The 72,089-nt window shown below is 37.5% G+C and overlaps 1 long non-coding RNA gene across 2 annotated transcripts; it reads left to right on the forward strand.

Moving 5' to 3' along the window:
- The first annotated feature begins 32,577 nt into the window (after positions 1-32,577).
- LOC131509628 (uncharacterized) lies at positions 32,578-56,532 on the forward strand. 2 transcript variants are annotated; one of them, XR_009260620.1, is made up of 4 exons: positions 32,578-32,688; positions 42,706-43,963; positions 52,922-53,308; positions 56,227-56,532. It is a non-coding gene; the product is annotated as an uncharacterized LOC131509628 (long non-coding RNA). The 2 variants fall into 2 exon arrangements; XR_009260619.1 differs by lacking the exon at positions 32,578-32,688 and having other exon boundaries at positions 42,384-43,963; positions 56,227-56,499.
- Positions 56,533-72,089: the final 15,557 nt, after the last annotated feature.

Consider the following 72,089-nt stretch of genomic DNA (forward strand, 5'->3'; position numbering starts at 1 on the left):
AAGTCACCCATGATGGTCTTGGACTTTTTTTGTTTGAAGTGTTTGATCACTGATTCAATCTCTTTACTAGGAACTGATGTATTTAGATTTTCTATTTCTTCATGATTCAATCTTAAAATATTGTGTTTTTAGAAATTTATCGATTTTTTTCTAAGTTGTCCAATTTGTTGATATATAACTGTTTGCAGTAGTCTTAAAATTCTTTGTATTTTTGTGGTATCAGTTGTAACTTCTCTTTCATTTCTGATTTTATTTATTTGACCCCCTCTCTTTTTTTTTTCTAGCAACAGGTTTGTGAATTTTTCTTATCTTTTCAAAGAACCAGATTTATTTTCATTTCTTCCTTCCTCCTTTCCTTCCTCGCTTCCTCCCTTCCCCTCCCCTCCCCTCCCTCTCTCTCTCTCCCTTTCTTTCTTTCTTTCTTTCTCTTTCTTTCTTTCTTTCTTTCTTTCTTTCTTTCTTTCTTTCTTCCTCTTTTTTTCTCTATTTATTTCCACTCTTATCTTTATTATTTCCTTCCTCTACTAACTTTAGATTTTGTTTATTCTACTTTTTCTAGGTCTTTTTGATGTAAACTTAGGTTGTTTATTTGAGATTTTCTTTTGTGAGGTAGGCCTATATTGCCTATGAACTTCCCTCTTGGAGCCAATTTTGCTGCAACCATAGATTTTGTTGTGCCACATTTCTGTTTTCATTTATTCCTAGGAATTTTGTTTCTCTTTTGATTTCTTCAATTACCCATTAGCCATCAGTAGCATGTGTTTAATCTCCACATTTTTGTGCTTTTTTTCCCCCCAGTTTATTATTGTTGTTGTTTTGTAACTCATTTCTGGTTTTATATCATTGTGGTTGAAAAAGACACTTGAAATGATTTCAGTCTTTGTTTACTTTATTGAGACTTGCTTTCTGACCTATCATGTGATCTATCCTAGAGAATGTTCCATGTGTACTTGAGAAAAGTATGTATTCTGCTACTTTTTGGCAGAATACTATGTATATATCTATTAAGTCCATTTGGTCTAAGGTGTCAATTAAGGCCAATATTTGCTCATTGATTTTTTAAGTTTTATTTAAATTTCAGTTAACATACAGTGTCATATTTGTTTCAGGTATACAATATAGTGATTGAACGCTTCCATACATCACTTGGTGCTCTTCACAAGTGAGCTCCTTTATCCCCATCACCTGTTTAACCCATCCCCCCACTCACCTCCCCTCTGGTAACCATCAGTTTGTTCTGTATAGTTGAGTCTGTTTCTTACCCCCATCCCTTAATCCGGATGTTCTACCCATTGAAAGAAGTGGGGTGTTAAAGTGCGTTAAAATTATTGTATTGTTGTCGATTTATCCCCTTAGGTCTGTTAATATTTGCTTTATGTATTTTGGTGGTCCTTATATATACTGGTGGTCAAATATGTATATTGGGTGCATATATATTTATAAATGTTATATCTTCTTCCTGGATTGACCCCTTTATCATTATGTAATGCCCTTCTTCATCTTTTATTATAGTCTTTGTTTTAAAGTCTATTTTATCTGATGTAAGAATAGCTACAGAAGATTTCTTTTTGTTTTTATTACATAGAATGTCTTTTTTCATCCCTTCACTTACATCCCTGTATATCCTTACTTACTTATCCTTACACAAAAGTCTCTTTTATGCATAATATGGACTCATATGGGTGAGTCTTATTGTTTTATCCATTCACCCACTGTATGTATTTGATTGGAGAATTTAGTCCATTTACATTTAATGTAATTATTTATAGGTATGTTTCTGTTGACATTTTGTTAATTATTTTCTGGATGTTTTGCACTTCCTCTCTGTTCCTTTCGTCTTCTGTTTTCAAAGACATAACTTTATTTAAAGGCTTATAACTTTTCTTAGTTTATATTCAGATTCCTTTCTCATTTTCTTTTGTATAATTGAGTTTTTGCTTTGTGGTTACTATGAGACTCACATATACCATTCTATGCATAGAACAATTAAGTTGATATCAACTTAAATTTAATACATAACAAAACTACATTTTTAGTCCCCCCCATTTCATGTTTTTGATGTCACATTTTCTGTCTTTTTATTTCATGTATCTCTAACTAGTTATTGCAGTTTTAGTTAATTTATTATTTTTGTCTTTGGACCTTCATACTAACTTTATAAGTTATTACCCCACTACCTTTACATTTACTACCATACATTCACCTTTTCTAGTGAGATTTTTATTTTCTTATGTTTTCTTAGCTTTTATTAGTGCCAATTATTATCAGCTAAAGAAGTTCCTTTAACATTTCCTGTAAGGTAATTTTAGTGGTGATGAATTCAGTTAGCTTTAGCTTGTCTAGAAAGATGTTTATCTTTTCTTTTCAGAATGATAAACTCAGGTAGAGTATTCTTGTTTGGAAATATAGATATAGATGTATGAATATGGATGTAGATATAGACATAGATATAGATATAGGTATAGATATAGATATAGATATACATAATTTTTTTCCCTTTCAGTGCTTTGAATACGCTATGCCACTCCTTTGTGGCCTATAAAGTTTTTGGTAAAAAAAAATCTGCTGATAGCTTTATAGAGTTTCCTTTGTACATAAAATGTTGTTTTACTCTTTAAGATTTTCTTTTTTCATTTTTAACTTTTGCTATTTTAATTATAATACATCTCAGTGGTGTTGATCTTTTTGGTTTGGTCTTACTTGGAAATCTCTGGGCTTCCTGGACCTAGATGATTGTTTCCATCCCCCCAGATTCAGGAAGTTTTCAGGAAGCCATTATTTCTTCAAATGAGATTTCTAGCCCTTTCTCATCTTCTGGAACATCTATAATGCAGATTTTATTTCACCTTATATTGTCCTTTAGGTCCCTTAAGATATCTTCATGTTTTAAGGGGTTTTTGTTTTGTTTTGTTTTGTTTTTCCTTTTCCTGCTCTGTTTGAATGGGTTTCATTACTTTGTTTTCCATTGTTGATCTGTTTTTGCACTTCATCTAGTCTGCTATTGAATGTCTTTAGGGTATTTTTCAGTTTAGGTATTATATTCTTCATCTCTGTGGCTTCTGTTTGGTAGTTTTTAATATTTTTAATATTTATTTCTGTGTTTACCCATTCTTCGTCCAAGTTCAATAAGCATCTTTATGACCACCATTTTGAAATTTTTTATCACGTGGATTACTTAACTATGCTTCGTTAACATCGTTTGCTTAGGTTTTTGTCTTCTTTTGTTTGGAACATATTCCTCTGTATCTTCATTTTGCCTGAACCTCTGTGTTTGTTTCTGTGTATTAGATAAAACAGCCACTTGTTGGTATTGAAGAAGTGGCTGGGTGTAGGAGATAATCTATGAGGCCCAGAAATGCAATGTCCCCTGACCATTAGAGCTAAGCGCTGAAGAGAAGTTCCTTGCATAGGCTGGGCACCCCTGCCACTGCCATGGAGCTATGGCTGTGTCACAAGATCAGTAAGGTGCTTGCCAGCTGTGGTGTGGCTGTGGTACAAGGGGAGGATGGGCTGCTCACACAGCTGGCTATAGTGTGGATGTGGCACAGGGGTTGGGGTCCAACTGAATTAGCAGGTTAGAGAGTTTGCCAGAATGGTGCTCCTTAGTGCTGGCATTTGCAAAGTAGAGTGAAATTGGAAAAATGGTGTTTGCCAGAACTTTAGTCCAGAGAGAATCCCAACAGAGAGTCCCAACTGCCTTCCTCTCCTGCAGTTGATTTAAGATCAATGAGCAACTCTCCTTCACATGTGGTCTAGGCACTTTTAAAGGTGCTGCTTTTTCAATGGGTCCTGGGAGAGTGAGTCTCTGTGGGAGCCCTTTAGAAGCATGTTCTCTGTTCCCTACCATTCTTTGGTTCTTCTGAACCTAATACTCATTGGTTTTACATTTTGGAGTCTCAACTCTGTGCAGACCTAAGGATTAGGGTGGCATATGTGGACACAGTCCTCTCTCTCCTCAAGGAAAAGTGCTGCGTTTTTGAGATCCTACCTGATTGCAAACTGCTGCCCAAGGGTTGAGGTTTCTGGCAAGAGTGTGTCTCTGCCTCCCCTGCTCATCTCAATGAAATCTTTTTATACTTTGCCATGGAGGTGTTATACATCTCATTTTTAGGACTTTTTTCAGAGGAAATTATTCCATGCATAGCTGTAAATTTGTGTTCACGGGAGAAAGTGTGTTCAGTGTCTTCCTATGCCACGATCTTAACCATAGACTCTCCATTTTCCTGTTACAGACATTAATTAATTTCACAGCACACTCTGCTTAAAGGTTTGTGGCAATCCTGCATCAAGGAAGTCTACCAGCATCATTTTTCCAACATTTGCATTTGCTCACTATAGGTCTCTGAGTGGCATTTTGGTAATTTTTTATAACAATTCAAATTTTTTCATTACTATTGTCATGTTGATATGTAATCAATGATTATGACTTTCTAGAAACTCAGATGATGGTTCTCAATAAAGTTAACCTTAGCCATAAAAGTTCATACTTGGCAAATAAAGTATTTCTTATTTAAAGTAGATATATTTTAGACATAAGCCTATTGCACACTTAACAGACCACAGTATAATGTAAAAAAAACTTTTATATGTATTAGAAAACAAAAAAAAAATATTTAGCTCACTTTATTGCAATCTTTGCTTTATTGCAGTAGTTTGGAACTGTATCTGCAATACCTATAAGATAATCCTGTATGTTCTTCATAGCAAAACAAAAGCCAGGATTATATGTTTCTCTTAATTTGAAACAGTTCCACAGCCTTGTTTGCCTTTGGTGACATGGGCATTTTTGAAAAATATAGGCTACTTATTGTGGACTCTCTGTCCATTAAGTATGTGTGATATTTCCTCACGATTAATCCCAGGTTATGCATTGTTGGCAGAAATTGTTTTTTCTGTGCATCCTATTGGCAGTTACATAAAGTATATTTGTCCAGTTACTGGTAAGGTGAAGTTTAATCATTTTGTTAAGGTGATGTCTTTCCAGTTTCTCAGTTGTAAAGATACCATTGCTTTCCCCTTGTAAGTCCTAATCAGCTTTTGGGGAAAATACTTTGAGGCTGTAAATCGTCTCTTATTACTGAAACTTTTATTCACTGATTTTTGTATCCATTGATAACTCTTGACTAATTACTATTCATATATTTTGCCACTTAAGACAATATAAATTTGCAAAAGTACATTTATTAGGAGAGTGGGGTATTGGTGCAGGGATAGGTGAATAAACCAATTAAACTGAATATAGAATCCAGAAATATGTCTATGAATATGCAGTTACCAAATTCATGACAAGGATGATACTGTGTTTCAATGGAAAAAGCATGACCTTTCATTAAATACCTTTGGATCGACTGTATATTCACACGAGAGAAAAGAAATATTTCTTATTTCATGCTATATACAAATATCAATTTTATAGATCTAAATGTGAAAATAAAACAAGAAAGCATTAATAAAAAAACATTAGTGTGTTTTCCTTGTGTTAGGAGTGGAACAATTTCTTTCAAAAGGCCTCAAAAAAGGAAAAACAGGCAAACCAGATGTTGTGAATTAAGTCTTTCTATTCACTATTAGTAACACAAAGCAAAATATTTAAATACACATTCAAGGAAAAGACTGTGCAAGTTTATATGAAAACTATAAATCAGAGAATGAAAGACAATTCAATAAGCCAAAGGGCAAAACAATTTGAGCACTTCCTTGACAAAAGAGGGTAAGCAAATAACCAAAATCATTAGGAAGGTGATCAGCTCATTAGACATCACAGGGACGCTTAATTAAAAGCACATGGGGATGTCACTACATACCCATTGGGATGGCTACATAGAGGATACTGGCCACACCATGAATTGGCTGGTGAAGCAACTCTGGCTCTTATGATACTGCTGATAGTGTAAAGTGGGATAAACCCTTTTGAAAAATATTTGACAGTTTCTACTAAAGCTGAACGTATGGATCTTAGGTACATACCTAACAAGACTGCTACAAAAATGTACAGAACTATTTGCAGCTGCTGTATTCATATTGGCTGCAAACTGGGGAAAGATTCAAATATGCAACACATAGAATGGATATGTGCCGAATATGCATATAGTAGGCATTTTGTATCAATAAGAATATCCAATCTACTGCTAGAGGAGACAAAATGAATGAATCTCACAAACATCATGCTGAGCAAAAGATTTCAGCCATACATCGAGACTCCCTACACCATGTTCTTACATTTGTGTAAAGTTCAAAAATAGGCAATCTGATTCATGAAAACAAGTAATGGGAGATGCGGGGGCAGTTCGTGACAGAAAACAGGTAGAAGGAGATGTTCTGGGTAGGTGCTAATTTCTACCCCTTTCTCTAGTTACATGTGTGTATTCACCTTGTAAAAATTTGTAGAGAAAAACATCTATTATTTGTATTCTTTTTGGTATTTATTTTGTACTTTGAAGAATAATAGTTGAACGTTTTCAACAATTGCTCAAAATCTGTTTCATAGTTCCCCAAGAAGAGTGCACCCTTCTAGGGAGATTATACCCTTTTAAGGTTACTTACCAAAGTTCAAAGACTGGGATTTTTTTTAAGTAGCTCCTTTCTTTTCTCGGTCTCTCCTCTCAAATATTTTCTTGTACTCTAGATAGTGTTTTATTTATTTACTTTTTTTTATTTTTTATTTTTTTAATTTTTTTTTAACGTTTATTTATTTTTGGGACAGACAGAGACAGAGCATGAACAGGGGAGGGGCAGAGAGAGAGGCAGACACAGAATCGGAAGCGGGCTCCAGGCTCTGAGCCGTCAGCCCAGAGCCCGAGGCGGCGCTCTAACGAACCGCGAGATCGTGACCTGAGCTGAAGTCGGACCCTTAACCGACCTAGCCACCCAGGCGCCCCTAGATAGTGTTTTAATAAAGGATTATCATCTTTCCTTTCTATGCCACTTACCTGAATCCCATCTCTTCCACACTCAGATTCAGGGGCAGTGCACTAATTTTTCCAGCTTTTTCCAAAATGAGAATTTATTCTCAACAATTCCATCTTCTGTTTTCCTTTCCCCTCTTCCAAACCCAGGACCATTTTATTCCTATCGCTCTTCAGTAATAATCTTTGTGCATTGTTTGGTCCAGTTTTACAAAAGTCCCACTCCAAAGTGGACTTTACTGATCCTGCTTATTTGCTGGCATATTAGTGGCATATTAGCGCAATTAGAATTGCACTTACTCTGATCCTGATGAACATGGCTGTCATATTTGAAATATGCAGCTTCATGGAACATATTGTGTGAAAAGATCCTCATTAAGGACAATGAATTATTTTCAATTATTTTTAATTATTTTTGATGTAATAGACTTTCTGGAATGCATTCTAAAATAAGTAAAAAGCCTTATTCAGGGAGATAGCACGTTAAAATCCTAGCCATTAGAGCTCTATTGTATTGATTTTCTGGAGGTCTTTGAGGTTGCTAAGGTTCATGATATGTGGAATTTAGAACATTTAACTCCTCTCGCAATTATGATTTTATATTTCTTTCCTCATATTCATACTTTTAGGCCTTTTATCTATCTAGCCATCAGAGGGGAGAAAAAAAAGCTTTGGAAGGAATAAAGGAAATGAATAATATAGAATTATCTGGCTCACACAGCAATTTTCTTTTTAAGACAGTTTTTATACTAGTTCCCTGGCAAGCCATTTGTGGTTTTTCTTCACGCTAACACTCCTCTCCCAAATTGTGTGGGGTGTATGAATACATTGCATCATTTCTATGATCTTTTAAAGTTTACTCTGCATACCCATTGTAGATCTGATTGTTATTGAGAACCTCAGCGACACAGTTGTTGCTAAGCAAAGGGAATACTACATAAAATGCTTTATAACATGGGGAAAATAGGTCAGTTATATAAAATTTGGAAACTACAGATATGAATAAAGGATAAAAAAAGATAATATATGTTTCTCTCATTCCTGATAGCTCATTTCAACATGAAATTTTCATATTTTTCTAAAAGGGTGTGCATGTACATTTTATAAAAATCAGATTTCAGAATGGGATTTTTATTAGCATTGAAATGTGAAAATTTCTGTCTATTAATACATTTTTATCAAAAAATCTCAATGTTCAGGTCCCTATTCTTCAGGGTATTTGGGAACACAAGAAGAAAAGTAAATAATCATACACTGAGCCTTTGTCCAGAATTACATATTTATGCTCCTTAACCATGAACCCCTTTCATCTCTAAAATGTATCTTTGATTCTGATGCTTTTACTGGGCACAGGGTTGACCGAACCAAAAACTTTTCCAAAAACAAAAGTGTTTGGTTCTGTGCCCTTTAATGCCTAGTCGCTGACTTTTTAAAGTAATATTTTTGTTTTTCATTTTTAATGCCTTCCTTGTACAAAGAATACCGAATTCACTGAAATAAGCAGACTGCTGAAGAAGAGGAGTTAAGTAATCTAGATTTATCCTTTTGCCACTCTATGGCAGTCATTCTATATATATTGTAAATTCAAATAGAAAATACTGTTTAGGTTATGGTAAAAAATACCTCTGAACACTACACCAAATTAGGATGCTAAATTGAAAAAACAAAAAAAGAACTAGGACCAATTCCAATCTGACAATAAAGACACAGATTTTTTTTTTAATTAAAGTTTATTTTTGAGAGAGAGAGAGATAGCACACATAAGCAGAGGTAGGGCAGAGAAAGAAGGAGAGAGAGAGAGAATCCCAAGCAGGCTCTGCACTGTCAGCACAGAGCCCGACACGGGGATCGATCCCATGAACTGTGAGATCGTGAAATCATGAAACCATGAGCTGAAATCAAGAGTCAGATGCTCAACCTACTGAGCCACCTGTGTGTCCCAAGACCCAGATTTTACATTAAAGGAAACAGGTATACATAGCATATCTTGCTATGATTTCAATTTGCATTTCCCTGATGGTTAGTGATGCTGAATATCTTTTCATGTGTCTGTCGGCCATCTGTATGTCTTCTTTGGAAAAATGTTTACTGAGGTCCTCTGACAAGTTTTTAATAAAACTGATTCTTTGTTTTTTGTTGTTGTTTGTTTTGCTCTGTTTTGCTTTTGGTGTTGAGTTGTATAAGTTCTTTATATATTTTGAATATTAATCCCTTAATTGATACATCATTTGCAAATATCTTCTCCCATTTTGTAGGTTGCCTTTTCATTTTAATGACGGTTTCCTTTTCTGCACATACAGATGGGCAACAGACACATGAAAAGATGTTCAGCCTCACTAATCATAATGGCAATGCGAATCAAAAGTACAAAGAGATATCACCTGATATCAGAATGGCTACAATCCAAAAGACAAATAAATGATAGCTAGGATGTGGAGAAAAGCAACCCCTGTGCACTGTTGGTGGACAGTAAATTGATGTGATTAGGGACAACACTATGGAGTTTCCTCAAAAACTAAAAAATGGAAATAACATATGATCCAGTAATTCCATGACTGAGTATTCACTCAAAGGAAACAAACCAACAACAACAAAAAAACTAGTTTGAAAAGATACATGCATCTCTATGTTTACTGCAGCATCATTTACAATAGCCAAGATATGGAAGCAACCCCAATATGCATTGATAGATGAATGGGCAAAGATGTGGTATATATACAAAATGGAATATTACTTATCCATCCAGAATGAGATGTTGCCATTTTTGACAACATGGATGGACCTAGAGGGTACTAACTCTAAGTGAAATAAGGCAGAAAAAAGACAAGTATTATATGATTTTATTTATATGTGGAATCTAACAACAGACAAGCAAACAAAAAGCAGAAACAGATCCACAAATACAGAGAACATACTGACGATTGCCAGAGGGGAGGGCTATGGGAACATGAGCAAAATGGATGAAGGGTAGTAGGAGATACAGACTTCAGGTTCTGGAACGAATTAATCACAGAGATGGAAGGTACAACATAGGGAGTATAGTCTATGGTATTATGATAGCATTGTATGGTGACGGATGGTAGCTACATTTGTGGTGGACATATCATAAAGTATAGACTTGTTGAATCATCGTGTGTTGTACACTTGAAACTAATGTAACTTTCTATGTGTCAACCATACTTCAACACAATAATCTTAAGTAACAAAATAGAATAAAATAACATTTTAAAAAAGTAAAAAAAAATTAAAGGAAAAATAGTATGACTTAAAGGAAATAAAACATTTCATATACTACATTGACTTGTTTTCCACGAATCTAATATTGTAAGTTCACCAATGCAAAAAATATTCTTTGAGCTTTATTTTTCACTTCCAGATCTCAAGTTTGAGGCAAGTTTTATTTGTTCCCTGCAAATACAATGCTTCTATTATTTTTATATATACTCCCAAGCCTTGCCTATAAATCATTATAATCTAATCCTCATAATCTGAAACACACAGGAATTTTTTTTTGTTTTAATTCATTTACATTTCCCTGTATTTCTCATTGTGTGTGGAAGATCAGAAGAATGGGGATATAAATGATCAATCCTCAAATTATTGTATCCTACTCAGTTTTTGTCTTAGCTTAATTGCCATAGAAAATAGAACTCAAGGGAAAGAGTAAAAACTATTGCTTTGTCTAGAAGGTGCAGTCCCCAGAGTATGGGATTGAGGGAAAAGAATTGCAAGGTGATAAATTAGCAGTTTGGCCATCACTTTGCAATGAGAAACAGTCTACCGCTCATCTAGCACCTTCCCTCAACCAGGCAGACATCTCTAAATGGACTGTGCAGAGAAATGACACCCAACAAAAGTCTTGTTTGAGGGATGACGGAGAAGAGATAAATCTGCCTGGCAGCCTCCCTCCTGTATTTTTTCACTGACCGGTATTCATCCTGTTGGGGTTATTTTTTTCTGCTTTCCAGAGTGGCACATTTGACCTCCTTGACAGTTTCTCCAAAAGCCAGAGTCTCTCCCTCAACTCCCCACATTGTCATCGAAATACTGAAATGGAAGTCAGCCCCTGAATGCATACAGCTGGTCCCCTGCTGAGGCATGGCTACAGAGAAGCCAGAAGCTGAATTTTGAGAATTGGAAAATCCAGGAGAATCTAAGGAGTCACAATTGATGTTTCAACTTAAGCAGGTATAACTGAAGTGTTTACTGAATGTAAATGCAGTATTTCATGGACTTTATATATTTCTAACATCACTGCATAATATTTCCATTCATTGTGAAGTTAGTAGAGTTGAAAGTGATGGTAAACTGGACCATTTCTATTATTTTTCTGACTTGGTAACTACTCTGCTGATTGAAAGGCATATTTTACCTTTGCAAATACAAGTTAATAAAATCCTCATCAATAAATCGGTTTTTATGCAAATGGCTCTCTTCTGCAGTAGATTGTCCAAGCCAGACAAATTTCTCAAGACCGAAATGATATTGTCAATCTCTTCCTTCGTAAATTAATTTATTAGATCAGATAGAGGCTGTCAAAATGGCTACCTCACATGACTTTTCCACTCAATATTTCTTTAACTTTGTCTTAAATTAACTTTCTCTTAATATTAGCTGTCAAGTATAACCAACTAGGAAATTATCTTGTCAGAAATCTTCATGCCTAACATATTCTCTGGGAATTACAGGTTTCTGCATTTTTTGTTACTGTGGTTGTTATTTTGTTCCAATTAAAGAATATTTAGTTGATAAGCTAAACATAATAATGGACTTTCAAAAGTAATCCTATGTGAGAAAGATATCCTTTCTCTTCAGAAAACGAAGACAGCAGTGTTTACAAATAATACATCAAAATACATTTACCAAAGTCAAAGTACAAAATGTATCCAGCAAAAAGTCAAAATGCAGCAACAACAACAAAATATTTCTTAAGAAATTTCATTCCTACCATGTTGATATGACTGGAAAGTATGTGAGGGGCTCCTACTGAGTCCATGAGATATTTTAAAAAATAGACCAAACATAAAATGTCATTAAATTCTAGAGCAGAAATTACTACTCATCACATACAATAAAAAATGGATACTGAAAATGATCTGGGTAAGCATCCTATCATATAGGATGTTTATTGAGCATTTTAAACAATCTTTGAGTAAAAAGGAACCACAAAAATATCTTTCTTTTTCTTATGCAGCGATACTAAATAATCTAGTACATAAGGCACAGGTATTCAGTTCTCATATGAAGAGCTTAAATTAATAAGCAAGAAAAAGCAAGAGAATAAATCAATTTAATGGACCAATTCAAAGAGATAGAACAACAAAGTATACCCAAGAGAAGCAAACATAAGCAATAAAGAAAAGGAACCAAAACAAATAAGAAAACAGATGAAAACCATATAACTAATAGCTTAATTCAAGAGCAATGTCTTTGAGGGAAATAACTAAAGAGTTATTCTGTCAGATAATTTAATCAAGAAAAAGAGGAAGGGGAATGGTAAACATACAAAATAACAAATTAAATGTGGATACAGCCAAAAGTCTAAGGGGAGGCAAGAGGAATATTATAGACTACTTTGTTTAATTCTAGGCTAATAAATTTGAAAAAGATAAAATGAATCCATTCTTAGCTTATAAATTATCAAGTCTGGCCTCAGACTAAAAATATAAATGATTCAATTGTCATATTATACATAAAATCATTTATTAAAAATCAACCACAAATAGCAATATGCTCAGATAGTTAAAAAAAAAAAAAAAAAGCCTTGAGGGGCGCCTGGGTGGCGCAGTCGGTTAAGCGTCCGACTTCAGCCAGGTCACGATCTCGCGGTCCGTGAGTTCGAGCCCCGCGTCAGGCTCTGGGCTGATGGCTCGGAGCCTGGAGCCTGTTTCAGATTCTGTGTCTCCCTCTCTCTCTGCCCCTCCCCCGTTCATGCTCTGTCTCTCTCTGTCCCAAAAATAAATAAAAAACGTTGAAAAAAAATTTAAAAAAAAAAGCCTTGAAAGAACAGATAATTCTAATATTTTAAAAATTCAGGGGCGCCTGGGTGGCGCAGTCAGTTAAGCGTCTGACTTCGGCTCAGGTCACGATCTTGCCGTATGTGAATTCGAGCCCCGCATCGGGCTCTGTGCTGACTGCTCGGAGCCTGGAGCCTGTTTCAGATTCTGTGTCTCCTTCTCTCTCTGACCCTCCCCTGTTCATGCTCTGTCCCTCTCTGTCTCAAAAATAAATAAATGTTAAACAAAAATTAAAAAAAAAATTAAAAAAAATTCAGAATGTTGGAAAAGACGTTTCCAAAATGTGTCTCTACTACTATAAACTTGATACCAAGTTCAAAGATATTACCAAAAAAAATCCACAGAAACTACGAAACAATATTTTATGTACAAATCCTCAATAAAATATTAGTAAGTAAAATGACATAGCATATTAAAATCATAGTACTTCATGACATGTATTCTCATTTTCTTGTTTTATTTTTAATCAACTTTTTTTGGATGTTTTATGTTTCTTTTTAAGTTTATTTATTTATTATGAGAGAAAGAGAGAGAATCCCAGGTAAGCTCTGTACTGTCAGCCCTGATGAGGGGCTTGATCTCGTGAACCAAGAGATCATGACCTGAGCTGAGATCGTGACCTGAGATCATGACCGAGATCAAGAGTCAGAAGCTTAACTGACTGAGCCACCCAGTCACCCCTGGATGTTTTTTTTTTTTTTTCATCTTTGGATGTAATTACACAATGTTCTTTAGATATATTGATATCATCAATATATTTATGTGGAAAATTTCACTGATGGAAAAAAAAACACACTTTGCATAGTGATGAAAACATCAATACAGGTGCCAGAAACTAGGTTTAAATCCCATTCCTGATTCTTCACAGTTGGCTAATTCCAGATGAGCTGATGTTTTCTCCCTGAGTAGTAGTGGCATAAATGATACAATCCTTATTAGCCGACGGCACCTCTAACATGGCAACTACAGTTATGGCCATCGTGTCATGAAGGAATCTAATAATAGAAAGTCACTTCATTATAATTTCACATTGCATGTTTTTACATTACTTTGTTATTTGCCAACATTGAAGAACTTATAAAATTCAAAAGACAACTACTTTCTAGGGAATAGTGTAGCAAGTAGAAGGATGGGCCACTTTGACAATCTGTGTATTCTACACATTTGGATATGCTCAACCAGATACTCAAACACTTGTTTGTGGAACTGACCTACTTGATGAGGGCTTTAACAATATGACCTCAGAATTCCCTTTTAGTACTAACACCCCCAAATTGTAAGGGAAATGTGCAGAACAACAAAAATGGAAGTTTATGGGGCACCTGCATCACTCAGTCGGTTAAGCCTCCGACTTTGGCTCAGGTCATGATGTCATGGTTCCTGAGTTCAAGCCCCGCATCAGGCTCTCTGCTGTCAGCGCAGATCCTGCTTCGATCCTCTGTCTCCCTCTCTCTCTGCTCCTCCTGTACCCCCTCTCAAAAATAAATAAACATTAAAAAAATTAATTTTTTTTAAAAAATGGAAGTTTACTCTAATATTGACTTAGCTGGTAAGCCTGAGAAAAGGTAAGAAAACCTATAGTCTTTGCATTCCATTTACATATTGATTTAAAAATAATAACCATACATTCATCAAGTGATTTGCCCCTAATTTGTAGCATGAAGAAATTCAATTGAATAAATTCGTAATGATTTTTTAATCTTGTATGAAGCACTGTTGAAAGTTTTCTCTTAAAGAAGCTAATATGCAGTCTGCATATATCAATTTAACCTGCAAGGTTAAAAACCCTACTACAGAATTATATATGCAAAGGTATTGTCATATTTTATACAATGACTTATTTTTATTGAACTATTCCCCAACTGGCACACAATTTTTCCCTCTGTTAATTTTATTTTTTTTTAAAGTTTATTTATTTTTGAGACAGAGAGAGACAGAGCATGAATGGGGGAGGGGCAGAGAAAGTGGGCGACACAGAATCGGAAGCAGGCTCCAGGCTCCGAGCCATCAGCCCAGAGCCCGACGCGGGGCTCGAACTCACGGACCACGAGATCGTGACCTGAGCTGAAGTCGGAAGCTCAACCGACTGAGCCACCCAGGCGCCCCTCCCTCTGTTAATTTTAACCTTAATGAGTAAATGACAGATACCAGCGGGTTTAATGTAACTTTGCCATTCATCCATTTGAAGTTTCCTCGTGACCAAACCAGCTCTAACATAGACTATATTGTAAAAAACAAAATAAAATAAAAATAAACACATAATTCCATTCTTTTTCCAGGTTTCAAAATGGATATTAGATTAGACAGCAGATTCACACACTGAGAAAAATAAAAGCTATTTAAAGGAGCACAATGTCCCAATGAGATCTTTGCCATCTGTGGTCAACCACTTGAATTCTAGGCAGAAAACAATCTGTAGCATTCATCTGAATGAGACTGACTTCACCCCTCAGTTCTCAATAGAGCCTGTGCCCTGTGGCGATGATGACAGCCCTGTGCTTATCACCATGCTTTGTCTGGGTTCACCTTTTGACTTGCATCATGCATAATTCAGTGGCCAGCCAGAATTTGGAACCTCTGAAGCCAACCAGCTCACCCAAGCTCAAAATGTTAAACTAGCCACATACTGCATAATTCTCCTAGTTTCCTGATTAAAGGATCTTTGTGAATTTGTGTAAAAAGATGCAAAGAACAGACTATTGAGATATTGAGATGCAAATTAGAATAACTGTGGCATAGAATCAAATGGCAAATGTATTAAAATGTTTTTAAAGTTTGAAAACCCTCAATGTATTCTGAATTAAGCATGTTTGGAATTGCAGAAACATAACCACAGATTGTGCTGTTTAAATTTAGAAAAAAAACGAAGGCTTTTGGATGGGCCATTTCTGAGGTTGCCTTTGATCAATAGTTAAATTATATACAGTGTAAAATATGTTGTTTTATGCTTCACAGGTGCAGCGCCTATCAGCATGCCCAACTCACAAATGTTACATTGAGATTGTTGAATTGAACTTCCATCTATATACTTGGTTTAGAAGGGCCGTGTATAGAATATTAAAGGTCTTTGTCTTTTAGGTTTGCAAAAATGTTTTCCAGGTTAAAGATCTGGTGACTTATGAATTCGAATTATACTTGGCTTCAAATGACACAAAGCCCAAAATAACAGTGGCCTAAGTAAGATGCCAGTTTACTTACTATAAGATCACGTTTATAACACCAGTCCTCTCTGAGCCAGAGGTCAGAGTAAGGAATAATAACTGTTCTAAAGCAGGAAAGGGTTTTATTCAGGGAATCTTGTTCTTACCATGTCATCAGAAGGGCAGAAGGCAGGGGTACCTGGGTGGCTCCGTCACTTAAGCGTCCCACTCTTGATTTTGGCTCAGGTCATGATCTCGTGGTTCGTGAGGTCAAGTCCTGTGTTGGGCTCTGCACTGATAGCATAGAGCCTGCTTGGGATTGTCTCCCTCCCCCTCTCTCTGCCACGCCCCCCACTCATGCTCTCAAAACAAAAACAAAACAAAACAACACAACAACAACAACAACAACAGCAAAAACAAGGACAGAAGGCACTGTTAACCAGATGGGAACAATTCAGACATGGCCCATAAAGAGATCTCCCACTTCTGATGTCCCCTCATAGCCACACTAACCACCCCCCGCCCAAGGAGTCTCAGAAAACACTAGACCTGGAGAATGGTCACCCCGGGGGGTTGAGAAGTCAGAGTGAGAAACTGAACTCGCTTGCAGTTGCTTCTGAATCTAGAGAACAAGCACTGCAGCCTGTTGCAGGAATTTTGGCCCCTGCTATCCTGCTGTGTCAGGCAGGAACCACTAGAGAAAGACCTGGGCCTTTGAGTTTCACAACGGAATTCACACCCAGACTGTCTGTAAGAGGTTCTGCAAAATAAAGTATTTAGCTTTTCAAACTTTCTAAACAGAAAGCAGGGGTGAAATGGAGGCTGAGGAAGCCAGTCGAAGAAAAGCATGCCAGCTCTGGATCTGGGGAATCAAACTGACGTGGGGTTCCTCAAGTTCATCAGGTGTTCACACTCCCTCCAGCTTCCTGCTCCGTGATCCCAGTGATTATGCCCTTGTTCTTCTTGACGGTCTTAGGGAGTAGGGTTGGAACCATTGCATTTACCTCAGGTGAAGGAAGGGGCACAGTGTATGCCAGCTGTGTGCTAAAACGCTTTTGAGGAAGCTCCTACCGGACACTCATGTACTTTTCACTGGCTCCACCATAGCAGACAGCCACACCTAGCAGCCTGGGAGGTAGAACATACAGAAAATGGACTCTTTATTACAGGCTGCCATATGTTCCTGCAATGGGCAGTGGATTTCTGTATCAAACAAAGAAGGATTGGGGCGCCTAGGTGGCTCAGTCGGCTAAGTGTCCGACTTCAGCTCAGGTCACGATCTCACGTTCCGTGAGTTCGAGCCCCGCGTCGGGCTCTGTGCTGACAGCTCAGAGCCTGAAGCCTGCTTCCGATTCTGTGTCTCCCTCTCTCTGACCCTCCCCCATTCATGCTCTATCTCTCTCTGTCTCAAAAATAAATAAACGTTAAAAATAAATAAATAAATAAAATAAAATAAAATAAAATAAAATAAAATAAAATAAAAAAAAAAAGAAGGATCCATCGTGTTCCGCGTAGTAGTGAATTTGAGAAGGGACTTACCATTTTATGGTAGGTTCTCGACACGTTGCTTTTGCTATGTGATTCAATTATCGCAGTTATGTCAGGTTGGTATTTTAACACCTCTTTATGGATGGTGAAATTTTAGCAGGGCAGATTAAAGTTCCATATTGGTCCAAAAAAACCTACCTCAATGATAAGGCATGTACACATTTTTAAATTAAAAAGCGATCGGACTTGGATATAGAACAGAAAATCACAAGGATATGGTCTTTGATAGAAGACAAAGAAGAAAGATTTACTGTTCTTTATCTTGCCTGCTGGACACGCAGTCACATTCCAGATGGATCTGGACTTAACTAACATCGTGTATAGTTAATGAAGCCAGTAGGTTGTGGGGACAAGCTTCAGCTTGTAGTAGCTTTCTTTAGAAATCTTCCACCAACATCCCCTTTCTTTAAAATGGAAAATTGAGTATTTTCACATTTATGTAAATTGTTTTGAAATTGCAGCTTCAAGACAAATACTTTAGTTCTATCTTCTAAGTTGATTGCTGAATAAATCTTATTTAGAAATTGTGACGCTATCACTTATTCCAACACGTTTAAGCATAGTTTTATTGAACATAGTCGAGAGTGCTTATGGAATAATGCAGTATGTGCTTTTTTTTTTTTTTTTTGGCATCTGGTTTCTTTTTTCCCAAGTTTATACTTTTGAGTTTTATACATGTTGCTGAGCATAGAAAATGCTGTTTTTTCTCATTGCTATATAATAATAATATTCCATTGTTAAATCTATCACAATTTATTCATTTTAATATTGATTATACATTGAATACCTTCAAATTTAGAGCTATTATAAATGCGATGTTATGGTTATTTATATAGCTTTATAAAACAAATATACACTTTCTGTTGGATCATACAGTATACTTATATTCACTGTTAGAAATATTGTTAATGAACTTCCACTCTAGCTATTGCCTTTTATGCTCCTATCCGTAGTGTTTGAGGATTCCAATTTCTTCTCATCCTCACAAATATTAGTAATTTTTTTTATTATTCATTTGAACTATGTTTTCTATTCACCATTATTGTCAATATATAGTTCTTGCCAAAGCAAATGGTTTCCACTTCACACACACACACAAAGATTGGCCAGTCAAAACTGTAAAAATGAGAGAAACAAACTAGCTAATTAACACTAGTCAGAATGAAGTTCCTGACACACTGACAGACATGTGTAATTTTAGGTGCCAAAGTAACAACAGAGGTTCAATTAAGGTCATTAAGATTTCAGGCATCAAAGATTTCAAGCAGGGCTATTTTGGACCAAAAGAACCTTCAAGTGATCTATGATAACAATACTATTTTTTAACTACCTATTTTATTTTTATCAAGTTAGAACTGATTGTTTTGATTATTGTAGTAAAGTTTTAAGAATGTTATAAATAAATATTGGGGCACCTGGGTGGCTCAGCTGGCTGAATGTCCAGCTCTTGATTTTGGCTCAGGTCGTGATCCCAGGGTCATGGTATCGAGCCCTGCATCAGCCTCTGTTCTGGGTATGGAGCCCGCTTAAAATTTTCTTTCTCTCTCCCTCTGCCCCTCTCCTCCACTTGTGGTCTCTCTCTCTCTCTCTCAAAAAAAATGTTATAACTATTGCGATTAAGAGTAAGAATATCCACTTCTCCTTTTCTGCTCAATAGTCCTTATTCTGTGACTATCTGTCAATGTTGTGAATGTTGTGGGTCAAAGGAATTCATAGCTTTTACCTATCCCATTGGGTTGTTCTCTTGATTGGACATAGCCAATCTTGTTGAAAAGGCATCATCCTGGTGAAATGGTATTTCTCCTGGGTAACTAGATTAGCTACAACCGTTACAGTTGACAAATGTGAAATATAAAACCAGAAGTCTGCTATGGCTAAAAATGAGGAGCCAAACAATACCTCGCCTTCTGAAATAGATCATCTTAGGCTGATGAGTTTCTGATTCTTTTATTCACCAGCAAGTATTTATCTTATTTTAAACATATCCCAGCTTTTATTCTTCACTATGTTTTTTTTCATGCTTCTATGTTTGAGCCAATTGTTGTGGCAAGAACACGTAACATGAGGTCTGCTCTCATAACACATTTTTAAGTGTGCAATGCGTTATCATTGATTATAGGTACGTTGTTGTAGAGTACTTTTTAGAGCTTACTCATCATGCCTGACTGATTTCATGCCCAATGATCAGTAACTCCTTATTTTCCCTTCTCCCAGCTCCTGGCAACCACCATTCCAAACTTTGATTTTATGAATTTGACTCCTTTAGATACTTTATACAAGTGGAATTGGGCAGTATTTGTCACTCTGGGACTGGCTTAGTTCACTTAGCATAATGCCCACGAGGTTCACCTATGTTATTACGTATTGCACAATTTCCTTCTTTTTTTTTTTTTAAGTCTGAATATATTTCATCGTATGTGTCTGCCATCTTTTCTTTACCAATTCTTCTGTCAATGGGCATCTAGGTTATTTCCACAGTTTGGCTATCATGAGCAGTGCTTCCATGAACATGAGAGTGACAGTAATTTATATTGCTGCTATGAAAACAATATAGGGGTTCCATTAATCTTTCCCACCCTGTGAATCCCTTCAAGTTTCTGCCAAATGCAATAGTTTCTGGCTCCTTTGCTATAAAAAAGTTATAAATAAGTAACCTCTGTTTCCTCTTATTTGAGTGGTCCTTTATGCCACAGATTATAGTTATACATAATAAAGAGCATAATGAAATAATACCTTAATTCCTGGAAAGAACGAATAGAATTTCCTCTGATGACATACTCCGTTTCCCCACCCTCCACCCCCCCATGCAACAACTTATTAAGAATACCCTTATCTTTACAGACGCCTCAGGAAACACTCACTAGGCTTCTTGCCTTTTGGAAAACTGGAAAAAAACTGGGAACATATATTATACACTGGACGGGGCTCTACCCAACATTTAAGACTGCAAGCCATATTATTAGGTATGGAAACCTTTTCCCAACTCTCAAACATTGTCTCCGACTCTCAATATGCTGTAAGATTAATGGCAAATTTTCCTTTTCATATCCTTCGCCTTCCACCTGACCCTGCCTTCTCTATTCTTCTTCAGAGCCTCCAATCTCCCGCACTTCTCCACTCTTTTTCATTCATGTTCCATCTCACTTCACTTCCGGGACCTATTATTGAAGGTAATGCTCTAGCCATCAAATCGTTTCTCCAAGAATGTTATTCTCTCTTTGAAGCCAAAGCTTCCCATAATCTTTACCATCAAAACTGGTGAGCTTCAAGCAAACAATTTAACCTTACTATAAATGAGGCCAAACAAATTAGGCTGCTGCTCAGACTGTCCGTTGCTGCCCCCTGTTCCCTTCCCAGCGAGAACAAACCCCGGGGGTCTCAAACCTAATGTAATTTGGCAAACTGGTGTAACAGTTTACCCTGTGCTTGGTCAACACAAGTACATATATATGTATCTGTAGATACCCAATCAGGTGGTGTCTTTGCCTCAGCTCATACAAAAGAAAACACCAAAGCAGTCATTCAAAGACATCTTTCAAAGTCTTTGGTAACCAAAAATGTTAAAGTTTGGCTTGCATGATAAAGTGGGATTGAATTCCTTGAATATTTAATGAGATAAGAGACTAAAGCATTAATTACTGAATGCATGTTTATGCTTTTGACTTATTGCAAAAAGGGACTCTTTGGGTCTTACAAGTGTCCTTCATACTTTACTAAGATTTTACTATGGAGCATCAAACACACCACAGGCATTCCTTATAATCCTCATGGCCAAACAATTCTAGAACAAGCACATAATATGCTCAAAAACATGTTTAAAAAAAACAGGGAATTGCCCCTTGCTATCTCTATCATAATTGCAACTTCTCAATTGCACTGTGATCACTATTAACTTTTTCTTGACCCTCAAGGACTAACCGCAACTGAGTGGCAGTCTTCAAAATTGGATATAGCCTCTCATCCTATGGTGCTATACAAAACCCCCGAAGGTGGACCCTCATGGACTGGACCCACTAAACTCTTCACCTGGGGTAGAGGACATGTTTGTATTCTTTCAGATTCTGAACCTCTGTGGATTTTCTCTCAGTTGCTGAAGCCATATTATGGCATGGTAGAGACCCCAAGGATATCTACCAATCAACCAGGACTTTCAGAAGTCCAGAGGAATGAGCTACCATTGCCCCGTTTTTCAGGATGGAAGATTCCTCACCCTGAAGCCACTCCACAAACGCAAGTCTTTACCCCTGATATAACACAGGGAAGCCTTAAATGCCTACCTAACCAGGCAGGCGTCCTCTAACAACACAATGGCATTGCATATACCCCCAATTTGCATCTGATGGCTGTGATCTCCATCACTGGTATTCATTAACCAGGCAAAGGCGATTGGTAGGCCTCTTAATGCTGGGGATGCTAGCCACAGTAAGCATTATAGCCTCTGTTACCATTGCTGGAATTAGTCTTTGCCACATTATCAAAGTGCATACACATACTTAACCGAGTTATGGTCAACACTACCAAAGAGTTAATCAGCCAAACTTCTATAGACAAATACTGGCACACCTCAAAGCTCTTGAGGGTGCTGTGGAATTCACTGGAAAAAGACAGGAGGCTTTGATACTCCACTCTAAACTGCCCTGTGAACCTAACTACAACATATCTGCATGACTGGCATTCCTGATAATCATTACATTCCCAATCTTGGGATGCTGTCAAGACACACCTTCACAGTGTTTTTCTTCCAACCTCTAAAAATACAGAAAATTTAGATGTAACATTGCACCAACTACAATAGGCAGAAGACCAACTTAGAAACGAATGGGTTGATTCCTGGGCAATATGGCATAATGTAAATCCTTTTTCACTTATAGCCACCACCCATCCCAGATTTTGGATAAGTCCGGGAAGTGGAATACTTTCACTATATCTCTTTTTATGCTTTTGCAGAATCACCCTCCAAACCACCCAATAGCAAAACGCAGATCAGGAGCTTGTCATGATAGTCCTCACATGTAAACTTAAGGAGATGAAGAAATAAAAGGGGGGAACGGTGGGGAAATAGGTTCAAGAATTCCTTATACTTACATATTTGGGTTAGAAAAAAGCTTAGGGTACAAAGCCTCCATCACAGGGCAAAAGTGCCCAAGGTTAGTCATTAAGTACAAAAAGGCTTAGGGCGGAAAGCCACCACCATGGGGTGAGATATTATAATGAGATCACAAGCAACTTGTATTACCACCTGCAGGAAATTACTTTTCATCTGGCACCAATATACTATTCTGCTTTGATCACAAACTCCACATGCTCCTCGGACCCTTTGATTCTTATACACACAAATTAATGACTGCTATCTGATTGTTTTATTCATGTTCACCACGTGTGTAAGATCTTTTTGTTTTAAATTTTTTAAATGTTTATTTATTTGAGAGAGCAAGAGAGAGACAGAGAGACAGAGCACAAGCAGGGGAGGATCAGAGAGACAGGGGGATACAGAATCTGAAGCAAGCAAGCTGCAGGTTCTGAGCTGTTGGCACAGAACTCGATATGGAGCTCAAACTCATGAACTGTGAAATCGTGACCTGGGCCGAAGTCAGATGCTTAACCAACTGAGCCACCAAGTCACCACACCACGTGCATAAGATCTTGAATGCTCAATAAATACGGAGATGAAACCCCTGTTTAGGGCTCTTGTGACTTCTCAGACATTAGCCTCTCTTGTATTCAATTCTGTATCCGCTCCCTTGCTGGACAAGAGAGAACTCCAGACTCATAGTCTGTGACAGTACACATTAAATAAACACAATTTTAGGTTGTCAACTATACCACAATAATTCTGGAAAAATGTTCAAACTTACACACAAAGTGGAAAAGTGATAGAAGAAAAAGATCAAAGAGATAAATAGAAACAAAATGAAAACTTACATCATAAGTGGAATTAGAGTCTCAAGAAGAGAGGAAAGACAGACTATTTAAATAATAACAAGTTAAATGTTGGGTTCAAGAAGTCTATAAACCCTAAGCTAAATCCAAGATTGAAGATGGGATTAACATTGTTGAAGGGTTTGATTAATATTAGATAAAGATGCTGTCTCATACAATGTGGGATCAACTACCAAAATAAAATATGTCTTTATCGGTGAGGGAAAGCTGCCTACAGTAGAAAATCATAAGTCCCTGTTGTCCAGTTGTAAATATATATAAACTCTAGAGAGAAAGGAAATAAATCCTTAACAGGTTCTAATGACCTAAAAATAAATAAATAAGTAAATAAATAAATAAATAAATAAAACATCCTCAATAATTTAACAATGAATTTCTCCAAACTGATTATTTATAGTCTTATCATAATACCAATAATAATCTAAACATATTATTTTGTAGAAATCAACAAACTGGTATTACTGATATTAAAATTATATGGACATGCAAAGACCAAGAAAAATGAGGTAAAAATGAAAAAGAATAATGTTGGTACAAATACTGAGAAATTATAAAAATGGAAGAGTTAGATGAGGCCATAAGACTGAGTTCAAGCCAATGGAATAGGGGCAGGGGTAATCGTTGCCATTTGTAAGCCTGGCCTCTAAACTCATTTAGAAGATCCTGCACATAATTTTCCTCTCTGTTTGGCCACCTGGATTCAGAGCAGCAGGGTAATTTAAGGCCGAGAGGATGATTGAGTCACTAGGTAGAGAGGGTCAAGATCTGCAGATGATCATGTGAAAAGACAACACTTGCAAGCATCAGTCTTCATCCCCCTGTGACATAAGAACTGCAATGTTTCAGGCACTGTGATTTTGGAATTATTTCTTACAGTCACTAGTGAACCCTGAACGATACTCTCAGATTTGTTCACAGGCAAGGCAGCTGCTGCATGGCCCTCTGTTTCGTGCAGGGAGTCTCTGCCCATAGCTCCAGGCATTGGATGCTGTAATTTCCTTCTTTCTTCTTTTTTCAATGTTTATTTATGTTTAGAGAGTGACAGAGCTGGGGAGGTGCAGAGAGAGAGGGAGACACAGAATCCCAGGCAGGCTCTGCACTGTCGGTGCAGGGGCCTAGGTGGAGCTCAAACTCAAGAACCATGAACAGACCATGACTTGAGCTGAGATCAAGAGTCTGACGCTTAACTGACTGAGCCACCCAGGCGCCCCTAGATGCTCTAATTTCTTGTTCTTCAATAGGACTGCATCTTCCTGGATTCAATTTTCTGATTCAAGTCCCAGCTGTGGCACCCTGGCTTCAAACATCAATTGCTGTTATGTTGCTCTGTTGTGTACTACGTGTACATACCTGTTTATCTCATTTTTGAATATGTTACGTTTTTTGAAGTAAATATTTTATATAAATGTATGCATCGCTGATATACATTGGTCACTTCTGCATAATCTCACCATTATCCCGGTCTTTAATATTTGCAGTTTTCTAAGTCATCTCACAAGTTCTTTTGTAACATGGCACCAGGTAGAAATTTATTCTATTTTAGAATATGTCCTTAGTTACTAATAATAGGATGGGATCAGGTGAGTTTATTTATTTATTATTTTTTATTAAAAAAAAATTTTATGTTTATTCATTTTTGAAAGACAGAGAGAGACAGAGCATGAGCAGGGGTGGGGCGGAGAGAGCAGGGGGACACAGAATCTGAAGCAGGCTCCAGGCTCTGAGCTGTCAGCATAGAGCCCGACACGGGGCTCGAACTCAGGAACCGTGAGATCATGACCTGAGCTGAAGTCGGACGCTCAACCGACTGAGCCACCCGGGCGCCCCTGAGGTCAGGTGAGTTTAAACAGATAAGGGATTTAGTAATGGATATGAAGTAAATTATAGAATTATAGAGAAAATAGATTAAAAAGCTTGCGTTTAAGCTTTCACAAATAATGCCCCAACGCAGGTCATATGCAGCATGTTGACATTACCACCATCTGCTGTGGCTGGACATAAAATGCCAGAAAATTATCTCTGTTGCAATTGTTCCCATGCTATATATGCCACCAGTTCTCCATTAGGAAACTTACCTTGGATTACCACCACCAAAGGCCAGTTCTACATAGAGCCTTTCTCTCCATGTTGTTCATATTCAAATGAGAAGATTGGTGTAACATATCTACACACTTGCTGTGAAGGGCGCTGGGAAATGTAATTGAACAAGTGATTCTCCAAGGGAAAACGGACGAGGTGTTTAAATCATTGTCCTCTCCTTTAATTTATCTAACACATTTTTATTTGTTTGCTTGCTTTTTGTTTTTAGCTAGAAAAGCTCAATCGAGCTTCACAAAGTCTTCTTTTGTTTATTTCATGTGCATCTACTCTGTTGTCATCAACACTGTCATGGTCATTATTCATGCAGGTGTTCATGTCTCCTCCAGCAGAAAGAAACTAGATTTGTGTTCCGATTGCTGAAATGAATTCTCTTCATTATGGCTTCTGAAGCGCTTCAGACAATCAATTACCGTTTTGTCATTATTATTACCATTATTCGGTTTCTCTGAGTTCATAACTGAATCCTAAAATATTGTTAATGATGTGAATCTCACTGTCAGCGAAAGATAAAGTCACAAGTCTGTGCTCATAGACTTGTCCTCTCCCACCATAAAGGACAGGGTAATTCAGCCTTCATGTTTACTTCTTGGAGGAGAATGGGCAACTCAAGTGGGATCAATCTTGACCTTGGCTCAGGTTCAACAGATCAACAGTGATTGACAACCTAGTTCTGGGAGCAGGGTCAGGTCCTCGCCCCCCTGCTCTGATCCTATTGTGTTGATTCCCCTTGGGGAACCCATTGGGAAGCAGATCTTTACCAATTGCATCAGCAGGGGCATCCACACAACCACTCACCCTTTCCGAGGCTTCCAAATCCTGGAGCTTTTGTGACCTGATTTAGACAAAGTCCCCTGGAGATGGTTCATGAAAGTGTTGGTCCTCCTTCTAGAAATGTCTCCTAGTCCTATTGTCAGTTCCCTTGAAGCTTTGTATATATTTTTTTGTACATAGTATATAAAAAAACACATATTTTTACAAAAAAAACACTTCTAAAACTCTATCTTGAAAATATTACAGTACTATGTAAAAATTTAAGTGTAAGTATATTGAGGTTTTCTTAATTAAAGATATTGGAAATAATCTGTACATAAAGAATGGCAATTATTTGAGGAAAGTTAGATATAACCCTGTTGGCTCAGTTTAAAATCACATTCAAGGAAAATATCTTGAGTTTTTGTAGAAATGATATGCTATAGCCTTAACCATACAATCAGAATGAAAAACGGTATGCACACTATCTTTGAAGAGAGATGCACCATAAGTTTTCCTGACTTGAAATGCTTTTTCTTTGTTTTCTTTGACACCCTGTCTCCTGACTTCCCTTCCAAATTTAGGCCTCCTATTTCTTTCTTCTCCTTCTGAGTGCTCCCTCTCTTACCTGATCTTGAAGTGTTGGTTGTCTGTGGGGCTCAGCCCTTCTCCCCCTACACATGCTCCCAAAGGAAGACACATAATATCACACGCTCTCTTTCTGAGAAGGGGAAACTTCCACAAATCTCTTTTTAAACAGTTAGTCTTCAGTTAAAGGGAAACAACGAGCTGAATCATTTGGACCTTGTGGCAGTTAGGGTAACCTCGAGGAAGCCGACCACCATGAGTGACACAGAATAGAAGGTTTGTCATAACATTTCACCATTATGCAGTGGTAGAGTCAGTGCAGATGGTCAAGAAGACGCCTCTGCTTGTGGCGATGGGCTTGAAGTTGGGGTAGGCCTCAGGGCCAGCAGTCAGGGAGAAAAGGTAGGTGCAGAGACCAGCGAGTGAGCACCAGTTGGAAACTGGGGAGAGAAACAGAGTCTATCTGCCTTTTCATTTGCAGAATCAGTCATGTGTAAGGCCTGTAGTGCTAGCTGTTCAGGGTCATAGAAAAGCTAAAATAGGAGACCCAGGGCAGGTGCAGTTTCTGCAAGGAGAACCATTGGATAGGTCTGGTGCTCTCCCCTGATTTTTAGAGCTCACACGAAATGACTCTTCCCCTTTTTTTCTGCCCTGAAAGCCTCCTCCACATTTCTAATCAGGGCCAAAACCCTAAGCTGGAATCATGCAGGTGACGAGTTCTGAGAAACGTAGTCCAGCCTAGCTCAGTTCACACAATACAGAGCCACCACTGTCTTCTGACATCATATGATACTGGGATATAAATTGTATATAGAAAGGAAAGTACAGGAAAGGAAATTGTATATAGAAAGGAAAGCTTTCTATAAATTGCATATAGAAAGGAAAGTATAAAGAAATAGACTGTTTTCAAACCAGGAAGCTAAACAATGAATTCATTTACTGACTGAACAGGGAAAGATAAACTAAGATTAAAGATGACTGGGCTCTGTTTTTTGTCATCGGCGACAGTTTTCCGTGTTGCGCTCCTTGATACTGTGTACAGAGATAAGGAGGATTGGCTTGTCAAACTGTGGGACTCAAAGCCTGTGTTTCTCCTTTGAAAATGAAACCCAGGATCTTTGTTGGTAAGAATGTCAAAGTTGGAAAGTGTGCTTTCAATATTTGGAGCCAGTCTTAAAACACAGCTCATGTGCGAGTAGTGATCACTCATAAATTGTACAGATTGGCATCACTTTGTTCTCGCTGGACTCCCAGGAAACTCGTTATTCTATTTCTTCTTCCTGTCCCTTATTGTATGGTGCTTAGGAATTCAGACTCTGGTGTTAGACTGCCTGTGCTAGAATCCTGGCTTTGCCACATAAGTATGTGGCATGTGACCATGACCTTGAGCAATTTTCTATGACCTAAGTTCCTAACATGTAAAATCATCGTAGGAATTGCATTTGTGCTGTTGGGTTGCTGTGAGGATGGAATGAGTTAAAGATGTAAAGCAGCAGAAGAAAGAGACCCTGGTATACAGAACGTCCTCACTGAGTGGTAACTTTTATTTTAACTCTCGAACTTGAACTGAACCCTCTCTGCCACTCACTGTTCGAGCTTGGCAGAGCATCCAGGGCCTGGCAGAGCTGTTAAACTTACTGTCTCTGCCTTCCAGTACATTTTTAGCAACACTGAATTAAATACAAGTGCTTCGGACAGCTCTGGACCAATTTGTAGTTGTGTGTATCTTTGACATTAGGCAACCTTGTCCAATCTTATGGTTTAATTACTATAAACATTCTGAAAATTCCCTAATGTGTTTTTCCATTTTGAACTCTGGACTGAAAATGTTCCCAAATGTTTTCATCTGGAAGCTCTCGGCAGCACCTCGAACGCAGTATTTCCAAAATAAAAGTCACAACTGGCACCACCACGACCATATAATATCTTTTTCATATTATATATATATATATACATTACATATATATATATATATATATATATATATATATATATATAATTTATTTTGAGATAGAGGGAGAGAGTGGGAGCAGACTAGGGGCAGAGAGAGATTGAGAATCTCCACACTGTCATCACAGAACCCAATGTAGGGCTTGAACTGACAAACTGTGAGATCATGACCTGAGCCAAAGTCAGAAACTTAACCAACTGAGCCACCCAAGCACCCTAATATCTTTTTCCAGTTCAGTAAATAACATGACCCAGTTGCTTATTCGAGATACCCGGATGCATGCAATTGCTTGCTTTGCACCAGCTATCTTGTCCTTGCTTCTCTGTTTATTTTGATGAGCCCTATGCTCTTCTGCATTTTCAACAATGCATCTTTACTGGCTCCTTAAAGTCATCAGTAAAATATTCTGTATTTTCCCCCTCCAAAATACAATTTGCTCTAAAGCTTCTTTCACTTAACTTCACATCTGTTTATCCTGTGGTAGTTTGAGTTGTGGGAATTCCTTTCTACATCCAGTTTCTTGTTCCTAGTTTCCTTTCATGATTAATCAAAAATTAAGTATGTTTCTTGTTTCCTTGAAACTACTAACATAGTTCATTCCAGGGTCAACAATGAACTACCAGTATTTAATATCAAGGGACAATTTTTCAGCCCCTTCTAAATTCGTCTTACCAGGAGGTGAGATTCCTGACTGTATCCTCCTTTTTGAAAAGTACCCTGTCTTTGTTTTTCTGACTCTACACTCTACTAGTTGTCCCTATCTCTCTGTTTACCTGCCTTCCTTCCTTCCTTCCTTCCTGCTTTCTTTCTTTCTTGCCTCCATTTCAGGCTTTTCTTTATTCTACTTACAGATGAATATTTCTCAAAGTGCTCTCCCAGGTCCTGTTCTCAGTCTGTAAAAATCCACAGTCTATCTCATTTATTCCTGTGTATTCTGTATTTATATATATGCTGACAAATCATAAGTCTATATCTAAGACATACAGAATTTCCTGAGTTTAAACCCGCAGTCCCGTTGCACCTTCCATGTCTCTATTAGGATACCTCCTTCATGTTTCACATTCAACAGGTCCCAGATGAGGCTTGTCATCCCTTCTTGCCTTCTGTATTTGCTTGTTGCCCAATGTTTCCCATTACAGAGGAAGGTCCGATCACTTTCCTCCTTCTCTCCCTTCTTCCATAGCTCAAAGATAACTGAGTTCTGCCATCATACCAATTCAATATTTCTCAAACCTGTTTTTTTTCCTTCTTTTTGTATCTGTATCTGCAAGTCAAGTTAGTCCTATCATCATCATCCTCTTATTTACGGCAAAATCTTCATCTTTGGAGTTTTACCTCTGGTCTTTCTCATACCCACTGATAATCTATACAGTATTCAAAGTGATCCTTCTTAACTGAAAATTTTAACATTGCAACTCCTTTCTTAAAACTTTCAGCTCCTTTTATCCTTATCTTCAGGTTAAAAAAATCATACTCACTGAATTGGTTTGCAATTATTATTATTATTATTATTATTTATTATTATTTTAAACTGAGGGGGCACCTGGGTGGCTCACTCATTTGTGTCTGACTCTTGATTTTGGCTCAAGTCATGATCTCATGCTTCATGAGCTCATGCCCTGGGTCAGGATCTTTGCTGACAGCATGGATCCTGCTTGGGATTCTCTTTCTCCCTCTCTCGCTGCCCCTGCCCCACTCACACTCTCTGTCTCTCTCAAAATAAATAAATAAACATTAATAAAAAATAAACCAAGGAGTTCCCTACTCATTTATTACAACTTCATATTGTAATATCCCCACCTAATATTATTCTATTCTATCCTGAAATGCTTTCACTTGTGTGAGCTCGCCATTACCATCGCCAATCCAGGGAAGGCTCATTCCCACGTTTTCGTCTGGTTTACGGCTGGTGGTCTTTCCACCTAACAGTTGCAGTGGATGGTTTTCCATGGATCTCTAGAAATGTCTGTCTCTGTACTAATTCTTACAATGAATCTTGAACTTTCCCTCACATAGCACAAAGCAAACTTTAATGTTAGTTCTGTTTGACCATTGGTTTTTACCCAGCAATTCTAAGAATGAGGAAGGGGCAAATCACCTGTGTTTCATCCTATCAATCTCCACTGCCAAGCCCAGAACGGGTATTTGGTAGTGACGTAAGTATTGATAGGTTAATTAATAAATGACTACTTTATTTCCTACTGTCTGACTGTCATCCACTTTTTTTTTTTTTAACTTGGTGACTTTACAGGCTAAACGATCTATTAAGAATATTATAAAGTAGAGTCATTAAAACTTCTCTGGTCCTTCATTTTAATGGAACAGTTGTGGAATCCCTCAATAAAACATGATTTTAATTATTGTTAGGAGTTACATAATACTTATTAAGGTAGTGAGCCTTTGTTTACTTTTAGTGTACTAAGAGGTTTTAAAAATCATGAGTCAATTTTGAGCTTCATCAAATAGCTTCTCTAAAGTAATAACACGTAAGGGGTGCCTGGGTGGTTGGGCGTCCAACGTCTGCTCAGGTCATGATCTCGCGGTCCATGAGTTCGAGCCCCACATCAGGCTCTGGGCTGACAGCTAGGAGCCTGGAGCCTGTTTCGGATTCTGTGTCTCCCTCTCTCTGACCCTCACCTGCTCATGCTCTGTCTCTATCTGTCTCAAAAATAAATAAATGTTAAAAAAATTAAAAAAAAATAAAGTAATAACACGTAATGGTAAAAGTCTTCTGAATATTTACTAGTTACATGATTTTGGGCAAGTGTCTTAATGGACTTATGACTAAATTTCCTTACCTGTAAAACGGACATCATTATAATAATTAAAGTGAATCATACATGACATATGTTGATATTTAATATTTTATTGTAGAGGTAGCCCCAATAAAACCAAGGTGTAGAGCATGGTCATGAGAATGAGTGGGTAAAATTCAGTAGCATTGAAAGGAATTGAAGCTGAGTTGATCTAAGAAAATAACACACATCATTGGCAAAGGTGATGAGAATCCAGGATGTTTTCCTTGCTTGAAGGTGAGAGTCTATTGTCACAATGTTTTTAATAGACAGTTTGACATTATCTGTGAAAAATAAAATGGGCCTAGCCTTAGTCCTGAGTTGCTAGGAAGTAACTCCTTAGAAGGAACTATTTTGATACATTTCAAAGATATAACTTAAAGGCTACCATTAGTAACATTATTTGAAATTTTGAAAAGAGGGATAAAAATACGGGTTTGTTGAAAGCATGCTATATTGATATAATGAATAATGTGCCACTGTGTAGAGCAATACGCTGTCATAAGGAAAGGTATCTAACACTATTTTATCAAATACAATAGCAATTGTGAGTCCATTATATTTTGCTATGATACTGATTTGCAAATAAATTACGTATTATAATGAAACTTGTCACTATGTCTTTCATCCCTGCTTTTACCAGGCGATGCTCAAAGTATAAAAATATCTGATCTTGTCACCCACCTACTTGTAATGCTGCATGACTTCTCCTTTTTAGGATAATGAAGATAGTACTTGTCGCAATTTGTGTTTCACTGTGTGATCTGGCTCCTTTCCAGAGCTCCAGACTCATTGCACAACGTATCTCCTGTTTCCGTCTACATGCAACAACTCCAACTTTCTGTTCTTTCTCTACACGATGTGCCCCCTGCCTCAGCAGAGATCTAGGATCTCAATAGAGATCACCTATTCAACCCTTCAGATCTCAGGCAATTTTCCTTCTTCAAAAACTAAGTAAGTACTTATCTGTTCCTCACATTACATCAAATTCCCACATTAGACGCTTTCATAAATCACCAATCTCCCCATTATATTCTTATCAATACTGTCCCTTAACACAGCATGCTATCACTTGATACACATCTGTCTGCTCCACTGGATTCTACACATCCTGAGTGGAAAATCTCTCCTTTATTCTTCATCATTTTATCATCATTCCCTAAGACAGGATGAGGCACACACATAGTAGGGAAAAAAATTAACATATGGCTGATGATTGAGAGTTGTATTTATGTGATGATATATTTACCAGTTACGGAAGAGTGTTTTTCTACGGAGGATCAGTTAGTGGAGATTCTTACTTTTTTTCTTTTTTTTCCTTTTATAGTATTGCACATCGTGACTGAATTTACAAAGAACATGAACTTACTCTTACCGTTAGAAAATAAAAATATCACAAAGATATTTTTCTGCAGGAAAGTCTTCGAGTCTGTAAGCTCCATGGATGTCAGGACTATTTCTGACTCTCTTAGGAATAGAATGTCTGTCAGAGATGTGTAGCTGGAATGAATGAACATGACACATTATGTCTTCCCTGTATATCCTGAAATATAGTATTTCAGCTAGACAATAAGGAGTGTTCTACCTGTGTTCCCTCAGCAAGTATAGCAGAAAGTGTAGCAGCTTCACCGCCAATACCTACAGTTACAGCAGTCCTTGTGGTAAAATTGAAATTAAAAGATCATAATATAAGCACAGTTCATCTCTTGACTTAACATTTGTCTATAGAATCCATTGATTCACTGTCGTTCTTTTCATGTCTGTATATGATACTATTTTCTCTGATTCGCACAGAGAGTAAGTAAAATGCATTAAAAATTTTCTGAATATGCCTTACAAAGTCGTATCTCAGAAGGACATAGTAAAGTAAATATTAGGAATTATGGCTTAAAGCAATTTAAAATTATTGGCATGCTATTGATCTGTAGATCAGGCCTTGTAAGTATTCATCCAGAATCTCAGTGGCTCGATGTAGTTCTCCTTAAATTAGCCTATTTGAACAGATAAACATTGGAAATGGAAAGAGAGGAGCACTGTGTCTTGTAGATACACCCCTGGGAAGCTTACAGCCTCATAGTAATGATTGAACAAAAGAAAGAAGATGTCAGAATTCAGAGTTTACAATTACTAAAGCACTAAAGCTAATTTTAAGGCATTTATGTTTGCAAGAAGGTCATCATTGCAGTCATTTTAAAACATCTACCCTTGAATAAGTTTAAATTACTAAAATCTCATTTACCACTAAGGAAACGTAAAAAAGTGGTTAAGCCCTGGCTCAAATTATCTTTCAATTGCTTAAATATTCCTGACTCATACTGATTCCTGATTTGTACTGATATAATGTTAAAGTCTGTGTGTGTGTGTGTGTGTGTGTGTGTGTGCATAAAATGACTGATGTACAATTCACATAATGAATTATTGTACAAGGTCTATAGGATGTCAAAAGCATTACTAAATGTCACAAGACAAGTGGAAAAGGGTGGGGCTCGTTCAAGGGAAGATGCGTGGGTTTAGCGTTTAAGGAGAAAAATAGATCTTAGCTAATAAGGAAGACACAGTAAAGGGGGAAGTTTTGGAGTGATCTGGACACGCACAAACAGGAAGTGGACCGAGTGCTCTTATGGTCTATAGATAGACCACCAGACAAAGAGTTTCAGGAGACACAGTAGAAAGGCTCAGGCAAAAATTAAAGAGCTCTGAATATATGGTTTTCTGAATGAGAATAAAACATAAAACTAGAGGCAGAGGGATAAAGAGGAAGATTACAAGTTAAGATAGGCTGTGAGCAAGGTGGAACGATCATACTCTCTGACCCCAGTGTCTCTCTGGAAGAAGCAGAGGTGTCTCTCTGGACAACCACTTTAATCTTGGTAAAATTATCATTATCATTTAGTTATTTATAAAGGCAAATAACTATAATTTTTAATAATTCCTCATGTAAACTAAAGAGTGTGTGCATATTATAATACTTAATGGCATATATCCCCTCTTTTCTCTCTGATGTATCAGCCTTCCTTATGGACAGGTGTGGTGGTTCAAGAACTAGCATGCCACCTCAATACATCCTTGTTTTATTGAAGAGATACAGGAACAGGAACATATGGCAGCAGCTATCACTTGTTAAAAATCTGTCAAGCAGCTATGATTTTTACAAGTACGTCTTGGACAGAGAACCCTGGGGACCATTTTGAGCATCACCCATTGGTGGCTAATTTATGGATGCAAAGACTTCCATGAAGAGTTGGTGCCTTGGGAGTATTTGTCACTTAATTGGTCCCTTCATTCACCTTCTTGTCTATTTTAACACACATATGCACTCTTTATCTGTGTAACATGTCTCACCAGCTAGTTGTTTATTTACCTTCAAATGGTTATAAACTTCATTGATTTCATCCATTCTACTTGATTTACTTGTTCTTTATAACTGAAGTGAATATTCTTAAATGGCATGATGAACCCACATCACAAGTAATATTATAAACTAAGAAGGAAGAATAGAAGTAGAGAATGAACTAAGATGGGTAGGATATTCTGAGATATACATATCCATATACTCATATGTTCCGAGTTTAGAGAGTTGATAGTTGATACAGTCCAGGGACTTGTGGATTTAGAGTGTCAGGAGGGTGTTTACTAAAAAGGCAAGGATAACAAAGGTAAGAGACTTGACTCAACCTATTGGAGATCTGGGTTTATATATAGCATATAAATGATCCTTGGGGCACCTGGGTAGTTCAGTTGGTTAAGCAACTGACTTTGGCTCAGGTCATGATCTCACGGTCCGTGAGTTCGAGCCCCATGTCGGGCTCTGTGCTGACAGCTCAGAGCCTGGAGCCTCCTTCAGATTCTATGTCTCCCCCTCTATCTACCCCTCCCCTGCTCACGCTCTGTGTCTCTCAATAATAAATAAACATCTTAAAAAATTATACATAAATAAATAAATAAATAAATAAATAAATAAATACATGATTCTGAAGTCCATTCCACATCCAGAAGTGATGGTAAGATTGTTGGATTTGGGGAAGAATGTTTTGAGCACAATCAAAAAGAGCATCCACGTGGAGAAATGGGAAAATGGTGGGGAGTATGGGATCCAATCTTGGGCACTAGTGTTTCCAGTGTAAATACACCCTCAGAATTGAATCACAAAGGATTGATTTTTTTTTTAAGTGCCTGAAACAGCAGTATTGCTAGAATTATTAAAGCACAGTTCTACTTCTTAGGTTTTGCTGATCATCATCTGTCTTCAGAGTGAGTAAATTCTTGAGGTCTTTGGGTAATGCATGTGGCTTAAGTTAATGCTACAGCATTGAGCTTCCTGTTGGTATATCATACATGAAGGCTAAAGCAACTAATTTGAAAAATAAAATAAATGCAATCCAATTTCGATCTATTTTTTGTTTTATTTTAGAGAAAAAGAGAGACAGAAAGCATGAGACATGGAGAGAGGCGGGGGGGGGCGGTGGAGAGAAAGAGAATCTTAAGCAGGCTCCACACTCAGCACGGAGCCTGACAACGGGCTCAATCCCCCAACTCTGGGATCATAATTAAAACCAAGAGTTGGAGTTCAGTCGACTGAGCTACCCAGGTGCCCCTCAAATTTCTATAAAAATTCATGAAGTGAGTCATATTTTTTTTTCTCTGAGTAACTCCTAATCATCTGCAATAACCTGAGCTTTTCTGAAAGCAGTGCCTTGAAACCTGAAGATGTCAACACAGAGCATAAAGACATAGAAACCAGGAATGGAGCAAATCTCAAAGAATGAAGAAAAGAATGCAGTCAGGAGGTAAAATGGAAGAGCTACCTCTGAAAGAAGGGATTGTACACCTCCCCTTTAATGAACTGCCTCTCATGATTCTTGAGGACAGGGAACCTGAAAAGCTGTTACACCAGGGGCCCTGTTCACCTCTGAAGATGCCCTCTAAACCATGGGAGTCTAATCTGTTGCAGTCTCCATGTGTTCTGTAAACCCTGAATTGCCACCTATTTGCTGTTACTTAGATATTTAAATTTCTCACCACTTAATAAGTTTCTGTGTATGTTTTGTATTAATAAAGTAATTCTTTAACAGAAAAAAAAGATCTGTATGCTGAAAACTACAGAAACCTTATGAAGAAAATTGAAGACGGCACACAAAAAATGGGAAAACATTCCATGTTCATGGATTTGAAGAACAAATATTGTTAAAATGTCGCTACTACCCAAAGAAATCTACACGTTCAATGTAACCCCTACCAAAATACCACCAGTATTCTTTGCAGAGCTAGAACAAATAATCCTAAAATGTGTATGGAACCACAAAAGAGCCCGAATATCCAAAGTAATTCTGAGAAAGAAAACCAAAACTGAAGGCATCACAATCTCAGACTTTAATTTGTATCACAAAGCTGTAATCATCAAGACAGTATGGTAATGGCACAAAAACAGACACATAGATCAATGGAATAGAATAGAGAACCCAGAAATGGACCCACAAATATATGGCCAACTGCTCTTTGACAAAGCAGGTAAGAGTGTCCAGTGGAAAAAAGACAGTCTCTTTAACAAATGGGGCTAGGAGAACTGGACAGCAACATGCAGAAGAATGAAACTGGACCACTTTCTTACACCATACACAAAAATTAATTCAAAATGGATGAAAGACCTAAATGTGAGACAACATAGGATCAGAATTCTGTAGGAGAAAATAGGTAGCAACCTCTTTGACCTTGGCTGTAACAACTTCTTATCTGACATGTCTCTGAAAGCAAGGTAAATAAAAGCTGAAATGAACTACTGGGGCCGCATGAAGATAAAAAGCTTCTGCACAGCAAAAAAACCAGTCAATAAAACTAGAAGGCAACTGACGGAATGGGAGAAAATATTTGCAAATGACATGTTGGATAAAGGGTTAGTATCAAGAATCTATAAAGAACCACCAAACTCAACACCTTAAAAACAAATAATCCAGCGAAGAAATGAGCAGAAGACATGAATAGACACTTTTCCAAAGAAGACATCCAAATGGCCAACAGACACATGAAACAATGCTCAGCCTCACTCATTATCAGGGAGATACAAATCAAAAGCACACCGAGATACCACCTCACGAAGGTCAGAGTGGCTAAAATTAACAACTCAGGAAAAAACAGATGTTGGAGAGAATGCGGAGAAAGGGGAATCCTTTACACTGTGGGTGGGAATGCAAACTGGTGCAACTACTCTGGAAAATGGTGTGGAGGTTCCTCCAAAAATTAAGAATAGAATGGCCCTAGGACCCAGCAATTGCAATACTAGGAATTTATCGAAGGATACAGGAGTGCTGATTCAAAGGGGGCACATGCACCTCAATGTTTATGGCAGCACTATCAACAATAGCCAAATTATGGAAAGGGCCCAAATTTCCATCAAATGATTTATGGATTAAGATGTACTATATGTGTGTGTGCGTATATATATATATATATATATATATATATGTGTGTGTGTGTGTGTATACACACACACATACACACATATATACAATGGAATACTACTCGGTGATGAAAAAGAATGAAGTCTTGCCATTTGCAACAATGTGGATGGAACTGGAAGGTATTAGGCTAAGTGAAATAAGTGAGAGAAAAACAAATCTATGATTTCACTCATATGTGCAATTTGAGAAGCTTAACGGATGACCCTAGGGGAAGGGTAGGGAAAATAAGATAAAAACAGACAAACCATAAGAGGCTCTTAAATACAGAGCACAAACTGAGGGTTGTTGGGGGGTGGGCATGAAGGAGGGCACTTGTTGGAATGAGCACTGGGTGTTACATGTAAGTGATGAACCACTGAAATCTACTCCTGAAGCCAAGACTACACTGTATGTTAGCTAATTTGAGAATAAACAGATTCCACAGAGGAGTTTGTTCAATGTCCTGTCAACCCAGTGGTAGTGTTCGGGGCTGCAACACTGTAACGGAAACCTTTAGAAGTGTCTGCCGCTTATCAACTATTCCAATATATGTTCTGCCATAATGGGCGTTTCTCCTCTACGTGAGCACAACATTAGCTTTCTCAGTAAAAGGTGCAGAAAAGACATTGAAGGGGGAAAGAACTGCTCTTCTCCCCTTGAGCCCTTGTCCTAGTCTGGTGACACCTTTCCCGCAGCCTTCTCTACATGGAAACCAGTGCCCTGAAGGCTTCTTCTGCACTGCTATACCTGTTCACACTAAACAGCCAGTTTCCTTTCCAGCCCCACACTGTCTCCACCCCCCATATCATCAGTTGCTGGTCACCTGAGGGCAGGTCCTGAACTCTGGAGGGCTACTTCTGCATCACTCAGTGACTTGTAGTCTAGCTCCAGCCTGGGCAAATCTACAGATTTCCCTAAACCACTGGGTTCAACACACCTTCCCTAACAAGCATTGGGCAGTGGCCTCTTTTCCAGGTTTGTCCACTCTAGATAGTCCCTCAGCCCTAGAATGCCATGGAGTTTCTTTATATCCTGTAACTACTTTTCATCACTGGTGTTTAATAATTCTTTATGTTAACCTTGTGTTCTATCCACTGTGTGGTTTCTGTCTCTCAGTCAGACCAAGATTGATGCAAAGACTGAGTAGAATTTTTTAAGGAAAACAACAGTTGCTGATTACAGCTTCTGGCAGGGCAAGGCCACAAGGACTTTTGCTCTTGGTGATTTGCAGCAACCTGTATCAGGCCCCTAATTCATTTTTACCCTTTTGCTATTGGGTTTTAGCCATCGCAGCTCAGCAGGACTTTGAAATTTTAGGGCACATGTGATTTTTGGCCTTGGCAGGTCACTGCACTTTATAGCGGCTTTGTCCAAATGTGAGCGGCTATTTTTACACAGGTGGGGGTATGGAGCTGTGGGTCCCTTAGCCAAATAGCAGTGACCCTAAAGCACAGCTGCTGTAGTTTGACCTTCAACCACACAAGTGCAACCGGCTTTCATATTGCAGATGAAATTGAGGCAGAATATTGCCTAGAGCTTTTTAGACGTCGATGAGTACAGCAACATTTTATATCTTTAAAAATGCAGTGCTTTGGGCTTTGCATTCAGTACAAATCGTTCTTAGGTTGTACCCTTAACTTGTTATAACCTAGACCCGGGTAACTATTTAAACTAGCTACATTCAGAGTCAAGGAACAAATGAAGAGGGGCTTACTCTGAACTCATGCTGTTTAGATATGACAATGGTCGATGACAGCACCATGGATAATATTCAGGGAACAGAATCTGTCCTTGGATTCCTGCTTTCAGCAATGGGCGTTGACATATTTTCTCCCTGTCTTTAGTGTAGGGCCAATGTTGTGGTAATTTTTAGCTTTAAAAAATAAGATGTGAATCTCCTTAAGAGATGTGGTATTAAATATATTTCTTAAAGTATTTTCCTTTCTTAGTGCGGTTTATTTTTATTTCCAAATTTGAACTGAGGTTTTCTTTTCTTTTTTTTTTTAATGTTCATTTATTTTTGAGAGACAGGGTGAGCGGGGAAGGGGCAGAGAGGAGAGGGGGACAGAGGATCCAAAGCAGGCTCTGCGCTGACAGCTGTGATCCAGATGCGGGGCTCAAACTCATACACCGAACCGTGAGACCATGACCTGAACCGAAGTCGGATGCTTAACTGGATGAGCCACACAGGTGGCTCCCCATAATGATGATTTTCTATTCTTCCTATTCCTCTATATTACTTGGAATATTTCTATAAGAATATTATCCCCTGCCTTCCATTTATTCATTTATTTAATCATTTACTTAAATTAACCTGAACTCAAGGATGCTTTTTTATTCAACACAACACTATCATTATTTCTTTTATTGTATAAATCGCCCACCTTTGATCGTTGGGAGGTCTTTCACATTGGCTCCTTTTGACCAGACCCCATCTTCTATTTATTACCTTTGAAGCCTTTCATTATTATCTGGCACAACAAGACAATCTGCTCCATCTTGTGATTTTCCTGACCCGGCAGGGAACCATCCGATGCCCCAGAATCAATCATGTATGAAAGGAGATCCGATTTCTTTTGTGGGAAATCAGTACTTTGAGAATAAATGTGGACACTGGTGGGGCTCATTGCTTCTGGGGTGTCACCGTTTCTAGGCCCTGTCGGTGGACAGAGGTAGCAGTACTTGGATTTACATGTTCGATGGAATATGTACTAAGCCATGTATATACACATGACTGATTATCTTACGCATCTGTCTGCCTGTCTATATATCAGCATTTGTCAACACCTATCTATCTACCTACCTTCAAAGGAAGGTATCTACCTACCTACCTTCAAAATGTATTTATCTATACATGTACCATACCTCCATCTCTATTAAAATAAATGTGCGTTAATATTAACACCTTCTGCTCTAATCTAGCACCACAGGGTTTATTCTAACTTTGCCTCTTGCTTATTGAAAACCTCTTTCCTTGACAGTGAGAGATCTGGCTCCCATTAACTGCAGTGTATTTACTTATTTGTTCAATCTTAGTATTGTAGTGTCCCATAGAAAGTAGTTTTCAGAATTGCTAACCTGTACCTTGGAGAGAAACACATTTACCAACTAGAGTAAGGTGTTTACACACAGCTCTTTCCATCTTTAGGCTTACCATGTTTAGCTAAAACACTGTTTTTCCAAGTTACAAAGGGTCAGCTCCTTCTCTCCCCACTATAGCCGGTGAAATTGTGCTGAACACTTATAATGCGGTTAGGCTCCTTTGACACAGTCCGCATTCCATTCTCGGACTCCCCCCTTCTGGTTGATGTTTGAAGTTGCCTACGGTAGAGTTCATTCTTTGCAGTATGCAGTTCTAAGGATTTTGACAAATGCACGAGATCACGTATAGAACAACCTGGTACCATACAGAACAACCCCTTCAAAGTAAAAATTCCCAACGGATATATTTTGGAGAAACTATATACTGAACCTTGTGAGAAACAGCCCAGGCCAACTGTGAAGGAAACTCTTCCTCCACCCAAGCAATAAAGATGTGTTTAGCTAAGAATGAGATTAAGGAATTGAGGAGGATTTAACATCTTTATGACCCGTACAGACGGGTCATTTGGTATTGAACTTAATTCTCTTTTCATTTTATATATTTGAACTTCAACCTAACTTAAAGGACATTTATTTTTTTAATTTTTATGTTTTCTTTAAAAATTGATAACAAGAAAGTTTATATTTAAATTTGGACGAGTTCCATGTTGTTAGCATTTTCACTGGGGTACCTTTATATTATCGTGCAATCTCAATCCTGAATTGCTAATGTCAGAAAATATGTCTAAACATAATTTGGGATGGGAAATAGAAAGCAGTGAATATTCGGGCTTGAATACAACAGTCTTGGAGGTTCATTTGGGCCCTACACTGCTCATGAGTGTTGCAAAATAGACCTGAACAAAACGGTATTTGGATTTCAGGTTTTGAGATTCTTTAGAGTTACGTTTTTAATCTCTTTTCTCCCTTGTGCTGGTAAATTTTATGTGTCAACTTGACAAGCCTTGGAGTGCTCAGACTAAACATTATTTCTGGGTGTGTCTGAGAGAGCATTTCTGGATAAGATTATATTTGAATTGGTTGATTGCTCCCCTAGTGTGGGTGGCTGTCTTCCAATCCAAGGGCCTAAATAGCACAAAAAGCAGAGGAAGGTAGAATGTACCCCTTTTATTCCTGTCTCATACTGTTTGAGCTGAAGCATCTCACCCTATCTTTTCTGTCCTCAGTTTGGGATTTACATATCAGCTTTCCTGCTCCTCAGGTCTTTGGGATCAGACTAAATTACACCACCAGCTTTCCTGGGCCACGAGCTTGCCGAACACACTCTATGGGATTTCTTAGCCTACATAATCACATGAATGGAACCCATTTCTCATAAGTCCCTCCCTCCTTCTCTCTCTCTCTCTCCCTTTCTCTCTCTCTCCCTTTTAGATATGTTTATGCAGACAACTCTAATACATCTCTCTCATTCTTTCATCCTTTTCCCCCACTGCAGGAGGCAGGAAGCTTTTGTTGAGGAAGAATTGGGAAGACATACCCTTGCCCCTCTTGTTCTCCCGCAATAGTCGACATTTGGATTCACCAAACTTGAGCCCTGGATTGAAGGCCTTCCATTTTCTCTCTATGATAAGATGGGTAAGTGGGCCTAATTCTAGGTTTCCGTTTTGAGAATTATCTGTGGCTACAGACCTAAACCACGATTACAGCAACTCTAACAGTAATCGAGCTCACTTTTTAGTCGCCATCTTCTTGACTCATTTGTTTTTGTTTTTGCTTTGTTTGTTTTCATTTGGTTTTAAACTCTGGCAGGAAAACAAGGGTATCCAACGTACAGTGTGGGTAAAGTTGTAGGTAAGGATGAAGGAAAGCAGTGTTCATTAAAATCCTATTCTGAATCAAGCTCTGAGCTGCACAGTTTATATGAGCGCCATCTATTGGGTCCTCGGGAACACTAGGTTTACTCTCTGGTATATTAGTTTTGATCCCCCCCTTTCCCGTGCAAGCCCTGGGAAAAGACTTAGCTGTAGTAGTTGATACAACAGGTGATCCCAGGAAGCCCTCAGGAAACAGAGGAGAAAGACAAGGATGGTTGGAACGTGGGTCGGTCATGCAGCACGGAGCGTTATCTCCATGGGCACTTGGTGTTGAACCCTACTGAGAGGCCACTTGAGGAGCCTCAACAGTAAGTGGAGTTATTCACTTACCAATAACTATCTCTCATTGTTTGAGATCTGTTCCTGGTGCATTAACTTTTGGGCCACTTTCAGCCTGCCCTGCAGAAAGGCTGAGCAGCTTTGCAAGTCAGAGAAAGTTCTTTGAGAAACACAGAGGCATATACATCAACTTCTGAGATGACTCTTCGGGTCATTCAAGGGAATATGGACAGGTCATTAACTGAGGCTGCTATACTTCTATTGCATTTCATTGATAAGGAGATTGACCCCAAAATGTTTCAGTAACTTGTCTGAAATCACAGGGTTTATTGGACCTTATTTAAACTTTGGTCAGATTAAGATATCCACTACCCAAATCCCACCCCCACCTACTGCTTTTGGCTGGGTGTGAACTCTTTCCTTAACTCCGTCTTACCTCTTGCTGCTGGGCCTGGGAGAGAAAAGGTGTGGCTGTATCTTCTGGTGAGGAGAACAGTCAAACATTATACAGCAAGATGAAATCAAAGAGTGGTGGGAAACTGAATGCAACTTTTTCTGGAGATTGCTACCATACAAAAAAATCAGCCCAGCCTGCACCAGGTAAATACCTAGAAAATCTTAATTGAGCTCTGATGATTTCTCCTCACTCAGCTAACGTGGAGGGATGTTAGTGGAGACAACTGTGATGTCAATGGCCTGACAGATCCACACGGTTTTTGTGAAATCTGAGCATACTCCTTTGTATGCCGGCCGGGGGCTGGATGAAGGGAGGAGCAGACTCTAGCCATGGCCACTTGACGAAGCCAGAGCAGCGAGAATAATATACATTCTAGCTGGTCTGTAGTGCTTAATTTGAAACATGAGAAGTTCTAGTGAAAAGAGCTCCTATCTTAAGGTACTAAGCCTTACGCACTGTCCTGCTTTCACTGATAGATTTTCAAGGGTTGTATGAAGTTACAGTGAAAAAAAAAATACCACCTTGCATATATTTCTTGTGACATTCCTCCTAAAACATCATTCTTCTCAAGATTGATACCTGAAGATCCGTGGGTATATAGTAATTGTCTTTCGTTTGCTACAGCCATCTGACGACCTGCAGAATGGAACTGGAGTTGTCTAGAATGGATTGGGGGCTGTCTAGACTGAATAGGACTCACCAGAAAAGGTCATAAGGAGATTCTAGTTTGAACAAGTCAGTGAATCTCACTGGGGATGGTTGCCATATTAGAGCCTACTAGTCTTGACAAGGATATTTTTTTAACAAAGAGTTATATATATAATATATGTAATACATACATATATATAATCATACATATAGCTGTAATCTTTACATATATAATATATATACATAAAATCTTTCATATTAGAAAATAACATATAATTTTTTATAATCCCAGCACCAGAATGTTCAGAAGTCTTATAATACATTTTTTTGCTCAATTATGTATGAGTGTTTTCTTCCTTAATTTTATATTAGACACCTTTATATGCTCTTACATTATTTGTGGACGACAACTGACACCATGCTTTTTAGTAGGAGAAGTTCTGCTTTCTGCTAATAGCAAAATTTATATATTAGGATATCCATGTGTGGCTTTTAAATCGTTCTGCATTTCATTGCATTTGCTTTTTCTTTTCTCTTCCTTCCTTTATTTATTTATTTATTTATTTATTTATTTATTTATTTTTGGATAGTTGGATGCAGAACAGGCCTTAATTATACCCTGAAGGTCAGACTCACATACACATCTCGTGATTGAACATTGAGCCATTTGCTAACTTTAGGATTAATCAGATCATAGGTGCAGAGGTATTAATTTAGAGGACAGCTAGGGGACACATGGTTCAGCGGTGGCCCTAAGTTCCAGAGGTGCATACCATGCTTGAGAAAGCTTCTGCTGGGGTTCCTGGGTGGTTCAGTGGGTGAAGCATCTGACTTTGCCTCAGGTCACTGTCTCATGGTTCGTGGGTTCGAGCCCCGCATCGCGCTCTGTGCTGACAGCTCAGAGCCTGGAGCCTGCTTCGGATTCTGTGTCTCCCTCTCTCTCTACCCTTCTCCTGCCTACACTTTGTCTCTCTCTCAAAAATAAATAAGCATCGGGGCACCTGGGTGACTCAGTGAATTAAGCATCTGACTTCGGTTCAGGTCATGATCTCACATTTCATGAGTTTGAGTCCCATGTTGGACTCTGTGCTGACAGTGCAGGGCCTTGAGCCTGCTTGGGATTGTGTCCCTCTCTCTCTGCCCTTCCCCTTCTCACACCCTGTCTCTTTCTCTCTTTCCCTCTGTCTCTCTCTCTCAAAAATGAATAAACATTAAAAAAAAAGAAACTTCTGCTGACTTTCTCAGTCATCTTATTTATGCCATCCTGAATGCAAATGTTGCAGATCTAAGAACTTTACCTATTATTATTACTTTTTGCCATGTTCTTGCATGGTCCAAGTGTATATAATGACTTCTTTTTTTTAATTTTTTTTTTTACATTTATTTATTTTTGAGAGACAGAGAGAGACAGAGCACGAATAGGGGAGGGGCTGAGAGTGGGGGAGACACAGAATCTGAAGCAGGCTCCAGGCTCTGAGCTGTCAGCACAGAACCCGACGCGGGGCTCGAACTCACGGACCGTGAGATCATGACCTGAGCCAAAGTCGGATGCTTCGCCGACTGAGCCACCCAGGCGCCCCTATAATGACTTCTTAAATAGGAGACTAATCTACACACAGCATGTACTTATATGCAGGTGTAGCCCACAGATGGCCACATGAGGAAAACGGTGCTGGTATCCTTTTCCTGTGGTGTCTTCTGCATTTAAGCTACAGGCCTGTCAGACATCTCCTAGACGAGAACTTCCACTTGTCCTTCATTCTCTTTTCCTATGATTTGAATCCACTATGTTGTGGCTTTATTCCACCTGCTCTTTATGTCATACGTCCAACTATTTCTCTCTAGTTACTAGCGTGTAGTATCTGTGAACTTCACACGCACAAAATAAAATTTTAATTTGCTTTTGCCTTCTCCCTCCTTTCTTCCATGATACTCACTTAAAAAGTATAATTTAGCTTTTAAATCTATATTGCAATGTTACGGTCACATATTAGTTTATGAATATTAGGTTATTTGTGACTTTTACACTGTTATGAAAGTGTGTTACATATTTGCTTGGATTGAACCACATTCTGTTTCCTGATGTGTTTCCTGACTGATTACATCTCTAGTTGTGAGTTCCAGTTGGCTCATCAGGCAGCTAGTTCAGATACAGAAATATGTGGGTATGTGAGCCGACTTTTTTTTTTATTTTTTTTTTTTATTTTTTTTTATTTTTGGGACAGAGAGAGACAGAGCATGAACGGGGGAGGGGCAGAGAGAGAGGGAGACACAGAATCTGAAACAGGCTCCAGGCTCCGAGCCATCAGCCCAGAGCCTGACGCGGGGCTCGAACTCACGGACCGCGAGATCGTGACCTGGCTGAAGTCGGACGCTTAACCGACTGCGCCACCCAGGCGCCCCGAGCCGACTTCTTTTCTAAGAGCATTAGATATATAGTTTTTTTCTCTTACTTTTTTTTCATTCCTAGAGTATATAGAATTATTTAGTAATAACATGCTCTACACAAAACTGTATATGTTTCATTATATTTAATCATCTAGGGTTTTAAAATAAAAATCTGAAACTCTTCTGATTTTAAACTGTATTTGTTGATTTATGCCCGAGTACGTCTGAAACCTCTCTTTGGGGTAAGTTTGAAATTTCGTAGGTTTGGGTTTTACTCACTACTGGTGGAGCTATTAGGTGAGTTAATTTGAAAATCTAGAGCCTTCAGAGAATACCTATTTCTCGTATTTATCTTGCTACTTCTACTCTTTCTAATAATCCATTCTTTACTCCGATAATTTCTTTCTTACATGAGGAAGAGATTCATTACTTATCTTCAAAACTTTATGTTCTTCTTGCACAGTTTGAATTTTGTTTATTACAGAGAGGATACTTTTTATTTCACAGATTTCCTTTATATAGAAGCTAATCTGCTTTTTTTTTTTTTTTTGCCTTATTTCTATGTTTTAAGTTGGACATGGTATTTTTGATCCCGTGGATGATATTTTAGTCTCAGAATATTCCCTTTTTACCAGTTCATGGGGGCCTTTTTGTATGTTTATTGTTTCTGCTTGTTTATGTCTAGGAAGAAAATAGAATTTTGCCCTGATTTTATTCTTAGTATGTTTGTCTTTATTGTTGACAAGCTCTGCTTTTGTCCTTGTTTTTGTGTTAAGGCATGACAATCTGTGCCACCAAACTCTCCGTTCTCTGAGAGAAGAGAATTAGTCTCTCTTAGTCACTTTGCATCCCCGGGCCCTATAACAATACATGGCAAGGTATCATTCTTTCTTTCTTAAATGTTTTTTAACGTTTTATTTATTTTTGAGACAGGGAGAGACAGAGCATGAACGGGGGAGGGTCGGAGAGAGGGAGACACAGAATCTGAAACAGGCTCCAGGCTCTGAGCTGTCAGCACAGAGCCCGACGCCGGGCTAGAACTCACGGACGGCGAGATCATGACCTGAGCCGACCCCGGACGCTCAACCGACTGAGCCACCCAGGCGCCCCAAGCGTATCATTCCTAATGAAGGTTAGTTTATGAAAAGCACAAAATCAGCACCTCCATGAGGTCATTGGCCAATGGGATTTACAGCACACTGGTGGGTACGGACTGTGTTCATACCAAGTGGTCCACATAAGGCGATAGCTCAGGTTCAGAACGCTTGTGTGGGATGTCTCACGTATCCAGCAAAGGGCCTTGAGCAGTAAGAAACATCAAGACTGATTTCTGAACAATGACAAAATCTTCAACTCTACTGTTCACCATTTTCTTCTCTCGGATTTGGTGTCGTTCTACAGAAACATGTATAGTTTTAAGTTTCAACGTTTAAAAGGCACAAGTGAATTTCAGAAAATGCCAAACCCTAATATTTGAAATAGATTTTCAGAGGCACATTAGATACTAATGGAGCCATCTAGAAACATAAAATTTTACTACTCAAAACGGTTGATTAAAAACAACAACAACAACAACAACAACAACAACAACATTAGGGATGAATGAGACTATACAATTTTCATTCAAAATAACATCGCTATCTATAAATGATATGGCAAAAACTAAGGGTGTATTTCCAGGTTTTATGAGATTTATAAATCAGATTTATGAAAATGTTATTACTTCCAGCATATCTTTAATCTTAATATATTTTTCTCCCTGAATAGTCTGATAAAACTGCAAAAGTAATATGTCCCTGAAAGAGCAAATATTTGAGGGAATTATTAATATTAAATAAAACACATTTCCCAAGTATGTCATCAAGACATGTAATCTAGAGAATAACATTAGATTTAATATTCTTCATCCCAGGCTCTGCAGGCATTATTGATCATATCTACAGCTCTGTGTGGGATTTTATATTAGTGAACTTGAATGGATGATGGACTGTGTGTTTCATGTTGCATCTGATATTGTAGTGATTTTATTAGAACTTGACGAAATATATTCTATAGTCAATTCAGTTGATTAATGCCCTTTCCTCGTGAAATTACATGGATTTGGATTCAATTGCTTTGGAACAATTCTCCATTCTATTGTGTACCATGGCCTGCCAATCCAAACTATCCATCAGATATACGCAATGGGTTTTGTAGAAATTTAGAAACAATGTTTTAGGTGAGTTACCAGGAGTAATATTATCTGGGCTACTTGTCTTGTGGTCTTCTAAAATATAGTAAGTGAATTCACTGCATTCCAGTGAATCCGTGATTCATGATGTTGAAATTCCATTAAATAAAACGATATAAACTTCTGTCAATCGATGAGCTTTTCAATTAAAAGTTGAAAAGATTGGCAGGTAACCATCTTTATAGTGACCTGGCGAATATATCCTCTCCTTGGAAATACAGTACGCAGAGAGACAATCAGTCCTGAGCTTGCTAAAAAGACTATTTTTACATGGTTTATAGATGTATAACATCATATTAACAAAATCAGATATCATGGTATACTCAACATGGATATTGAAGGAGAGGGAATATTGGTGTCTGATTTTTAAGAGCAACATCTTCCCAAGAAGGTGTTTTTCTGAGTTGCGTCTATTTCAATTGTTCTTTGTTTTCCAAGCTGACAATATTCTCACCTCTAACTGACATATTATTCCTCTACCTTGTCAGTTAGATTATACACTGGTTTTGCTCTGGCCTCTAAACTACTCTGTCTTCGTAAGCTAAATGTAAATATTTATGATTCAATTATTTGCATGTTCTGTCATTCAATTATCAGAAGGAAATCTTATTTTTTCTTATTTCCAAGTTTTCAGGGATATATGTGTTTATGAAACCATGTGAACAGCAGTCAGAGAATATAATATCACCTCCAGGATACATCCGTCAATATAACTGCAGATGTTAATATTTCTCAACATTCAGATTTGTTCAGTAAAATTATCATCACATATTATTACATCCTATGTGAGTTTTCTCATGCTAACAGTATGGATAGATATTATTCATCTACTCAATTTTCACATATTTGTTGTACCTTGGAATTTGTATGACACAAAAGTAATTGAAAAGTAATAATGATTCAATGCATATTAAATATCTTCCTTTAAAATTTTTGTTTTTGGTTATGTATTTGAATTTCAACTTCTATAACTTTATTCTCTGAGAATATCAGTAAAGATTAGCAGTGAAAACAAAAACACAGGGAAGTCCAAATCCTCACCATCTGATAATTTCCTTTTCCCTAAATTCAAACACTGTTTTCCACAACAAATTCCGTTTGAACATTTTCCAGCGTCCTCCTAATTTATGGACTGATGTTAAGGGCAGTTGACAATATTCAGTCATTATTGTGCAAATCTGATGAAGATTTACTTTTTATAAACAGCTGTTTTTCTAAATTAAAACTTCAATTGTCTATTGGGTTTACATCAAAGTTCTTACATTTTGGTAGTCCACATTGTTAAAACTTACTTCTTTATCATATTTAGGGATCATTCCAAGTTCTCTTTCCCCAGTGAAACCTTGTGTTTCAAAGAGTGCCACGTTCCTCTTCTCTAATCTTCAGTGTAAGTGTTTCCAACATGGTGTCACAGGTCCTTAACATCCTAAAATCTTCTCTTATCCAATTGTGTGTCCTGTAAGTTTCCCCAATATCATGATTCAAGACACATGATTCAACTATTAAGTTTCCCTGTGAATGTCCATGTTGTGTCACTTGTACATTGCATGACCTTTGGAGGTGTTCTGGGGAGTGGAGGGGAAGTTCTACTTGCTCTTACCTTCTCCACCCCAATTTTTTTTTCTACTACTTGGCGCTACCTGAAACTAACAATATGCTAAATCTATAAAAATAGGAAAACCATATCAAGAGTGGCAACACAGCAATAATGTGTTTCTATCAGCCTCTCATCTAATACCTATCATTTTCTATCTTCATGTGTGTGTATGTGTGTTTGTTTGTGTGAACGTGTGTGTGTGTGTGTGTGTGTGTGTGTGTGTATAGAAAGAGAGAGATGGGAGTTTTAGTGCCTCTCAAATATTAATTAAATTGAGTGGATCTTAACAATTTATCAGCAAGTAGTATTTTCTGTTCGCAAATAAGGTGTCAAAAAACACATAAGAATGGATTTAAACTTGCTGAATGTATGGGAGCCTGGGTAGTGTGGCTCAGTTTGCTGAACAACCAACATTGGCTCAGGTAATGATTTGGCAGTTAGTGGGTTTGAGCCCTGCATCGGGCTCTGTGCTGACAGCTCGGAGCCTGGAGCCTGCTTCAGTTTCTGTGTCTCCTTCTCTCTCTGCCCCTCCCCCACTCACACTCTGTCTCTTTCTCTCTCAAAAATAAATAAACATTAAGAAAATAAATTAAAAAAAACCTTGCTGAATGTAAAGACTGAACCTCAAATCACTGTAGCCATTGGCAATTGCCTCTTGTATTAGTTCAGACGCGAACACTGCATGCGTTGTGCATAGCCTACTTTTATTAAAATAAAAAATTGAACACATACCAAAAATTGAACTCTAGTTTTATTCTCTGTACTTTTATTTAGAAAGTTATAAAAGCCACACAATTTTCGGGGAAAGCAGCACTACGAGGTCCTTAGTGCCCTTATCTCCTTTCAGCAAGCCAACAGTGCTGAGAAGGCCCCTCGAGCCCAGGGTGAGCTCTGGACCTGAGGGTCAGGAGAGGGTGCTGCATTCCCAGCCCAGGCCCAAACTTCCTCCACTAGTGTCCACCGACTTCCATGGATTGAGAATTCCCAGGAAGAGCCATCTCCTGGGATCCTGGGACCAGAACCATGTAGCCAATGAGCAGGGTGTGTGGGATCTGAGGAACTTGGGGACTTGACTCCTGCTTCCAGCTCTTTCCCAAGTGGCAGCTGACACTGAGGCTCGTGCTCATCTATGGACAAATCCAGCCCCAAGGCCCCAATCCCCAAGAGAAGCCAGTTCAGAGGTCATGTAAGGGAGCAGAGCTGAATTATAAAAAGCAACTGGCTTATAATGAGGACCCAAATATTTATAAACAGTATAGCCCACTTTGGAGCCCAGATCCAGACCCAGATAAATAGCACTGTGCAAATGGCAGGCAGCCTGGTGCACAGAGGTAAGGGAAGGATGGACCTAGAAGCTCTAACACTAAGTGTTAGGATGGCTGTTGCAAGAGGTGACCCCTCTAGAACCCCAGACTCTATGAGGAACTCAATAACTAGGGAAATGAATAAAATGATCATGTGTTAGGCAATTCTCTTGGAACCCTTCTTACTTTTTGAGCTCAGGGAACCAACAGGCCAGACCAGTTGCAAACTAGAAGGCCAAGATGTCAGAGAGGACAGAGGACACTGTTTGCGGGGGCAGGGTTTGTGGAACTTGTTGTATCCTCCATGCTGACATCCCCAGTGGGACCTGCACTGGGTGTCCTGGAGTCCTTCCGCTGTCCCCAGCTTATACCAGCTCCTAGTCTTTATGTATTATATATATATAATATATATATTATATATTATATATATATATTATATATATATATATATAATATATATATTATATAAATTAAATATAAATTATATAGTTTATATATAAGTTAAATATATATTTATATATATTTATATATAAATAAATTTATTTAATATTTATTATTAGTTTTTTAAATATAAAATAAATATTTATATATAAATATATATTAAATTTATATATAAATATATTATATATAAAATTATATATAAATCATATATATAAATATATTTATTTATATATAAATATATTTATTTACATATAAATATATATTAATATATTTATTTACATATAAATATATATTAAATTTATATGTAAATAAATATAAATCTATTTTTATATATTATATATTATTCTATTATATATATTATATTATATATATATATTTTCAGGATAGTCATACATTTTCAGGATACTTTATAAATACTATATATAAATTTATATATACTGTATATAAATATATTTTATTTATATGTAAATAAATATAAATCTATTTTTTTCAGGGTAATTATACATTTTCAGGATACTTTGGAATTCCAGACAGTGGACCCAAGCATGGAAATAAGCATATAAGATCCAGCAATACATGGAAATTGGAACAAGCAAATAGATTATACTGACAAGTGGCTGAGTCCTCTCACAACTGTATATCCTTGAGAAGTAGTTCTAGTACAGTAGGAAAATTAGTGAAAGCAATAGAGGATTCTGGAATTGAAAAGATTGATGTTATGTGCTTGTACCAAGCAGGGATCTAGTCTTCCGATATATGAACATGGATCATTGAAGTACCATGCGATGCTTTGCCCTGAAAAGCCAGAGAAGAATGGGCCCCAAGAACTGGTGAGAGTAAGCAGCAAGAATGTGGAGGAACGTGGAGCTCTTTAACCTGAGTAAGCTCGTACTTAGCTATTAGCCCTTGGTTAACAGACCAGGTGGGAACACAGCATTGTAGTGTTCCCCTAACTTGCTACATGGCTTTCAGAAAATTAACTAATCATGTCATAATATGAGTTCTTCACTTTTAGTATTTTTTTTAATTTTTGCAGCTGTGTTAATTTTGTAGAAAAATTGAGCATGAAGTTCCCGTATGACCCTTCTCACCCCCACAAAGTTCCCCTATTCTTAATATCTCACATTAGTGTGGTTAATTTATTATAACTGATGAACTGATATTTATACATTATTCTTTTTTCTTTTAATTAATTTATTTTTATTATCCTTAAATTCCAGTATAATTAATATACAGTGTTATGTTAATTTCAGGTGTATAATATAGTGATTCAACAATTCTGTACATTACTCAGTGGTCATCATGGAAAGTGTACTCTTAATACCCTTCACATATTTTTATACATTATTTTTTTAAATTTTTTAATGTTTGTTTTACTTTTGAGAGAGAGAGAGAGACCGCTGGAGAGGGGCAGAGAGAGAGGAAGTCACAGAATCCGAAGCAGGCTCCAGGCTCTGAGTTGTCAGCGCAGAGCCTGACGTGAGGCTCGAACTCACGGACTGTGAGATCATGACCTGAGCCGAAGGCAGATGCTTAACCGACTGAGCCACCCAGCCGCCCCTCTATACATCATTTTTTAACTAAAATCCATTTCATTAAGTTTCATTCTTTGTGTTACACTGTGGGTGTCTAGAAATGTGTAATGTCATGTATCCACCATTACAATATCATATAGAACAGTTTCCCTCCCCTAAAAATCCCCAAGGTTTCTTCTCTTCATCCTTCCTACTGTCCCTCCTGTCAATAGCTTTTTACTGTCTTCACAGTTAGTCTTTTCTAGAATGTCATATAATTAGAATCATACCATATGCAACCCTTTCACACTAGCTGCTTTCCCATAGCAATGCACATTTAAGGTCCTTCCATGTTTTGTCATGGCATGAGAGCTCATTTCTTTTTATCACTGAATAACATTCCATTGTATGAATACAACCCAGTTTGTTTATTCATTTACCCATCAAAGGGAATTTTAGCTGCTTCCACTTTTTGGCAACGGCAAATATAGCAGCTATAAATATTAATAGACATGTTTTATACACAATATACAAACATATAAAATATATAAACGTATATTTTTAATTCATTTGGCTAAATACTTAGGAATGATGTGTGGGGTCGTATGATAAGACTAAGTTTAGAATTGTAAGAAACTGCCAAAGTGCTTTCTAAAATATCTGTACCGTTTCATATTTCTGTCAGCAGTGAATCAGAGTTCTCCTGCTCCACATTCCTTGCTGGAATTTGGTGTTGTCAGTATTTTGGCTTCTAGCCATTCCGATAGGCATGTAGTGATATTTTAGTTTAGTTTGTAATATCCTAATGACAGATGATGTTGAACAGTTTTCCATACGCTTATTTTCCATCCACTTATATTTGGTAAGGAATATGTTAAATCTTTTAAAAATTTTTTTAACGTTTTATTTTATTTTTTGAGAGACAGAGAGAAACAAAGCGGGAGCAGGGGAGGGGCAGCGAGAGAGGGAGACACAGAATCTGAAGCAGGCTCCAGGCTCCGAGCTGTCAGCGTAGGGTTTGAACCCATGAACACCAGATCATAGACCTGAGCTGAAGTCGGACACTCAACGGACTGAGACACCTAGGCACCCCTGGAACATGTTAATATCTTTTGCCCAGTTTTTCATGTTTGCTTTGTTTCCCTAATGCTGACCTGTAAATGTTTTTTGATTATTTTGGATACAAATCTTTTTTTTATTTATTTATTTATTTATTTATTTTTTAATATATGAAATTTACTGTCAAATTGGTTTCCATACAACACCCAGTGCTCATCCCAAAAGGTGCCCTCCTCAATACCCATCACCCACCCTACCCTCCCTCCCACCCCCCATCAACCCTCAGTTTGTTCTCAGTTTTTAACAGTCTCTTATGCTTTGGCTCTCTCCCACTCTAACCTCTTTTTTTTTTTTTTCCCTTCCCCTCCCCCATGGGTTTCTGTTACGTTTCTCAGGATCCACATAAGAGTGAAACCATATGGTATCTGTCTTTCTCTGTATGGCTTATTTCACTTAGCATCACACTCTCCAGTTCCATCCACGTTGCTACAAAAGGCCATATTTCATTTTTTCTCATTGCCACGTAGTATTCCATTGTGTATATAAACCACAATTTCTTTATCCATTCATCAGTTGATGGACATTTAGGCTCTTTCCATAATTTGGCTATTGTTGAGAGTGCTGCTATAAACATTGGGGTACAAGTGCCCCTATGCATCAGTACTCCTGTGGATACAAATCTTTTAGATGTGTGTCTTGGAAATATTTTCTCCCTGTCCGTGGGTTGTTTTAATTCTCTTAGCAATTTCTTTTACAGAGCGGTTCCCGAACTTGTAAGAAAAGCATGTAGTTTCTCTGCATTAAGTATGATGTTAGATGTAGTTTTTGTATAGATATTCTTTATCAAATTGAAGAAGGTCCCATCCATTCCTAGTTTACTGAGAGTTTTCATCATTAATGGCTGTTAACGCCTGTCAAATATTTTTTCTCCATCTATTGATATGGTCATATGGGTTTTCTCTAGTCTGTTGATATGATGAATTACATTAATTGATATTCAAATTTTGAACCAGATTTGAATATCTGGAAAAATCCAACTTGGTTGTGCTGTATAATTCTTTTTATGTGTTGTTAGTTTCAATTTGCTAATATTTTTTGAACGATTTTAAAGCTATGTTCATAGGAAATATTGATCTATACTTTTGTTGTAATATCTCTGCATTGTTTTTGTATCAGGGTACTGTTTCCCTTATAGAATAAGAGTTATTTCTGTTTCTATTTTCAGGAAAATATTGTGGAGAATTGGCTTTCCTGAGTTTCTCATTTGCTTCATTGAAGATATTTATGCATAACCAATATAATAATTAATGAGCATTGTAGCAGATGATGGACTTAGAGTTTATTACATTCTGTTTATTACATTGCGGCCAATAAACCACATCCTTTGTAATAAAAACTATTATACCGCTGGCTTCTGATATGGCTTACATTGATAAGTAATTTCATCGCTCATCATGTTCTTCATTTTGGTGTAAAAATTTAGAGTGTTTACTCTGGAGGCAGATAGACAAGTGTCCTTTTGACCTTGGTAGTTACTAGTTACCAGTTATATGACCAGATCAATTGTACTTAACTTGTCTAAACTTTAGTTTCATAAAAAAAAAATGGAAATGACAGTAGTAACAGTATCTAATGGCTGCTGTGGGAGCCAGAGTTACATGAGATGGCCTGCGTAATGGGCTCAGCACACCAGAGTCCCAGGAAGTGCTCATGACACAAAAGTGACCCTCATTTTCTGGACTCCAGGATGAGCAATCCTAGAGAGACCTTTTCTGAGGTTACCTCAGTTTTGCGATTTTTGTCATTTCTCCGGTAACTCATGGCAGGTCGAGCAACTTAGAACTTTGATCCGTGTTTGGTTTCACTGAGTACGGGGGGTGGGGGGGTGGGGGGGTGGGGGTGGAGGACCCTGGAATAGGTAGGGGAGGAAGGAGTACGAAAACTTCATTATAGACTGTGCAGAAAGCAGCTATATGATATTGACACGTTTGCTTCTGTTTTATCTAATCCAGGAAAGAAATGCTTAAGGGTATTAGTCATGTGTTTTTAATGCTCTCTAATTTCACACTTCTCTACAAGCACACCTTCTCTCAACCGAGTGCACCCTGTAGACTCCACACGAATGTAAAAGGATTATTATGATGATAATGATGATGACTGAGATTAGCACACTCTTGTTTCAAGGGTAAGAGAAAATGAGTTTGTGTTTATTAAGAATACAAAGTAGGACCGTTTTCCTTTGAGAAAAATGGTAAAATTACTGCTATATATTTGCATATTGTTAAAACAGACAGCTGAAATACTGAAAGGCCCTAAATGCTAATGTCCTTGTTTTCCTACCCATCAGTCTTTGCGCATGCGTTTTAATCACCCTCTCACGTTTTAATTCTTCTCAGTTATATTGATGCGTTGTTATATTTTATAGAGCATTTTTGCTGTAAACAACACTATATAATATTAATTTGAAAATATTTTTGGAATTGTATCTAACATGCATGAAATGTAAAGTCTGGCATATCTATTTTTTTTTTTAATTTTAGATTTGTCAGAATCAAAACATCTAGACAAATTAAATCTTCTTTGTTTTTTAGGTGTGGTTAGAGAAGGAAATCAGGAGCGTAGTGGTTACAGCATAAAATCAGGAGGTGATTTTACCCCACAATGCACTGTATCATTGAATTATTATTTTATATAATGTTCCTCCTTTTATTACATTATGAATTATTCTTCATTGTTTCCTAACATGTTGCATTGACCTTGTTTCATTGCCACCCATTTTTTTGTGTGTGTTCACTGTGCGTAATTCCAGTCCATCTTCCAAACACTTGTTTTCATGTATGTTTATCCATATAGAACATTCTTCTACATGACTCTGTGCATCTGTGGACAAAGTTTACCTAGAGAACTTAGAGAACTTGAAGTTTACTTGTGTGTGTGTGTGTGTGTGTGTGTTTATGTAAAGGCAATAAACATCTGGAATTTTTTTCATATGGAAGGATACACTAAATCCAGGATACATTAGGCCATATTGAAAGATGGAAGGGTATTTAACTGAGTGGGTTAACAAAGAAGATTACAACTTGTCTAAAAATGCTTTTAACTTTAATAAAGATATTTGAGGTGAAATTATATAATAGGAACAAAAATAAATTCTCCAAAGTGTGTATCTAAACTTTTTGTGCTAGGTATCTCTAAGTGTTTTCAAAGTTGAAAAAAAAAATGTATTCCTGCTCTTAAGAAATTCCCAATTTTTTAAGACACACAGCAAAAAAATTACAATGTCACAAAACATAAGGATAGATCTAAGAGTAGGAATACACTTAACCTGTATTGTTTATGTGTGTGAAATATGGAGGAGGGATGTATCCTAAAACATACATGAGTGAAAATATGCTTCCAAATGTGTTATACCTCTCTGAATTCCAGAAGAATGAGCACTCACTTGCTAGGCTTCTAGAAAAAAGTCAAAGTAAAGATAAACAAGTTGTAAAAAGTATAGAGTTTGGGAAATTTTAGTAAACTGATGGAAAATATTTTGTATGTTTAGAAGAAGATTTTATGACACGATAGAGGTAAGTTCAGCAGGGCAAAATCCTGCCAGGTCAAGTAAGCTAATAGTGAAGCTTGAAGACATATTTTTACTCTGTGGACCAATTAAAGCAGTGTGATGTTCAGAGAAGTGAACTTTAGAAAGATAATTCTCTCCCATCAGGACACTCTTGGAAATTCCTGCCACTTCGATCAAAATGCTTGGCAATAACATTTTAACAAGGTTTACTTCAACTGGAAAAGTACGTACTTGTTCAATTCCCATTAATCTTGATATAATATATCCACATGTGCTGCTTCTTTCTAGTCCCCAAAGGAGCAGTGACAGGAAGAGAAGCAAGAATTCTTCTGCTAAGTGAGATGTGTTGGTCTCTGCCCTGAGAAATTATGCCTTCTTGGTACTTTCATCTATGAGAATAGAGAAACTTGACATGACACCAGGCTTCAGAGGAAGATGGGGCAGGTGGTAGTATTAACCTCGTCATCCACCATGGCTAGACAGGAGAAATAATCACATCATCCATTTGGAACGTAAATGTGACTGAAGGCCTCTCTTGGTACCCTTCCTAATATGACTTTTCATTGTTGAGAACTTTGAGTTCATATCGAGAAAGGAAATTCTCAGCTTGCAATGTTTGTAGGCCCGGCTCTGGGCTTCTAGGGAAGCTATACTTTATCCTTCACCAAGGTCAAAATGACTCGGCAAAACCTCAAAGCACAGGCTTCTATTTCTGCCCCACGCACACCACGTACGTCTGCCTCATTAAAGAAAATTACACAACAGATAAGAAAAAGGAAGAAACTTCCCTGGTTCCCATTAGATTAAAGTCATACAGCCCTGCATATACTAGAAACGTAAGGTCTGCAACTGTCTGAAATTTCCTTTGTCTGATAATTTGCAACTTCTTATGTAAAAAAGATATTTAACCCTATGGCAAATGTTGCTTTGCCGGAGTGCTCTTTGCTGGGTAGATTATGTATCCTGGGCAGCTGTCCTAAACTGGGCTCAAATAAGACTCTTACTTTTTTAAAGAAATTCTAAAAGTTTCATTTTGTGTTGACGATATGGAAAAAGAGGTCCGTCTTCAAAGATGGGTGCAACATCTTCCAATTGTTTTTATTTTGAGTAACTCATATGGGACTTTCTTAGAATAAAATAAATATTGACAATATTTGTCTTTTATATTTCTGACTTCTTTGCTTAAAGTTATAGAAATTAAATAATTAACACTCTATAAGGAAGAAAGAATCTCCCCAATATTTGCCAAAGCATCCCCCAAAATAGCAGTATCAGTATGATAAACTAAAGGACACATTCCCTTCTTCTTCGAGGTCCACAGACATTTTTTTTTTTTTTTTTTTATAGAAAGTAAAATATCACCTGGATTCAGTTTGGGATACTTGAGGAGAGTAAAAAAATCTCAAAGCGGAGTGTAACGCTAGCAGCATTTCACGTCCTGTTGCGCCAGAATCCTGGACAGGAGAATTAAAGGAAGGATTAGTTGAGGTTCTTCAGCAGGAGAAAGCAGGGCATTCAAAACTTGAGTAACTTTCCCTTTACCCCTGTTTCTGTTATCTATGCTTGCATAGCTAACTACCCAAAACAAAAGCAATATTGTTATTATGTTTAGTGGATTAAGATTCCAAAGTTTGACTGGGCAAACCCACTTTATACGACATTGACTGGAGTCATTTGATGCATATACTTAGGCTGGACGGTAGACCCAAGATAGCCTTGACACCTGGAGTGTTGAGCTCAAGTGGCCTCCTCTTTCCTTACATAGCCTCTCTACCAGAATACTTGCATTTCTCCTATGGTAGGTTAAGTGTCCAAGTAATCGAGGCAAAAACAACCAGTCCACCTAATATCCAGGTTTCAAACTGATACATATACACTATATACTCCTACCCCAAGCAGTTCAGCCTTGTCTCAAGAAGAGTTGAATCAGATCCCACGTCACAATGGGAAGAACATCAAAGAATGTGTGGCCCTCTTGAATTTGTCCTAACCCTGTAAATCAGAAACAAAGAGGAATTTTCCTCAGTCTGCAAGACAGGTTTGTCCTTGAGAAGCCCAACAGGAAGCTGACAATACTTAGAAGGGAATAGAAGCAAATGAGTACAGAAGACTAGCTTCCTATGCACTTGAATCAAAATCAGGCTTATTCCATCCCAAACCACAATGATCAAGTTGGAGAGCAAAGGCCCAGGAGTTACTGCTATTTTTTTTTTTCTTTTCCTTCATGATTTGGAAGGATGCAAGTTTAGGGGGAATGAAGAATTTGAAGAGAGATTAAACTACAGACGTGCTCACATTTAAGATTATTTGCACCATGAAGGGTACGCAACAATTCAGCAAATACAAGACATTACCCTGTATCGGCATTTTTAAATATAACAACCAGGAAAGAAGCTTTCAGAATTGTCAACCAACCCTAAGTCATACAGGGGATCATGTTATCCATATGTCAGCAATAAGACTTTGTGGTCAAGAATATGGATTAGGGGAAAGAAATGAAGAAACAAGGAATAAGACAATAAAGCAAAATGATTATTTAAAAAATAAGTCTGTTAAGCATCCAGCTCTTGCTTTTGACCCAGATCATCATCTCACTGTTTGTGAGTTTGAGCCCTGCATTGGACTCTGTGCTGGCAGTGCAGAGCCTTACTGGGATTCTCTCTCCTTCTCTCTCAGCCCCTACCCTGCTCGCTCTCTGTCTCTCTCTCAAAAATAAATAAATAAACACTAAAAAAAAAAAATCAGTAGATTTTATGAATAGAAGTCTGGACAAGGACGTTTCAGTTAACAACAGACACCAAAGCAGAGATCAAGGAAATTCAGAAAAACCTCCAGTAGAGGAAATACCAGAAATCGATTCCTTCCATACATACATACATACAAAATTGCAAGAGAAATTCTTGAAAGAGGCCAGAGAAGATAAGCCTTTATACAAGAACAAGGATGAGAAGTACAGAGAACTTTTCACCAAAAACCAAGAGGGAAGTATTTCAGTGTTGAAAGAAAATAAATAAATAAATAAATAAATAAATAAATAAACAGACAAACAAACAAACAAACAAAACCCACTACAAACCTAGAAGTGTATAGCCATTGAAACCATTCTTCAAATATGAACAAAAAATAAGCTTCCTCATAAAACAAACTGATGCAGTTCATCAACACTAAAACCGTCTCCCAAGACATGTTAAAAGTTTTTTAGAGAGAAAGGAAATCTTACAGGTCAGAAACTTGAATCTACCTAAAAGAAGGCAAGATGTTGGAGAAAGGATACACAAAGATGAAATAATCTTTTATTTTTCTTAGGCTTAGTTAATTTAAAAGTAAGTAATACTTTTCAAAATACTAATAGTAACACTGTGTTAGGTGATTATAGGGCAAGGATAAATGAATGACTGTATAAGAGACGGGAACATGAAACTGGGAAAGATCTTTTATAAAGTACCTGCAACACCCATGAAGTAGTTTAATGTTATTTAGAAGTGGACTTACTTGTAAATGTATATGGCAAACTCTAGGGTCCCCACTAATTTTTTTAGAGAAATGAAATTCATATGCTAAGAGAAGAGAGAACATGAAATCACATGAACTGCTCAGTGAAAATTTGAGAAGAAAGAAAATGGGGAAATAAAATGAGATAAAATGGGGGGGGAGACATAAAGAACAAGGACAAGACAATGAAAACATCAGCGATTTGCTGGGACTCAGGAGGAAGCTATGAAGCATGAATAGAGTAATTTTTAGAGCAATGAAATGTTCTATATAATATTGTAATAGTGATTATTTTATATTAAGTGTTTTTCAAAACATATAAAGATTCATGGGACAAAAATAACCTCACTTTTGCAAAAATATTTTTAAAAATTAAAAAAAAAATAGCTCAGTAGGTCAAAGGTTTCAGGAATGGATTCAAACTGTTACAAGAAAATCTAACCATAAGGTAAATATATTCAACAACATGACTGAAAGGCTGGAGGAATAATATGTCAACCCAAGCAAATGAATGCAGTGTAAGAGTAAACGTGGAAGAAATGTCACATAAGTGCTATACTCTAGGGGGCAAAGGTATTTCCCACAGGTGTGTAGGTTAACAATTATGATACTACTATGCATGTATATTGGGACTGATCTAATTAATAACTGATGACAGAGGACGGGAGACAAGTTTCTTACAGTCAGAGTGGAAATTTGCAGATATAGATTTGAGTTGGAGACATCAGAACTCATACTTACCCTAACATAGATACAGATGACGCCATGTAGAAATATTGACATATCTGTGAACTTACACACATTAGGATGCACACATATGGGTTTTTTCTCTGTCCAGCCTAGGATACCTAAAAGGAATGAAACACTAACAAGCAAGGAGTGTCTAGATCTTGCTTTCGGATACAGTTTTCCGACAGAAAGGAAGCGAAACTCCTTGGAGAAATTAGTTCTTCTAAGACAGGAAATATACAAGAGAAGTCTGGGGTGTCTTTCAGTCAGGTTGTAAGGGACTGCTCAAATGCATGCATACACACACACACACACACACACACACACACACATACATGCATATATTTTGATGGAGGTATATCAAAATAGGTATAGAAGCCAACGAAAAGATCTCCCAGTGGTCAGATCGGGACAAATTTGAGCAACGAAATAATTGAAGTAGTCCCAGATTGTAAAGTAGAGAATAAAATAAATACTCGTGAGTCCATGCTGATATAAGCAAATAATGGAATAAATTGATGATGGAATAAATAAATGGAACAAATCTCTCATGCAAAATAATTACAGAGACATTATGTAGAGATTTGACCCTAAAAGAGGGTGAGAATAACTTCTCCATCCTTATAGGCACAGGGCTTACTTCCACTCACAGAGTACGTCACAGAAAGGGGGCAAGTGGGAGCAACAATGGTGGAGAAACCTGCCAGCCTGCCTCTGTCAGGTGATCAAGATCAAGGTCAGCAGTCAGAAATCTGGGTAATCATATGTAAATGTGGAATGCTGTAATGAAAATGGTCGTTTATCTCTGCATTCTTCCTTCCAGAAACCCAAAACCTATTCTAGTCATGAGACAAACATTAGACAAATCCATCAGGGAGGCATCCTATAAAAAACACCGGTCCTTAAAACTGTCAAGGTCGTCAAACACAAAGAAAGCCTCAGAAAATGTCATAGCCCACGGGAGCCTAAGGAGACTTGGCAACCAAACGTAATGTGGCATTCTGATTGAGATGCCATAACAGAGAAAAAAATATTGGTTAAAACAAAAGAATCCGAGTAAACTATGGACTTTATTTAACATGCCACTATAGGCTCGTTAATTGTGACAAAGGTACCCTACTTATGTAACAGTGGAAACCGTGTGTGTGCAGGGGGGTACATTAGAACTCTCTCTACTATCTGCTACATATTTTTCTGTAAATCTAATACCGTTTTTATTTATTTATTTAGTTAGTTTATTCATTTTGAGAGAGAGAGAGACAGAGACAGAGAGTGCAAGTCAGGGACAGGTAGAGAGAGAGAGAACCCCAGGCAGGTTCTGCACTGTCAGTTCATACAGGGCTTGAACTCATGAACCATGAGATCAGGATCTGAGCCAAAGTCAGATGCTCAACCATCTGAGCCACCCCTGTACTACTGTTTTTAAAAAGTTAAGTCTATTACTGTTGAATAGGCACTGGTCTAATACCCCACTTAGAGTGTGAGAGTTATAAAAAAAATACGAGGTATTCGAAATTGTGCCAGCAGGTGACCCTTAGTAATATTTGCAAGGACATTTTAGTTGAAATGCTGGTGTGGAAGTCAAGAGAAACGGGCAGTGATGTGGAGGCGGGGCCTTCAGCGCACAAAACCACGGTCAAGGATGGCAGGGGATTTACTTGCAGTTTCCTGCTTCGAAGTTTACCTACTCAAGTAGACTGTAAACTACCCAAAAGCAAATGTTAGTTGTAATTCTTTGTAGAAGAACCCAGCAGAGTGATTTGTCCATATCAGGCATACTATATATATATATATGTATATACATATATATACTTTAGATGTTGATAGATCTGTCAGTGAGATCTTTTTTTCACTATTGCTGAAAACGTCACTTTGCACATTTCTTTTTGAGGTAGGAATCATTCAGAAGGAATGCATAGATTCATGTCTTTATCTGGATATGTTTGATTACATTTTGTTTAAAAAATAACTGCCTTCTGGGGCGCCTGGGTGGCGCAGTCGGTTAAGCGTCCGACTTCAGCCAGGTCACGATCTCGCGGTCCGTGAGTTCGAGCCCCGCGTCAGGCTCTGGGCTGATGGCTCGGAGCCTGGAGCCTGTTTCCGACTCTGTGTCTCCCTCTCTCTCTGCCCCTCCCCCGTTCATGCTCTGTCTCTCTCTGTCCCAAAAATAAATAAAAAATAAATAAATAAATAAATAAATAATAAAAAATAAATAAAAAAAATAACTGCCTTCCAAATACATTTTTAACTGTAAAGACAACATGAAACAAACAAAAATCTCTTAAGGAAAGTCCTTTGTGGGGCATGTAAAGGACTCAAATATTGCAGATCAGTGCTTAACTGACAGCTTATAATACATACTTCTATAATATATTCTGCAGTAAACTATACACACGTATGTGCATGAGTACATATGTGGGTGTGCACAAATGTGCATTCATATAAAGAGATCACACAAAATGATCATCAATGCCACCGTTACCAGCACCATCGGCCGCAAACAGGCTCATGAAAACGGTTATGACTGGAGATGGGACAGGAGAGTGCACAGATTCAAGGGTCCCTGAGTCATAAGTCAATAGTTGAGGTCTGGTATGACATTTACTTGCTGTGTGAATTCCTGTGCAGATTTAATTTATGCAGGCTTCACAGCCATGGGGACAATAAATGTACCCACTTAGATGCCATATGTGAGTATTAAGTAGACTGAGTATCAGGGGCTGGACACATTGTCTTATATCACAAGACTTTAGAGGGGCCTGGGTGGCTCAGTTGGTTAAACATCCGACATCGGCTTAGGTTGTGATCTCACAGTTTGTGTGTTTGAGCCCCTGCATCAGGCTCTGTGCTCACAGCTGCTTTGGATTCTGTGTTTCCCTCTCTCCTGCCCCTCCCTCACTTGTGCTCTGTCTCTCTGTCTCTCTCAAAAATAAATAAATGTTAAAAAATTAAAAAAAATAAGACTTTATAATGTAAGATTTTTTTTTATCATACTGTGTGCCTTTTGTGTTTCCCCAGAACACTCAGACTATAGGAAATAAATAGAATAGATAAAATTCTAGAAGGAATAGACGGGAAGTCTAATGCTCCTAAAAAGTCAGCATAAAAAGTACCTACCAGAGATAATTGAGATATATTGCGTACTTCCTCTCTTTCTCCAAGTATTATGAATGGAAAAAACAAACCCCACATACATGAAACCATGGTGTTTAATTTCAATTCTTGGCACTCTGGCTACATGTTAGGGGAGAAGCAGACACAAAATAGAATAAGAAAAGGCTCTGACAGGATATCCTGCCCTAATCAGGAGAAGCATTTATGATTGCTGGGCAGTGAGCCTATGATCTTGGTAAGTTCTTTGTCAATGATAATAATAATAATAACTAAAAGAATTCAAATTTGAAAGCCATAACTTCAGGTATTTGATTTTTTTTATCTTCTGTTTGTAGCATTTTAAAGCTAAATTTAATAATGGCGCAAGTCAGCTGACACTAATTATGCTTTTGAACTCATGAACGATTTTCGAAGTTACTTCAGCGACAGTCAGAAACGCAGCTTAAGAATTAGTTTATACTATATTCATGATAACGATTACCCCCATAGAGAGACATTTTACTTGGCATGCATATCTATGTCCTATAAGGTTATAATGAAAAAGTGGGGCAGATATTTTTAGTAGGATTTTTACACTCCTAAGTAAAATCAGTACTGGTTACTTACTTGTTTGACAAGGACATATTATCTTATTCTGATTACCCAGCTGTCCCAGAGCACTTTAATATTCTGGTAAGCTCAATAAATATGAAAAGACATTGACATACCTTACCCAGGATTTCTAAATGTATATGAATCTCACATTTAAAAAATTATTTCTGAATTATAATCAAATTCAAATGGAAATATCTGACCATGGTGTGGCCAATATTGAAATTTCTTCATTCATAACATTTTAAAGTAATCTGTCTAAAGTTGACAATCTTTAATATTTTATGTAATTTTATCTGATTTTATAACCATTAAAAACATATTTAGAGAAATAACTCATGTCAAGAGAGATATTGGAGAGGGATGACAAGGGGTACGTTTTCATTACAGAGAAAATTGAAACCTAGTTTTTGTGGGGGACCAAAAGAAGCAAAATTTAGAATCCTAGAAATGGGGTCAGCTCAGGTCATGATCTCACGGTGGTGGAATTGAGCCCTTTATCAGGCTCTGTGCTAACAGAGCAGAGCCTGCCTGGGATTCTATCACTCCCTCTCTCTCTCCTCTCCCCCCGCTTACACACATTCTCTCTCTCAAGGTAAATAAATAAACTTTGAAGGAAAAAAAAAAAAGAATCTCAGAAAGACTGAGAGCTGAAAGGTACCAGGTACTTGGGAAGTAGGACTGTGTAATAGATGATGGGAAACATTTCAAACGATCCACTGGGAGTATCGAAATTCCATACCCCACCCAGGCTCTCCACACCCCAACAACTGCCACTCTCTTTCTATCATAGAACTGGAGATTTGCATTCTGGAGACATGTGACCTTTAACTTTCAATGCCTTAATCATTTGGAAGTAAAAATTAATATAAGGCAAGAGATAGGAATCCAATTTGATTTTTCCAGATTTTCTCAAATAATATTTACTAATATACCTGTCCCCTAATAAATTACAAAACTTCAAAATAAATTATTTTCATGTACACCTGGACTTGTATCTGAGCTCTCTCTTATACTGGTTTTCTCTGATATATCTACTCTTTTTCCATGTATATCCTTATTCAACGATAATATGCTTTTTTTTTAATACTATAGCTTTCAAAATATTTTAAATGTGATAAATTATGCCCCCTCCCCCTTCGCCAATTTCATCCAGGTTAGCTAGCTATCTGTGGACCTACTGCATATATATAAAGATTATTGAGATATTTAAAACCTTTAACCATGGGATGCCTGGGTGGCTTAGTCAGTTAAACTCCTGACTCTTGGTTTCAACTCAGGTCATGATTCCATGGTTGGTGGGTTCGAGCCCCGCAATGGGCTCAATGCTGGCAGCACAAAGCCTGCTTGGGATTCTCTCTCTCTCTCTCTCTCTCTCTCTCTGCTCCTCCCCCATTTACACTCTCTCTTTCTCTCAAAATAAATAAACTTTTACAAAATAAATAAATGAAAATAAAGCCTCTGACCATATACTTAACTGACATTGTATTTGTAGATTAATTTTATGAGAATTTATATTTCAAAATAATTAGTGACATAGTTATTCATCTATTCTTTTCAACTGCCATTTCCATGTGGTTGCAAAGTCTTTTCTGTGGATTTCAAGTATCTTCTTGGTTAATAACTTCCTAGGTCCTTGATAATTCTATTGCTTCACTAAATAGTATCTTATGTTTTCTGAATTAAAATTACCAGCACACATTTTATAATTACAGTAATGGGAACATTTCTGATCTAATTAGTTCAAAGAGATTGTTCGTTGTTTCAGTTGGTTTTTACAATGCAAAAGATGATCATATTGTCTTGAACTGCTGGTGATTCAATTTCTTTTCCTTCGGGATGTAGAGACCTTTTTTTTGTTTTCCTTTTAACACTGGCCAGGAATTTCAGCACCCTGCTAAATAGTACAGGAGACAGGGGACATCCTACTATTCCGGATTTTGAAGGGAATGTCTTTAATGGATCCTTACTAAGCATATAATTGTGGCTTAATTTTGTCTAATGTTTATTTGTCTATCTATATTCTATCATTATAAAATCTATGCAAAGCTAAGGGAGTTAATTTTTCCATTCTTAGTTTGTTGTGTGGTTTGTAATAAGGTATGAAACATTTTTAGATAATTAGATTTTTAAGGGGTAGTATGTTTTTGCATTGATAGAAATACTTATAATTTCTTTTAAGTTGATTACAATTAATAAATTAATGTCGTGAATCACATTTCCAATTGAAATCATCTTGGAATTCCTGGGATAAACCTTAGTTGGTGATAATCCATGACTTCATTTGCTGTTGTATTTTGTTAACTGATATTTTACTTAATAATTTTCCTATCTATATTCGCAGTTGGAATTACAATTGTATTCTATTGCCATTACCCCTTATTAGATCACACTAGATTCAAAAAATAAAATGGGCAACTGTAATTTTTTTCTACTTTCTCTCTTGCATACAGGAATTAATTTTTTTAACTAGTAATATTTGCCCATTACATTATGAGGGTCTTTGGATTTTAGGGATGGTGAGGTTTTCAATACCATTCCAATGTCTTTAATTGGTTTACTAAAAATCTATATATAGTCTTGTGCCAGTTGTTGACATTATATATGTTTCTAAAGCCTCCCCATTTAAAAAAAAATAGTAATGCTTATTTTTGAGAGAGAGAGAGAGAGAGTGTGCAGGGTTGGGGCAGAGAGAGAGAGAGTCCCAAGCAGGCTCCATGATGTCAGTGCAAAGCTCGACATGGGGCTCAAACCCATGAACTTTGAGATCATGACCTGAGCTGAAATCAAGAGTCAGATGCTCAACCGACCAGAGCTACTCAGGCGCCCTGTGAAGCCTACCCATTTTATCTAGGATTTCAAATTTATTTGCATTCAATTGTTGACAATATTGTTTCATTTTTTTGATGCTTTTCTGTGTCTGTAATGATTCCCCTTTTTCATTCAGCTTTTCATTTGTGTACATCTCCTTTCTCCCTCCCTCCCTTCCTCTTTCTTTCTTCTTTCTTTCTTTCTTTCTTTCTTTCTTTCTTTCTTTTCTTTCTTTCTTTCTTTCTTTCTTTCTTTCTTTCTTTCTTTCTTTCTTTCTTTCTTCCATGATCACTCTTGATAGTACCAAAAATAACCTACCAGTAAAGCAACAGCACGGATGACTCTCAAAATCTATGTTGAGTAATAGACGCCAGACACAAAAAAAAAGGTGTATATTTTTTTAATGATTCCATTTATACAGAATTCTAGAACATGTCAACAAATGTACACTTACAACAAGCAGATCAATGTTTTAGGTTTTAGAGACCTCATATCAAGTGGTTTGTTGTGTTTATTTCATGGTAGTTTTTTGTCCAGATGCTCAAGATATTCAGATGCCTGTGAAGACATGTTCCCCTGTGAGGCCTTTCCAGCATCCTGGGCCAACATCTAGGGAGAGAGCTCCACGTGGCACAAATCACCATAGATCGCTCTCATTTGGTGCAATCCCATGCTGAAGATCCTGTTTACTGTTTGACTCGCAAGTTCCTATGAAAATAAGTATTGTATTTTACCCACGAGGGTTATGGGAGGGCTGAATAGAGGCATAAATGATGAGGGGCTTGTCTTCCTGAACCAGCCAACCTTCCTTCTCTCGGTAAGTTTCTGTGCCCTTTTGCTGCACCAGCCTTCAGTACAGGAGATGTTGTCCAGAGGCAATGAAGAACAGATTCTAGCACAGAATATGAAAAGCTTCCTACGAACTATCAACCATTACTGCCAGCCGTCAGTAATTATTTGATTTACTTATTTATTTCAGTGCTGCATGGATCCTAGAATGTTTGCCATGTGGGGAGGGATGTGTCTGATTTACTCAGCATTGAAATTCCAATCCTAACACTAGTAGGCACCAAATCATTATGTGTTTAATGAATTATTGAACGTAATGTAAACTTGCTCCCTTCTTTATTCCTCTCTGTGTATGCTTCTTCTGACACTACTACAATTCCAGAAGTTAAGACACCATGATACATGGCTTATTCTCACAAAAATGAGCATACTTATTTTTTGGTAAACAAAAGTAGGTAGGAATCGCGGTGCAGCACAATTACAAAAATAATATAACGTAAATTAACATTTTCAGAAAATATGGAACATGAAAGAAAATTACAAGCTACATAATATGTGGGGAGATGACATCTAGTCATTTTTCACTGCATACAAGCAGGAATAAATATATTGCATTCAGTTATAGCGTAGAACGTGCTGGAATCATCTATGTAATTGTGTCAGACATCTATGAAAAGTATGCTTAGATCAACTCAGCAGGGAACTCCTTGGATACTCAAGGTTATGTATTAATCCTAGTTTTGTTACAGGTTAATGAACAGACTTATGTACATCGTACAGGTTACAGGAATTAGAAGTTTTGAACAGAAAGTAATTAGCCGTAGCATTTAGCCCATGGCATATGCCGTATCCAGGAAATATGGCAAATGTTAAAGGTCTTGTTTGCGGTATACGCTGTGGAACTCTAAGATGGCAAGCTTCAAACAGAGACTCGTCTCTACTTTACATACCCTAGAAACTCTATTATGCCCAAACATTCAGAGTAAGTCAGTTCACGTAGCAGCCTGTTAGTAAAACCTTCGTGAATGAAAGAGACAAGAACTAATCTGCACTTGGGGCCAATGCAAAGGGACTCATTGTCTCCAACAGCCACAGATTCATTCCAGGTTGCCAGAGATAATCTGCACTTCAAAATGTTCTGAAATATCAGTGAGGAAACTGGCTTTCTTTAGTATATGTGATTTAAGATTAAGTATTTGTTTTGTTGTGGTGGTTAATTTTTTTAAGTTTATTTATTTATTTTGAGAGAGACAGAGCACACAAGCAGGGAAGGAACAGAGAGAGAGAGAATCCCAAACAGGCTCTATGCTGTTAGCATGGAGCCAGATGCTGGACTTGAACCCATGAACGTGAGATCATGACCTGGGCCCAAATCAAGAGTCGGACGCTTCACCAATTGAGCCATTCCGGTGCTCCAAGATTAAGTATTTGTGGAAATTATCAAAAGAAAGAATAAAAATGAAAGGCAAGACAAAATTGAGTTGAAGTATTTATTATCTATGCAATATTATAACTTTTTTAAAGTTTATGTAATTATTTTGAGAGAGACAGAGACAGGGTGAGTTGGAGAGGGGCTTAGAGAGAGGAGACAGAGAATCCCAAGGAGGCTGCCAGCACAGAGCCCAACAGGGTCCAGGGTTGGGGATGGTTTGAATTCATGAAACCGTGAGCTCATGACCTGAACTGAAACCAAGAGTCTGACACTTAACCTCCTGAGCCACTCAGGCACTCCTGAAATATTATAACTTTTAAAATTAACAACAGGCCATGAGCACGTGAATATATAAGAATACTTATAGAGAGCTGCATGAAGCCTGCTTGGAGTTCTCTCTGTCCCTCTTTATCTACCCCTTCTCCAGTCATGCACATGCACACACGCTCTCTCGTGCTCTCTCTCTCTCCAAATAAATAAACCTTAAGAAATTTTTAAACATACAAACATTTATATGACAACACAATTTTATCTTTTTTAAGTGCACTTTCATACCTTTACA

This window comes from Neofelis nebulosa, chromosome 4 (genome assembly GCF_028018385.1).
Source record: "Neofelis nebulosa isolate mNeoNeb1 chromosome 4, mNeoNeb1.pri, whole genome shotgun sequence".
Classification (NCBI taxonomy): domain Eukaryota; kingdom Metazoa; phylum Chordata; class Mammalia; order Carnivora; family Felidae; genus Neofelis; species Neofelis nebulosa.